Consider the following 72,089-nt stretch of genomic DNA (forward strand, 5'->3'; position numbering starts at 1 on the left):
ACCAGAACAGTGACTAGTTAGCGAATGTGCATAGATTACAGAAAATTAAATATAGCCACTAGAAAAGATCATTTCCCACTTCCCTTCATTGATCAGATGTTAGAAAGACTAGCTAGGCATTCTTATTTTTGCTATTTAGATGGGTATTCAGGTTTTTTTCAAATCCCTATCCATCCAAATGATCAAGAGAAAACCACTTTTACTTGTCCATATGGAAACTTTGCTTATAGGAGGATGCCATTTGGGTTGTGTAATGCACCAGCCACTTTTCAAAGGTGCACGATGGCAATCTTCTCAGATTTCATTGACGACATAATGGAGGTTTTTATGGATGACTTTTCTGTTTATGGATCTTCATTTGACATATGCTTGGCTAATCTTTCTAAAGTTTTGCAGCGATGTGCAGATACTGACCTTGTGTTAAACTGGGAAAAGTGTCATTTCATGGTTCAGGAAGGGATAGTGCTTGGACATTTGGTGTCTAACTGAGGAATAGAGGTTGATAAAGCCAAGGTTGAAGTGATAGAGAAGATGGCTCCTCCTACAAATGTCAAGGGAATTCGAAGTTTTCTAGGACATGCCGGGTTCTACAGACACTTTGTCAAGGATTTTTCTAAAATAGCTAAACCTTTGTCTAATTTGTTAAGTCATGACATACCATTTGTATTTGTCCAAGAGTGTTTGGATGCCTTTTGCAGGTTGAAGCAAGCTCTTATCACTGCACCAATCATGCAACCACCTGATTGGAGCTTACCTTTTGAAATTATGTGTGATGCTAGCAACTATGCAATTGGAGCTGTTCTTGGTCAAAGAAAGGACAAAAGGGCTTATGCTATTTATTATGCTAGTAGAACACTGGATGAGGCTCAAACAAATTATGCAACAACTGAAAAGGAATTCTTAGCGATTTTCTTTGCATTGGAAAAGTTCAGACCTTATATTATTGACTCAAAGATGGTTATATTTTCAGATCATGCAGCCATCAGGTATTTACTCCGTAAAAAGGAGGCTAAACCTAGGCTCATTAGGTGGATTCTGATGCTACAAGAGTTTGATTTGGAGATTAGAGACAAGAAGGGAGCTGAAAATGTAGTTGCGGATAATCTTAGTAGGTTGAAATTGGATGATGAAGAAATGGATGAAGTCCCTATTGATGAGTTTTTCTTGGATGAACAACTTTTCTCTCTTGTTGCTAAACTACCTTGGTATGCAGACTTTGTGAATTATCTATCTTGTGGAGTTTTGCCTCTAGGAATGACATGGCAACAAAAGAAAGAGTTTTTGCATGAGGTAAAATTTTATAGATGGGATGATCCTTTACTCTTTAGGAGATGCTGTGATTGTCTAATTAGAAGATGTATTCCTGATGAGGAGACACAGAGTATTATGCATCATTGCCATGCTTCTGATTATGGAGGACATTTTGGAATTTCTAAAACAGCTAGTAAAATTTTGCAAGCTGGTTTCTTTTGGCCAAATCTTTTTAAGGATGTGAGGAAATTTGTGTTAGAATGTGATAAATGTCAAAGGAGTGGAAATTTGTCAAAAAGAGATCGAATGCCCCTAAATGATATTCTTGAAGTGGAATTATTCGATATCTGGGGAATAGATTTTATGGGGCCATTTCCTCCTTCATATGGTAATAAATACATCCTAGTTGGGGTTGACTATGTGTCAAAGTGGGTGGAAGCTATTGCAACTCCAACTAATGATGCTAGAGTGGTAGTGAGATTCTTGAAGAAATTTGTCTTGAGTAGATTTGGAGCTCCTAGGGCTGTAATTAGTGATGGTGGTTCACATTTTTGTAATAAGCAATTTGAGAGCTTAATGAGGAAGTATGGTGTAGTGCACAAGATAGCTACCCCATACCATCCTCAAACTTCGGGACAAGTTGAAATTTCTAACAGAGAACTCAAACATATCTTGGAGAAAACAGTGAGCAATTCTCGGAAAGATTGGTCTGTCAAACTAGATGATGCTTTATGGGCATATAGGACTGCTTACAAAACCCCTATAGGAACTACTCCCTTTAGGTTGGTGTATGGTAAGTCTTGTCATTTACCTGTGGAGCTAGAACATAGAGCATATTGGGCCATTCAGACCTTGAATTTTGATCTCAAGCAAGCTGGTGAGAAAAGGTTACTGCAACTTAATGAGCTTGAAGAATTGAGGATGGATGCTTATGAAAGTGCCCGTATTTACAAAGAAAGAACTAAAGTTTGGCATGATAAGCATCTTAGAAAAAAGGAATTTAAAGAAGGTGATTCAGTTTTGTTATTCAACTCAAGATTGAAATTGTTCCCTGAAAAACTTAAATCAAGGTGGACTGGTCCATATAGAGTTTCTAAGGTTTTCCCTTATGGAGCAATTGAAATTTGGAGTGAAAAATCTGGGAATTTTAAGGTCAATGGGCATAGATTGAAACATTACATAATTGGAGACCCAATAAAGGTAGCAAGCTGTTATAAGCTCTCCAATCCCTCACCTCTTTTCAGTGAAGTGCATGAAGAGTCCAGCTAAGGACTATAAATTAGCCCTCTTGGGAGGCATCCCAAGTTCTTTTATTTTCCTTTTGGTTGATTTACTTTTATTTACATTACTTTTGTTATTATCTTAAATCTCCCCAAATTCAATTTTTGACATTGTTGAATCTTGTCCCTTGTAGATGTATTTCAATGGAGGAAGGTTGGTGAATTGCTGGGGAGTTATTCTTAATATGAAATTTTATCCTTCAACTCTCCCAAAATTGATTAATTTTTGCTGCATAACCTGTGCAGATCTGCTACCTAGTTTATGCAGAGAGGAAAAATGAAATTTGCAGCAAAGAAGGGTCTGCAGCAGATGACTTATGTTCTTGGTGAGGTTGGGTGTGTAACTTTTAAGTATTTGTGCTTATCATTTTAATATGTGGTAAGTGGGTCATTTTTGTAGTTTTGAGCTTATTTGGGTTGTGAGATTCAAGGTGAACATGCTGCATTTTCTTGGCATGACTTGGGGAGTCCATTCTCATTTGTGGATAAATGCAACTTTATGCAGATTTTATTGAGTTTTAATGTGTTAAATGTTGATTTACAGAATTTGAGTCAAAATGGCATGATTCACAAATGCCTTTTATGCAGGATTTACTTCTACAAGCTTGTGTGATGCAATTTTGATGGATTTTGTATATATTGATGTGTTTTTTGTGACAATTTCTCATGATTTATGCTTCATAGAATTATATTTCTTCATTCCAGGGTATTTTTCATACTTGCAAATCATTTTCAATTGTAATCTCAATCTTGTTGAATTGTGCATAAGTAACTGCATAGCTTATGCAATCCTGCATAACCACAATTCTTGCCATTTTCATCTCTGTTGCAAACTGCATAAGGAGGTGCATAGCTTATGCAACTCTGCATAGCCACATTTTTGTCAAATTTCATACCTGCCGAGACTTGCATAAGTGTGTGCATAACTTATGCACTTCCGCATGACCACACTCTCCAAAAATTAAAACTTGCCGAGACCTGCATAAAGAGAGTGCATAGCTTATGCACTTCCGCATGACCACACTCTCCAAAAATTAAAACTTGCCGAGACCTGCATAAGGAGAGTGCATAGCTTATGCACTTCCGCATAACCACCAACTCTGAATTCCAAAACCTGCCGAGACCTGCATAAGGACAGTGCATAGCTTATGCACTTTCGCATAACCACCAACTCTGAATTTCAAAACCTGCCGAGACCTGCATAAGGAGAGTGCATGACTTATGCACTTCCGCATGACCTATTTCTCTGAAATCCAAAACAGGCCGAAACTTGCATAAGTTAGCGCATAAGCTATGCACTCTTGCATAATCAGTTTTTCACACTGTTTATCTTCTACCGAAACCTGCATAAGAGAGTGCATAAGTTATGCACACCCATTTTTCCCCTTATGCAGCCTTAACACATGTCCTGTTCAAATCAAAAATTTGTTTTCGGCACCCATTTTCCCACCTCCACCTCCCGATATTCCTGTTCACTCCCTTTCCCCCCACGACCTTTATTCCGGCATAACTCTTCCCCTTCTTCTCGCTCATCTTTCCGCCGCCTTAACCCTAGCTACCCTCTATATCTTTCATTTTCTCCCTCATCTCCTCCATCCTCACCATCGGCAACCCAATGGAGTCGCCTCCTCATTCCCCTCAAACCTCCCCTCTCCAATTTTCGCCCTTGGCAATGCGGCCTCCCAACCCCGATTCTCCTCCACAAGAAACTCCTCCTCCACCTCCCACAGCCACTTACAAAAGAAAAATCAGGTCGAAATCCACCCGACCCATAGCTTCTGCACCTCCTCTCTCAAAACGCAAAGAACCACCCACCACCCCAATGTCAGAGCCTCCACCCAAAAACCCAAAAACTTCAGCCTCCACACAAGCCAAATCACCCTCTTCCAGCAAAAGCAAACATCAGTAGCAACACAGGTATCAAAACTACCTTGGCCCCTTCCTGATGCAACTCACAAGGCAACCTTTAAGAGACTTAAGGAAAGGAGGGTGCAACCCACTAGGTATATTTCTGCAGATTCTCTCCAATCACTTGGTTTATTTGATAATGTGGTTGCATACCTTGATGGTATGGGTTGGATGGAATTTGTGCATAAGCAAGAGATAGTTTATCCAACTTTAGTTTTGGAATTTATTTCCTCATTTTCTGCTACCCTGAAATTGCATGACGTAGATTATAAGCCAACTATGAAATTTAGATGTTTGGGGCAAAATAGAGAGTTATCATTGGACCAATTTCATAGCATTCTTGGGGTTGCAATTGATGGGCTATTTAGAGTACCATATACAGGGGTAGAGGTAGCAAACAAAGGTATTTGGAATGCTGCTCAGTTTTGGAGAATTATCACAAACCAACCTCAGACTTTTTCTGCTGGCAGATCCAAAACCTCTCAAATACTAGACCCTGCACTTAGGTTTATCCATAGGCTTATTGCTAGCACTATCTTGGGCAGAGAGACTAATTCTGGTGCTGTAGGGAAATCTGAATTATTCATGTTATGGTGTGCTTTTCACAAGGTAAAGGTTTCTCCTGGTTACTTCTTTTGTGAGCATGTGTTGCATATTGCCACCAAATCCATAGGTGACATTGTCTTGGGTGGGCTCATAACTGTCATAGCCAAGCATTTTGGTTTTAATCCGGAAGAGCATCCAATACCAGCACTTGTAGACACCCTATATTTTGATGCTAGACACCTATCCAAAACAGGATTCAGCTTGCCACCTTCTGACACTGCACAACCAAAGAATAAACGAACCCACAAAGACAACCAGAGGGACAATCATCACTCACCAACAAAGACTCACTGAACTCGCCCACCCCTCACCACGACAGACACCCCAAAGAGCAGACAAATTCACACCTTCTGCAGCTGAACCCTCTTCATCCACAGCCCCTCCTGCCTTCAACACTAAAGCCTTATTCACCTATCTTGAAAGGCTTAGTGATGATATATATTTTATGGATAGGAAGCTTGACACTGGTCTTGATACCCTCAAAGATCGTCATGATCAACTATTTGACTTTGTCATGGAAGCCAGAGATAAGCAAAAAGAATTAAAGGAAATGATGAAGCAGCTCATGATTTTTCTGGGAATGCCACCTCCACCTACATCACCTCCTCCAGCACCATCATTTCGACAGCAACCAGCAGCAACCAGCCCCTTAGCAACATCTTTGGACAAGGGCAAAACAATAGAATTAGATTAGTTTCTGCTTTACTTTTGTTCAAACTTGTAGGAGTTTTTCTTTGTAAATATGTTGAAACAATTTTAGTTTGTTTTGAATTCTGTTTTTCTTGAAGTTCTATTGAATGACTATTACATTAGTTTTTCATTGTTTTCTTTGATTTTCATTGCCTTTACTACCCTTTTGTGCATATTTGTCCATACTCTGTATATATTTGCATGCTTCTACTGGTGGTTGCACATTTTCCCTTGCTCATCATCATGCAGCAGCTTTTGAATATACTGCACAGGCTATGAATCCCCTCATGCAAATGTTCTGCATAGCCTGTGCAGTCCTTATTGCCACTCATGCAGAACCGCACAGCTTATGCACCTTTCTTATGCACCTGTTCTGGACAGCACTTTACTCTGCATAACCTGTGCAGCTTCTTATGCATCCCCATTATATCTTGAATTCTCACCTGCTCTATACCAGGTAACTCCTTCTTTTTGCTCTTAAATCTCACAATTCCTGGTAATTCCTATTTACTTTGAGTTTTTATAATACACTGCTTGAGACATTGAGGACAATATCTAATTTTGAGTTTAGGGGTGCACATTTTGATTTTTGCTTCATTTTTCACATTTTGAGTATAGGAGCATCTCATCCCATTCCATTTACATATATTATAAATATTTTACATATACATCCTTACATACATATACATAACACATTTACACACACATTATACAACATTTACACACACATTTTACATCACTTAGAAATTGTACACATTGCACACAAATAGACTTCCTCCATTTAGTTAATGCATTGTTCATTTTTAGGAATCATGCATCATGCATTAAAATCTTTTGCCAAATCCCTTGAGTATTGAAAAATTGCATATGAGAGTGATTTGACTTACCTTTAGTTGGGTTTGTGGATTGAAAGTTTCCTAAGAGGTGCAAGGTTTTGAAGTGTCTATCCCTTGCCTATATCTTCTTAGCCAAAAAGCCACCCAACTAGTCCTTTAGAGATTGGAATGTTTAGAGGGAGTTATTGGATATAAGGTAGTCAAATGATGTCTCACCAATCCTAGAACAAATTTTCTAAACCTTTCAAGGCGAAATACCAGCTTGTACTTGAAAAGAGAGATGATTAGGCATTCTTTGATTTAAACCTTCTCATTTTAAACCTTTAGCCCTTTTCCTAATTAAAATTTACCCTTGCAAACCCCTTTGAGCCTTTTTATTCCTAATTTTTCTTGAAATCCTTATTGTTACCTAGCCAATGAACCAAACACTCCAACTCTTTTCATGAGAATAATTATTTACAACATTAGGTACATAAAAAAAAATTCAATAAAAGGGAGAAGAAATGCTTGTCACCTTGTAAAAGTGCTAGTATATGTACTTTTCACCATTGTCATTCAAAATGAAAGAAATCCACCCAAAGTATTAAAAGAAATGAGTTTGGGGGTGGCAATTTTAGGGACAATCATCAAAAGAAAATGCAAGATACAAGTTTAAAGAATCAAAATGTCCCTCCATTTTTATGTGTTTTGTAAACTATGCTAGCACTTGACAATCCTCATTGTGTATTTCTCTCTCCCATATAAAAAAATAAAAAAAAAAGAGAAAAAGAAAAAATATATATAATAAAATAAGAAGTGTACCTTATGTTTCAAAATTGAAAATATTCTCATGCTTTGAACCCTTTTTACCCAATTTTCTTCTTAGCCTCATTTTGAACCCCATGGCCCCCATTACACCCCTAAAAAGACCTTTGATCTCTTGATAGTACTTGCCACATTAGTGGAGATAGGAGTAGGGAATTTGCCTATAGGATTGGAAAATTATCCATTCATTCATTTAATTCCATCATTCTATATAGAGACACTTTGACCATTGATTGTCCTAGAATTCCTTTTGAGCATGACTTTTTCTTTTGATTAGTTGGTTTTGGAATTTTGAATGATAATTGACTTGATGGCTAAGCGGTGAAAGCTTGGATAAGCATTAGATTCTTTGCATTTTGAAGGATGGGTATATGGATTGCTGGTATGGCTGAAGGTGTGTTAAGTTACTTTAATAGGTAATTTTCATAGCTCTTTGGATAAGGCACCCCTAAAAATTTTGCATCACATTTTAAAGTTTGCTTGAGGACAAGCAAAAGCTTGAGTTTGGGGGTATTTGATGCATACATTTTGCATAATCATTTAGGTTTAATTTCATAGCCATTTTATTTGATTATTAGTCACTTTTAGCTAATTTCATTAGTTATTTAGTTAGTTTTTCATAATTATTAATTTTGGATTAATTTGTAATTTTTACTTTGTTTTGTAGGAAAAATGGTATTTTTGATGGACTAAAAAGAAATTTTGCCATTGAGAAGTGATCTCTACAGCCAAAGATGCCAAAAACAAGTTTTAAAGTTGAAATATGCATTGGCCAAATTGCGCATAACTTACCGCATAAGCCATGCAGATCTGCATAAGGAGAAAAATCACTGTTCCAAGACCTGCCGAATTGTGCATAAGGAGAGTGCATGGCTTATGCAGATTCACGCCCCCTTATGCAATCTCACGGAATTGTGCATAATCTATGCACCTGGTCATGCGGTTTCGCATAAGTGAGCCAGAAACAGTCGAAAACTGCATAAGGGACTGCATGACTTATGCAGTCCACTTATGCAGTCTCACAAAGATTTCATTAATGAGCTGGCAGAAGATTCCCTCAGGAAATCCCTCCTAAAACACACCATTTTAGGGCTCCATGTCAGAAAATGCTATAAATAGCCTTACTTCCCATTTTAGAAGGGAGACAAGGAGGAAAAGAAGAGGAACAAAAAGGGAAAGGAGAGGCAGCAGCTGAAGAGTCACAATTACCTCCCACACCATTTCCAACCAGATTTGGAGATTTCTTTCTTTTCTTACATTTTTCCTACATTTCTAGTGTTTAGTTTCTTGTTTCTTAGCTTAGATTAAAGCTTTATTTCCTTATAAACTCAGAATATCTTGTAAACATTATGGATAGTGAGTAGTTTTAATTTGATTCTGGAGTAAGGGTTGTAATATTTGAGATATTTTATGGATTTTGATTGGGTAATCCATATTTTGTGGTCTTAATGAGTTTTATTCATTTCTTGTGTGCTTAATGACATGATTAGTGTAGGATCCCATTAAGTGATGTTCTTAATCCATGGTTGAGGCACCGAGAGGAGAAAGCCTTGTGATAGATAATCAAGAAATTGGACTTAATTAACTTAGATCTAGAAATAGACTAAAGATTAAGAGGATTCACAGATTAATTAAAGAACCTAATGGGTCTTAATTAACTCTAACTCCATGAAAGTAGGATTAGATTGATTAAGGCACTATTTGTCTCACTCGAAAGGGTATTCAAAGGATTTAAGAATTAATCTCCTTAAAACCCGTAAGTTCCACAATATTGGATAACCAATTTAAAAATCCCGAAATAGCTTGAATGTGAAATCCCGAACTCCGGAATCGCCTTTTTATCATTGTCAATTTCTAATTGAATTTAATTACTTGCCATTTTAAATATTGCCATATTTGAATTTGCTTATTTTAATTTGATGCAAATTTAGTTAAATCATTACATAGTTGAATAGATTATTAATTTTGCACATATAGATTTCATACTCCAATACCCATCAATTTATTGCTTTGATTTCAAAAATAGTTCAATTTAGTCAACTTTTTATATCAAAAATTCAATTATTAACACAACTCCTCGTGGGAACGATATCTTTTCTATATTACTTGTACAACCCGTGCACTTGCGGTTGGGCCACATCAGTTTGATGATTGGAGAAAAAGTCTCTGTAAAAATCTATGCCTGGACGTTGATAAAAGCCCTTTGCTGCAAGACGAGCTCTATAACAGTTAATCAATCCATCAAATTTTTCTTTGATTTTATCGACACATTTGCAGCCCATCACATTTTGGGCATGAGAACGTGGAACAAGCTTCTAAGTTCCGGTATCAATCAAAGCAGAGATTTTTTCACTCATTATAGCTTACTAATTTGGATCAATAGAGGCTTTTGCTTAACATGATGGTGCGTTAGGAATAGGATGAGCAACAAGAAAAACTTTTGGCTTGAGTGACCCAGTCTTCAAGCGTGTCACCATGGGATGTGTAGGTTCTGGTGGTTGGTTGGAGGTTGTTGAGTCAGGTTAAGGGATGATTAGTCATATGCAGAGATAGCAATTGTAAGTGATAAGCCATGACCTGGTTGTTGAGGTTAGTTTGGTAGTGGACTTCTAGAGATAATGTTATTGATGAGGTAGTGTTGGGATAGGATGTGGTTGGTGTTTTGGGTGAATGAGATGGAGTTGCAATAGTGATGGGTCTCGGCTGGCATGTTGAAGTGTAATTAGGAGTGGTGGATAAGGTTTGGATGGTTATAGGACCAAGAATCCCTGCTCCTAAAAGTTCATGTGCATTAGAAGTTGGTTGGAATGTGGATAATGGTTGAATGATGTGCATGGCATTTTTAGGTGGAGGATGAGGTGTCATTGTTTGCATGAAGGTGGGTATATGCTAGCACAAGTGGCGGTAGTGGGAAAGGAACATGTGATGGCTCACGTTGCATGTCATGTGAGGTCCTAATAAGAGTCCCATGCAAGGTTGAACTTGAATTCAAAGCTAAGGTACCATCTCCAGATGAGAACAGAAATACCTATTCAAAAAACAATACATGGCATGAGATATAAATTTTAACAGTCACAGTATCAAGGCAACTATAACCTTTATGTGATTTACTATGTCCTAGAAAGATAGATGGACTAGATTTGGGTGCCAACTTATGCTTAGCATATGGTTTTAACCATGGATAACAAAGCAAACCAACAACCTTTAGTTCGCCATAATTTGGGACAGATTTGAACAATATTTCATATAGAGTGGAAGTTTTGTGTGGATGGATGGATGGAAGACGGTTAATTGTGTAAATGACAGTGTCAAAGGCATAGGTCTAGTAGTTATTTGGGACAGATGAGTAAAATAAAAGTGCTCTGCCTATTTCAAAAATATGGCTATGTTTTCTTTTAGCACATCTCTTTGTTCAGGCGTATGAGGGCAAGAGACACGTTGAGTGAAACCATTATCTTGTAAAAATATGTTGTGAGTGTTTGGTATTCACCTCCCCAGTCTGCTTGAAAGCATTTAATTGGCACCTCAAAGTATTTTTCAACAATATTTTTAAACTTAATAAATGTAAGGAGAACATCAGATTTGCGCTTTAAAAAATAAATCCAACAATATTTGTTGTAATGGTCAAAGAAAAGGACATAATAATTGAAACCATCAATGGACGCCACTAAGGATGGACCCCAAACTTCAGAACAAAGTAACTCTAAAGGTTGACTATCCGCGGTACTAAACTTTTGAAAAGGCAACTTATGACTCTTGCTAATGTTGTAAGCATTACGTGGAAGAAGACTAGACTCAGACTTATTAAAAGATAACTTATGATGAGCAAGAACACTTTGAACAGTGTGGGCATTGGCATATGCATGCCATGTAGCTAATTCGGCAAGATTAACTTGAGATGACTGTTGTAAAGTCCATCTCTACTCTGGCCTTCGTAAAGTGTCCATTTCATGTGGATATCCTTTACAACAAAATGATCAAGAAAGAATTCAAGAGAGACATTATTTTGCTTAATAAAAGCGTACACAGATAATAATAAGTTGCGATGAATTGAAGGAGAACACAAAATATTATTAACAACAAAAGGAACATTATCAGCAAACATAGAAGAGGAACCGTGATGAGATGTAGGAACTGTGTTACCATTACCTACAGTAATATTGTTATTGCCAATGCAAGGTGTTGAACGTTGTATATTTCCATGATCAGCTGTGAGATGGTAATTAGCCCCTAATTCTATTGTCCAATTTTGCATTTGACCACTACCCATGGATGTAAAGTTTGTTATTAGTTGGGATTGGGTGTTGGTGAAGGTGGATTTAGGGGATGGACATTGTCTGGTAATGTGGCTATGGCTATGGCAGTTGTGACAAATAATTGAGCCATTATTTTTCTATTGATTTGTTAAATTGTAATTGCACCGTCCTTTTCCATTGCGTGGAGGTCCTTGGCCCTGATTATAGGTGGACTTTTGGGCCACTTGCATCATTGGCTGAACAGAAGTATCTATGGAAATTGTTTCCATCTTCAATTGATTTTCCTCACTACGAAGGAGAGCATACAAGTCATCGAATGACAAAGGAGCATTGCAAGCTTCGATAGCTCTTGTAAAGGGCCTATAAATTGTTCCAAGACCCTCCAAGACATCGCTTACTAGTGCCTCTACACTCACCGAACATTGTAACGCCACAAGTTGATCACTTATGTATTTTGAATGCTACATGTACACGTCTATGGGTCATTACCTTTGCTCAGATGCTTGAGCAGCTTGCGCAGTTATTGAACTTGCGTGTGTGATCCTGACGAATAGATAGTAGCAAGTTTTTGCTATGGCTCCCTCGCCGTACGGAGGCCAATAATTTTGGGTAGGATCATCTCAGAGATGGAACAAACCAGCTAACTCAAGATCATTTGATCTTAGCAAAACCAATGAGTGTATTTCGGGTTTGGTGTTCCATCATCAAAGGTCTGTGAAGGAACAGAGGGTGGTCTAATTACATGATTGGCTAAGTTGTGATTATGAAGCAGTGGCGTAAAATGCGCCAACTAGAGAAGAAAATTTCTGGAGGTCAGCTCAATGGAAAGAAAATTGAAGCGTTGGGAAGAAAAAGCAAAACGGGCATTGGAGCTATTTGTGTGCAAGTGGCTGGGATTGAAGAGGACATGTCCGTAGAGGTAGAGGATAAATCCATAATGTTATGGCTGTTAGGCCTGGGCGTGGGCTTCTGATGCCATGTAACAGTATGTTTATATGCAGAACAACATTGGCTATGGTATTACTGTTTGAAACTATTTATAGGTACAACGTACAAGAATCACACAGAAGATAGGATTCTTATGATACAAGAGATACAAGAGTCCTATACAACAGGTACAAGTAGATAATCCTTATCAAAAACATGTGTTGTCCAAAAATGCCAATAAAAAGTTCTATTTTTGGAAGAAATTAAAATTTTTAGATAAAATAAAAATTCTAATATTGCAAAAATTTATTAAAAATTACAAATTTTTATTACATTAAATAATACTAGAACTCTCATAATGATTAATCATACAAAAGCTCTACGAAAAAACAGTTGATTCATATTGACCACCAATTAATCATATAGTAGTATTTCGAGGGGTAAAAATGTTTTATAATTTTATAACAATTTCATATGAAATTAAAGCATATTAAAGTTATAATACTTGATAAAATATAAAATAATTTAACATTTCTTTAATGTATATAGCAATTGTATATTTAAAATATATGCATTTTATTTTTTTAATATGTTTTTAAATTATAATTTTATCTTAAAAAAATTTTTAATTTATTCAAGTTTATGATCTAATTGTAAAATAATAAATAATAATAAAATTTACATAATTAATTACAAACCAATTTAGAATGAGAAATGTTACACCAAAAACTACATGTTGATAAATTATATTCAACATAAAAATATACAGAGTTTAAAAAAAATAGCATAAAAATATATATAATATTTTCTTTTGAAACAAATATAATATTATACTTAAAAAAAACTCTATCAAATTTAGAACCTCAACAAATAGAACAAATAAAACTCTTTATATATAAATGTGATTATATATATAGAAATTATATTTAGAGAATTTAAAAAATACACCATGTGATCTATCGCTTGATTATTTAACAAAGAAATTTTTATTTTCATTAAATTAATATTTATTTTTATTAAATTAATATCATGAAGTTTTATGCTTAACATAATACTAATATGGCAATTTTTTTTTTTATTTTAGTTAGTATTATTGTCATGTTATTACTCTATTAAATAATATATGAATAATATGATGGCATAAATTTTTAAGATATTAATTTAATAAAATAAACGTTTTGTCAATTTAATGATAACACACAAAATATCACATGATATACTTTTAAAATTATATCTACCTAAAAATTATATATATATATATATATATATATATATATATATATATATATATATTAATAAAAGTGAGAGAAACACAAATAGAGTGAATAGCAGAAAAAGTAATTTATAATGAAAGTTTTATAATAAAAATTATATATAATAATTATTAAAAATTTATGCATTAAGTTTTTTATTAATAACTTCTATATATAATTAAAATTTTTAACTATTTATATTTATTAAATTTTATTAATTTTTATTTGCTTAATTCTATATTTTTATTAAAAATGTTGTGCAAAGTGGTAGACCCACTACCCATTTTTATTTTTTAAAAAGATATTGTTTTCCCTTTTTATTTTAAAAAATAAATATTAAATATAAGGTTTTATAAATTTTATATTTAAATTATTAAAAATTTTAATTTTAGTAACTGATTTTTTTTTTTTAATTTATCTCTAACAATTTCTCTCAATATTTAGGAATAACAATTTTATCTAATTAATTAATATTTAAAATTAGTTTTACCATCAATTATGAAAATAAATTAAATATTAAGCAAAAAATCTAATTTTTATGACATAAAAATTTATCTCTATTTAGTTATATCCATAAAGTCAAATTATTACTATTTATTATAATAATTATAATTTATTATTTTAAATAAAAATTAATTTAAAAAATGTCTACACACGCTTAACCTCTTAAATCTCAAATTTAGTTTTTCTATAACATTTTAACTCTTTAAATCATAAATTAAATTCTTTAAAAATTAATATTCTAATAGATGACTAAAAAATATTACAATAAATGTTGATTTTAATTTATAAACTTTTTATTAAGTTATTCCTAATTATTTAAAGTTAATAAAATATATGATTTAAAAAAAATATGATTATTGTTTGATAAAAATATAAAAACTTTTATCATATATATATATATATATATATATATATATATATTAATGTATTTGTAAATATATTTAAGCCACTATATTACACATAATGTTAATAGAAATTTGAAGTTTTTTTTTTTCTTTCATCATTGAAGCCTCTTTATGATTCCACAAATTTTATTTTCTTTTAACTAAGTATAGTATTTGCTTTTTTTTTCCTAAAATTTAATTTTAATTTAGTTAATTTTATGTTTTCAAATTGAAATAGAATTGAGAAAAATAGAATTTTATTAATTAAAATTAGAGTATTAATTATTAGTATGATTAAAAGTCATTTAATTTGAAATTGGTTATTTTTTGAAAAAAATAAATCCATGATTTTTTGTAAGGAAATATGAATTTATAAATTAATTTTATTATAAGATTTTAATTTAAGTTGCAATAGAAATTTTAGCTAAGTAAAATTATAAGGTTGAGAATTTTAAACTTATAAAAACTCTAAAATTAATATAAATAATTAAAAATAATATAAAATTTAAGGATATTTTTGTCCATTCAAAAGTTTACTCATTCATTTGTATATTTATATATATTATTAATTAATTATAAAATTATATATAGATATGCTCTTTATCATTTATATTTTTTATATATTATTATGATAAAGCAATAAATTTTAATAACTAATTAAAAATAATGTTAAAAGAAGGAAAAAAAATAAAATTAAAAGCACTATGAGTTTCATTTATATTATAATTATATTTAGAAAAGTATAATATCTGATTTTTAGTTTTTTCTTTATAAAATTAGATTTTTTTAGAACATGAAAATTTTGATTTTTTAATGAAAAAATGAATTTATAATTTTAATGAATTCTTATTTATAAAATTTTATTTTGACTTGCAATAAAAAAAAAACTTAATTAAGTAGAAGTTGACCATAATAAGAATTATCAATTTTAAATTTACACAAATTTTAAAATTAATTTAAATAAATTATAATAAATTATTTATAAAATTGTAAATAATTTAAAAATTAAGGTTCAATATATATATATATATAGAGAGAGAGAGAGAGAGAGAGAGAGAGAGAGAGAGAGAGGGAGAAGTAAAATTGAAATCTAGTCTTTGTAGTTCACCATGTGTAAAGGGAGAAGTAAAATTGAAATCTAGTCTTTGTAGTTCACCATGTGTAAATAGTAAAGGCCAACCTCAACATGAAAGTTTTAATGATATTATAATAACAATATGCTTGGATTGTCTTTATAATTACGAATGGATATGAGCTATATATATGGGCCAAAGGAAAGGTAAATCAAAAGAGGTTCAACGTTTAACCCACACAAGCTCCAAAATTGTTTTTCCCATTCACCTAAATTAAATTAGACCATTAATGATTGGTTATTTTAAATTTTTTTTTTTTTAAATATAATCAACTCTGACAGATATTCTAATTTGAAATCTCAAAATTTAAATATATTTGAATAGTATTAATTAAATTTTAATTTTTTTATAAATTATTATTAAGTCTTTGTAGTTTGTCAAAATTAATTATTATTATTTTAAAATCTCATTAAAATATCCTTATATTTTAAAAAACTAAACTATTTAGTCCTTTTATTATATTTTTATCAAAGAAAATATTAATGAACCTATTTCAGCCTTAGTCAACAGGACTAAATAGTATAAATAATTAAAATTACAATGAATAAATGGTATTAATATTCAAGGTTAAAACAAGTTAATTAACATTTTCTTAAAAAAAAAAAAGACTAAAGACTTTGATTTTAAAAAAAAAAAAAAGACATTTTAGTAGAATTTTTTAAAAATAGAGATTAAATAGTTAATTTGATAAACTAAAGGTACCTAATAGTAATTTACTTTTTTTTTTTCTCTTTATCTTGTTGTATTCTTGACTTTGAATTCAAACTTCAAGATGAAAAACAAGTCAAATACAGAGCCAATCTCAATGTTTATATTATATATATAGCACCTCGCTCCCTTCTCTCATTCATCAAATTTTCTCATTTCCTTCGCTCTCAACAAAGGCTAGCTTCTTCAAGAAAAATATTGGAAAATTTTTAACATGAGAAGCCAGAGCCAGACAAAGAAGCAAACCATGTTGATGGAGATTATTATATCAACACCCATCAAAATCATAGGCAAGGCTACAGGCTTTTACAGCAAGTGCATGGAGGAGTTTGCTGGTAATGTAATCTTTATAATGGGTCGCTATTCTTTCTTCATCCTCAAGTTACAAACATCACAAGAAGCTTCTCTCTTGGCTCTTCGAAGGCAAGCCACTCTTAGCAAAGTACTTCAATACTAACACACAGAGAGAGAGATGAGGCTTATTTATTTACTAGAATATTATCCACGCGATGTGGTCAAATTAAAATTACAATAAATTATCCTTCGTATAATACATATAATAATATTAATACACAAGTAATATATAAATTTAATTGTATTGAATTAAAATTTGTGATAAATTTAAGCATAATATCCATAATTTGTATAGTTATATTAATGGCGAATTATGGAGGACAATGAATTTGTAATTGGTTTTGAGGGTTGCAATTGCAAATTGATCATTTGCCACATGCTGCAATTTTTGTGTATCTTGGATTTTCTGTCTTCTACATCTAAGTTTTTCTTTGTAATGTATAAATTTTAGTTTTTTATTTAATAAAAATAAATAATAATTTATCTTTTACGGCGATTATGTTGGTATTTTTTAAATATTTTATCAAATTAAATTCAAATATCAAATAAAATTTTGTCAAATTTAAATTGAATTATGCACAATTTGAATGTTCTATAGTATAAAAAATATTTGAATAAAATTTTAATCGTTAAAGTTAAATAAAGAGTAATATATATATATTTTAACTTAACTTCATTCGATCTTTGTCGTCCATTTGTAGCTCAAACAATCTATAAGCCATCCACATCATTACACCGAGGCCTAGCCACCTGCCTCCCTTGCATAACGTCTTTCCTTCTCCCTTCTTTTCCTCTCGGGTACTGATTTCTGTCTTCTTTTTCATCTGAAGGTGAAAGCTGGAAGACGTGTATACTTCACAAACATTTTCAATTTTGTTTCGCTATCTGCCTCTCGATCATGTCTAACCAAGCCGAATTCTCTACTTCATAAGTGTTCTTCATTACCCAGATCTGCATTTGCTTAGCTATTCCCTTCATATTCCTCAATTTCGATTTCTATTTTTTTCTTCAAGAACTATGAATAAATTTCCTAACCTTTTGACCTTTGATGATTTATTTGTTAATGGGTACTCGGTTCTGTACCGAGTGTTACGAAGAGGGATTTCAGCACCGTGATTTTGGAGGTTGAAGGCATATGTCTGTTGTCGAACTCACTACATGTCCCCCAATCTTTTTGGCTACCTCCATGATGTGTGCCACCAGTGAAAATAGCGTTCCATGGGTTTCCTTATCGGAAATTCCAGAACAGCATGGAATAAAAGTTTTTTTTTTTTTTCTGACTGGATTTCTCGATGAATCCCTGCAAAATCATTGCTATTATCCCGGTTCTGAGTACAAAAGTTTTGGTCTTACAGGGCAACGTCCTCCTCTACATTCTAAGGTAAATTGATTTTTATTTTCATTCTTTAAAACCATCAAATGTTTGCTCTCTGTTTAACCTTTTGTTTGGACAGAAAGAAATAGAGAGAATTAAAAAAAAAAAAGAAATTTGATTTCCTTAAATTCTCTTGTTTGAACATTAAATTGTTTTATACTTGCTTCGTTCCTTTTATACAGAATAGAACAACTCATCTTATAAACCATAGAAATTATAGTTTATAATGAAAAATCCTGATAGGGTCTGTTTGGTATCCTTCCAATGAAATGGGGTGACTGTAAATAACATTGTTTTTAATAATTTTGCAGACAAAGCAAAGAAGATCATGTCTCTGCAATTGGCTTCTGATTCTGAGATAGTATTTTTATGCAATTTCTGCACGTTGTCTTCTGTAGCTTTCATTTTTCTTCTACCCGTCTTTTTAAATTAAAAAAACTTAAATTAAAACAGCCAAATTAAAGGTATTTCTATACATTAAATAAAAAAGCATGATCTAGCTAACAAATAAAAATGGCAATATGAAATCATTGATTTTGATGCTGCAACGTGCTCTCGAAGATTATTCTTCAATATTATGAGACTAATAGTTTGATTTTTTGCTCTACATTATGCGTCATTCATGAAACTTATGGTTTGACTGTTGATGTATATACTGAAATAGTTGTACTAAGGGTTATCTCCCTATAAAGTAGCAAGCCTCTAAATATGATTCATAGATCTCGAATCTTGCATCTACCCATAGCTATTAAAGGCTCAAGGCACTTTAAGACGCCAACGAGTTCTAGAGCATAGCGCAAGGCACAAACACGCGCTAGAGCAAAGTTTTGCTGAGGCGTAAAAGTAAAAAATTAAAAAAAATCATAAAAGTCAAATAAATGTGATGCATTTTTTTTTTTTTTTTTTTTTTTTTGCATATATCTTGAAGGTTTGTTGGTTTAATGAGATTTTGATGACTGATCATTACCGGTGATACTAATTCCACAAACTTCATAATGCGTCATTTTTATAGATCACAAATATCAAGTTTAAGTGGTAGTATTTTTGATAATGAAAGTGCTTGCTAAAAATGAAAATAAAGAAGGTATACTTTTCTAAAATCTTGTACCTAGAACAAAAGGTACACACCTATACACATAAGGCGCTAGGGTTTAACGAGCCTTTGAGCCTCAGGGACTATGCATCTTCCTTAATTTTTTTATTAAGATCCATTTATTATGACATTAAAACTCATATCTTGCTGCCACTACTATTAATATCATGAGACTTATACTTTGTTGTATATATCATGCATTATTCACTACTTTTATCTAGATTATTTACCCTCTCTATTACTCTCTAAATACACTCTTGCTTTGCCTTGGTCTTTACTCTAATTAACACCCTATTACCCAGAATTACTACCAATGAACTGAATGCCAAATTGTGAAGCAGAGAAAGTCCCAGCAAATAGGTTGACAATAAAAATATACAGGGCAAGCCACCAAGAAAGCAAACAAATGTTAGTATCACTTGTGCCATCACACTCCATAGCCTAAATTTACTTTGTATGTAATGGGCTGAGCTCCCAATGTGGAGATCTAATTTACATTTTTTATTTTCATGACATACTCGACTGTCCTATGTTCTTTTTCCCTTCTTTTTTTTCAATCCATTCCAATTCTCGTCTCTATTATGCTGGCACCTAAATGTGTTCTAGTATTTAATATCCGGAAATTTTAATTTGGCTTAATGTATCAATCATTAAAATTAGCTTTCTATTTCTTGCATATGATTATGTTATTTTTCATACTACCGTAGCTTCATCTGTCTAAAACCCTCTGGGTATGCGTGGTTCTGTTTGATGTCACAGCTTATAAGCTAAATCCGCTGAGCATGAAGTGGGCTGAGCTACTCTTGTGAAGCTCAAATTTGCATCTTTATCCTGGTGACTCTCTCAATCTCTTTCTATTGTTGCTTTTTTTTTTTTCCCCTTCGCAAATCCATCTTAATTTTCTAGACACTAGTGATTGATATATTAATTAATACAGATTGTATCCATGTATAAATGCATGAACAAAGACATGATTCCAATGCTTATAGAATTTCTAGAGTTAGATTAACCTTCTAGGCAAACAAAATTGGCCTTAAAATTTTTCTCGGTATGCATCCCAATATTGAACATTGTAACCACCATACCAAGAAGAGCATTTAAATTTATGTATTTCACTTTTTTAGCTGCATAGAAAATGAGTTATATTTTGAGAATGAAATATTCATTGTTAAAAACACTGTGATTGAATACACTGAAGCTTTAAAAGAAAAAAAAAAGGTACAAAGCATAAATTTATTTAAAAGACAATAAGAACAGCTTTACATCAATCCATTAATTGAAGACAGAAGCAAACTAAAGGAAAGAGAACAATAAGAGAATAATGGTTGCAGAACCCGTAGAAGAAAAGGGAGAACAAAGACATTAAAAGAAAAGCAACAAAAGTGTAAGAAGGAACTAAATACCTCCGAAAGTAGACAACACTTGCAGCAACAGCTGGACAAAGAAAAAAGAGTAGAAGTAATGAGCCAAACCGAAAGAACCAAGGAAGCAAAATGATTGAACACAGAAAATCAAAGCACAGCCAAAACTCATAAAAGAAACAGCAATAGAGATCTTAAGTTAGGGAAAATGACAGCTGGAAATGAAGTAAGCAAAGTGATCCCTATTTATATACGACCATAAAAATCAAATGAACCATGGAAACAAAGTCAAAAGCACCATAAAAGAACAAGAATACCCGTTAAAAAAAGGTGAAACAAAGATGATCAGCTATCATAGGACTAAAAAGTGAGAGAGACAAATACAAAAGGAAAAAGTGGAAAAGAAAAAAAATGTCCTCACCTCACAAAGAACACAATACCTTTCAGCCATGAAAGGAGCACATTGTTTGCATCTATGTAGCAAGGAAACGGAAACGCGGACACCGGGAAATGCGGAAACGGACACGGGGAAACGGCATTTTAAAAAATATAGGAAATGGAAACGTGGGGGAAACGTGTAAATATAATATATATATATATATATATATATATATATATATATATATATATATATATATATATCATGAAAGATATTTCAATAATAAATAAAGTCCAAATCAACATTTAAATTCAACTATAAAGATACATATTTAGAAATTTCATACTTATAAGAAATAAATATTAACTACAACACATTCAAATGTTTAAAAAAGAAAAGATAATGAAATTTATAATATTTTCTCAACTTCACTGTCTTTCTTCTTCTCCATGCTTGTAGTTATATTTTCATCAAATAAAACACTCTTAACTCTGGTTCATCCAATGAAATGATGGCAAATTCAAGAACTCCCACATTTTCCATTCTCCCAAATTGATCGCCACCAAAATCTAACAATTTTGTCTTCTCATAATAATATTGGGAGGAGTTTCTCAACAGAAGATGAAGATTATCATGGATAAAAATCAAGTCCTCTGCATGTTTTGGAATTAATTTATTCTTTCTACATGAATGAATAAAGGAATAAATACTCCAATTTCTTTCACAACAAGAGGAGAAAGTAGGCTGTCCAAGCACTTTAAAAGCCAACATTTGAAGTAAAGGTGCATTGGAACCAAAATATACCCACCATTTCCTAGGACCTATAGCATACATACTTCCAATAGAATCAGTATCTGCAAAAGGTCTACTTTTCAAAGAAAAATTTGCAAATTCATTATTTGCTCTAATTCGCTCATCTTCATTAGAAAAAATCCTCATAAAGCATTTAATTCTTTCAGTTGATACTTCTCCATCCATATGAGAAAGCACTCTACCTTCTCTTTCTTGAAGCCATTTTTCACTATAAAATCTTCAAAAATAAGAAAATAAATCCAGGAAATAAAAAAAAATTATAACAAGAAAATGAGTATGTAAATTAGAAATTTACCTTGGATTTAATGAATGAGCCAAACAATGAAGGGGAGTGTTGCTCTTTGCCCAACAATCAACAAGAATTCGATGAACCACATAATAGAAAGGAGAAACCCATCTGCTTGCTTTCCTTCATGATAAAAAATAACTTGCTTCACCTTTTCAATCGTAGAATCCCACAACTCATAAACCAAATGAAGGCATGGTTTGTCTGTGTCACAAAGTCTGATCATGTCATAAATGGGCCCAATAAAAGCAAGAATGTAATCAACATTTTCCTACCAATCCTCATCTACCACTTTATCACGAACAAATCTAACTTTGCCTTAATCATCTTCTCGGTATTGTGCCCATTGATCACTCATAACTATTGCTTCTAAAGCACGCCTAATAAGTTTAAATCTTTTAAGCATCACAACAATAGAAGCAAAACGAGTGTCAGCAACTAAAAGCAATTTCAAAAGGCTAAACCGATTATAAATTGCAAACCTCATGGAATGATTCATTATAAAAATTTTTATTTGCAAAGCATCCCCATGGATTTCAGTGATCCAGTGACACACATCATAAGCTTCTTGATTAGTTTCCAAATTTTTTGCTGCACATATATTCTTCAAAGTAAGATTAAGAGTGTGCACAACACAAGGAGTCCAATAAATATGTGAAAACATTCCTTCAAAGATTTCTCCAGCACCTTTACAATTTGAAGCATTATCAGTAATGACTTGTACCACTTTTTGATGACCCACCTCATCAATTACTTCTTTTAGTAAATTAGCAATAAATTGCTTATTTTTCACTTCACCAGAACAATTGACAGATTTGATAAACATGGGGCCAGACTCAGAAACAACCATAAAATTAATCAAATGCCTCCTTTGGGGATTACTTCATCCATCACTCACAATACTGACACCATTTTCTAACCAAGTGCTTTTAATTGGTTCAAGCAACCTCTCTACATTTGTTTTTTCTTGCTGAAGTAATGTGGTTCTCAATTTGTTAACCAGGAGGCACATAACCACCCAAAGCATGATTAGCAGCAAAAGAATAAGAACTCGCATAATAAGGTTTTCTAGCCAAATTAAAAGGTAGACCCCCAGCGTAGAACATTCTAGCAATTTCTGCATCTAATTGAGCTCTAGTTTGCAAGTCAAAAGCTCTACCAAAAGGAGAATCATTAACTCTTCTTTTCTTCAAAGCTGCTGAAATACTTGGTTCAGTTATATTCAATGAAGGAACATAAGTTATACTAATGGGCAAAGAAACTCGCTTAGGTTGTGAATTGGTAATTCTGTTTGTTGCTCCATCCTCCTGTTTCCTCATTTTAAAAATACTATTATTCATCACTTTTTTACACACACTAATCCATTTTCCAGTGATTTTCAATAAATGAGCCCTCACTCTAGTATAAGTTCATTGCTTTTCTTGTCCCCAAAAATTACATATCTATTTACAATTACCCCTGCTTCTCCAGTTTTCTCAAGTTTAGTTACATATCTCCACAAAGGATTAAATTCTTCCTCCCTAGTTTTTTAAGAAGTGACACTAGTGCTATTTGCTTGGGTAGAATTAGAGTTCGAAGAATCCATTCAAATATTGTCCCATCAAAATGACAAAAAGAAAATGCAATTTTATACAATTTATAAATTATTTAAACAAATTATATACTGAGGATTAAAGCACAATGTAAATTATATATTAAAAGATTAAAGAATTAAATAATAGAATTGAATAAATTGGCTATAAAAATTATTATGAAAAATTTTAACATATAATATAACGATTCATTAAAACAAATTATATTAAACACATTATATATAAATTATTACAAAAATCTAAAATATATTAATATAAAACAAATTTTGAATGTTGAAATTTTTTTTATTTATCATTAATTAGAATTTAAACTTGAAATTTTATAATTTTGAAAATAATTTTAAAAATATGTTTATATTTGTCCTTAATTTCCTTCAAAATATATTTACATTTATCCTTAAAAATATGATTAATTAATGGAATAAAATTGTAATTAATTAATAGAAATTGCTTTAAAAAATTGTTTCACAAAGAAATTAAAAAAGAAAAATAATAAATTAAATGATAAGGAAAATAATAAATTAAATAATAAATTAATCAAATCTCTATATAAACCTAAATACTTAAATGTGATGGGAAATGATAAAATACTGCACAGATCGAGAATAAGAAAGGAGAATCAAAAAAGAAGAAAGGGACATCTTTACTTGTGATGCTGTCTTCCTCTCCTTCTGCTTCTTCTTCTTCTTCTATTGATAAGGATGGAAAGGGCATATCAAATAATGAATATAGCATACTAGAGAGAAAAGAAAAGAAGAGAAATGATGTTGTGAACTTTACCTGTGATGCTGCAGCTTGCAATTAAAGGTCTGATCCTCCTCTTCTTTTTTTTTCTTCTTTTTCTTTTTGTGTTGATCATGATGGTGAATGTGAAGTGATGCGGTCTATTTATAATTTAACTCTACTTTTTTTAATTTTATTTTAAAAAATATATTTTTAATTTTTAATATTTTTAAAAATGATTCAAAAATATTTTCCAGCCGTGTCAGATTATTTTCTCATTGGAAATGTTTTCGATGATGAGAAACATGACCCGATATCATTTCTTTGCATATGTAACACCATCTCACCCAAGAAGAAAAACAAATAATCATGAAAAGCAACTCATAACCCTTTGTCAGAAGATAAGGCAGTGGTAAAGTGAGACTGCCCTATAGGAATGGAGCAAAATACTATTTGCTCCACGTTGAAATGACACAATTCCGGCTTAATTATTCATTAAGCCTAGGGAATGTAACACCGAAACACAAACAGCTAATTAAAAAGAATTTTAAAATCATTTTCTCTAGTTAAAGGTGTACATGCTGACCCATTTCTTATTCATCATGAAAAAAAAAAAAAAAAAAAAAAAAAAAAACAGCAAAGCAAAAAGACCAAACTTCCAAGAAAACGACAGAGTTTTATAGGGCAAAACTGCGAAAGCCAAAAGTATACAAAAGAAAGGGTGCAAAACTTATGTGGCCAACGTAGAAAAAAGTAAAACAAAAAGTGAAGAAGCATGCGGCGTCGTTTTGGAAGGCAAGGAAAGGCTAGAGAAGAAGATAAAAGCTGCGTGATCAAAATGGGACAAAACAGCCCTCATAAGGGTAGACATAGGTGCTGAAACACGATGCCCAAATATGTAATTCAGCAGCTAAAGTTGTACACCTCATAAGCCTATTTTACCTCCCATGCCTATTTTGCCTAATAACCAATTAATTTTTTTTTTCTAAGAAATACTGACAGTTTTCGTTTCTCTGTGCAAAATGAGCTGCTCAAATGGAAAGAGAAAGACAAAAAAGGCCATGCAAGAGGAAGGAAAGACGATTTGGTCTCCCAAGTAAGAAGATGGCGTCGTTTCGGAAGGCAACGAAGGGCTAGAGAAGAAGATAAAAAGATCAAATGGCCCTTCTAAGTGTGACAACAAATAGTGGAACAGTATGGTACATACAATTAATTGCAAGATCAGAAGGCCCGCAAAAAACACAAAAAAACTCAAAGCCTTGGCCTTCATTAAGGACAAATGTGTAAATTAACTTAATGAACATGTTGAACTGGCTTTTATTATATAGTTAATTAATTTTAAGATGACAATTTTTTTTTTGTATATGTAAGTGTCCCAACCATTTATAAATTTCAACCTAAATTACGAGGCAGGATTTTCAATGTTATTTTTATATATTTGAAATTTTTAAAGAGGAAAAAAAATGACACGTTCAAAGAGCGAGGAAAAAAAATATGTTGAGATTACGAACATAATTATTTCCACTTCAATTGCATTGAAAGGGGAGTATACGTACTACGGTCCCGTTTGGTATTAAAATTGAGTTAGAAAACCTTTTTTTAAAAAAATAAAAAAATCATTTCAAACACCCACGAAAAAAAGCAATTAAAAATTTTTGAAATAAAAGTCAATTTACCTCTAATGAGAGAGGTTTAATTTAGTCTATTTATAATTTTTAATTTAATTTAATTTATAAAGTTTGATTTATATTTAATTAACTTAATTGATTAATACTTGTTATTTTTTAATATTTAATTATTTTTATATTACATAATTATTTAAATAAAAAATAAAAATATTATTTTTATTATTCAATATTATTAATTAAACTAAAAATATAAAAAATATAACTCAATTTTTTTTAATAAATATATTTTTATTATTTTTTTATTGAACTAATAATTTATTAATATTTTATTTATAAATTTAAATTAATATTTTTTAATGATAATTTTTATTAAATAGATATTATTTTTATCATTATTATTATGACTAAATTTAAACATCTATATTAAATATTTAATAAAATATTTAAATATTTAGTAGAAATATTTAAATTATTAATTAGTTAAATTTTAAAAATATTTAATTAAAAAAATTTACTTAATTATTTATTTGAAATTAGTAATAATAATAATTAAAAAAAAGAGATAGATAAGATGGGACGTTCAACAGAAATAAAAAATATAAATATATATATATATATAATAAATTTTACTTTGATGGGACGTGCAACAGAGACAGCAGGAAAAGGCAAAAAAAAAAAAAAAAAACAAATTTTGAGTGTTGAATAGACCCCCTTTTTTTTATTTCTTTCTTTTCCCATTTCCCCATTTTTTTCCCTTTCTATTTTGACTCCAACGAGCCACCATCCCCACCGGCGAGGCATCGGCAGCCTTCCCCCACGTCAGGGCAACATCCAGGCTCGTCACCACCCAGCAGAAGGAGGCAGAAAGAGAGAGAAGGAGAGAGGAAAGAAAAGAGAGAGAGAGAGAGAGAAAGCGCATGATAGGAGCTCCACTTTGCAATGTTGCCCTGGCTGACTCCCGCAGGGGTTTCAGATGATTTGGGTTAAATTAGATATAAATTGATGAGTGAGTTATACCTCCTTTCAATTTGAGTTAAATTAAATATAAATTAAAAATTTTGAATTAAATTAAATTAAAAATTAAAATTGAGTTAAATTGAATCTCTCCAATAAATACAGAAAGAAAATTAAATTTTATTCTGAACATCTTTTATTATATATATATATATATAGTGTATGTGAATTAGACAATAGATGAGTTGCACTTCACTTTATTATTTCATGGTTATTTTACGAGTTCAATCAAATAATTTTTAAGTTTTTATTTTTTATTGAGCTTTCTTCTTAAAAAAAATTATTTCAAAAATAAAAATATATAATAATTTGAATAAAAAAATTAGACTCTATTTATTTTATAGAATTTCTAAATTTTCTAACCTTTTGAGGCATTAGAAAAAATTAGTTAATGAAATTTTTTTTGATAAAAAAAATTAAATTATTTTTAATAAAAATAAATTTTTTAAAAGAGAAAGTTATTTTTATTTTTTAGGCTTTAATAATTTTATTAAAATATAAAAATATTTTTTATATATAAAATAAATACATATTATTAATTTAATATAATAATTAAATAATAAAAAATATTTTTTAAAAAATATATTTTATATACAAATTATTTTTTATAAAATGAATAAAATTTATAATAAAATAAAAATATATTTAATTTTATTTTAAATAAATAAATTAAATAAAAATTAAAAAATTATTACGAATAAAAATACTCATAGATATCTATTTCAAGGAATGATCGAAGAAAAGAAAAATATAAAAAAACTAAGAAAAACTGAGGAGAAGAAAATGCTGATCGATCATTTTCAATCTTATTTAAAGTTGATTTAATTTTAATTTAAATAAATCAATTTAATATGAATTTCACTTTGACTTTGAATTGAAGCGTGACCACCCAACAACCATCGGCAAATACAATATAACAATAACAATAATTGGCGCACATGGCATACAATTTTATATATATTATTATCAGAAAAGATATTTTGTTGGATGAAATAGCATTACAAGGTAGAGGTGAACATTGACTATCCGAACTGAATTTTTAATTAATTAAATTATTAAATAATTTTTAAAATATTAATTTATAATTTTTTTATTTTAAAAAAATTATAAATATAAATTAATATTAATAAGAGAATAATTATAATTTAAAATATTATTATAAAATCATAAAAATAATAATTTTAAATCAAATATATTAATAAAATTATAATTAATATATTAATTGATAAAAAATTAATTATTTTAATTAATTCAATTATTAAATTAAAAAAATCAATAATAAAAAATATAAAATTTATGTAAATACTATTTAAAAATTAAATTAAATTAAATTAAATCTTATCAAAATAATTAATAAATTTTAATTATTCAATTATAACCAACTTCTGACAACAATGATCTCCCAACCCTAATAATTATGGGACCCTAGATAGAAATGGGTAGGACCTGCGACACAGAGCTTCACTGTCGCCGGTGCCAACTTCACTTTCACCAGTAAATTCTTCACTAGTCTTCCATGGGAATTTAGCATGATAGCTTAAATATTAAACATGCAGAGGAAGAACATCAACATCAGAGGGAGATCAAAACACCTCACTCAAACACAAATGTCGTCCTTGCTCAACACATGCACGCCTAGAAGAAATGGAGAAAATATAGGAAACCAAAGTAAAACCTAGGACTAGGGCCAGTGCCAGGTGAATCTGGGAAAAGGCATGGCAATGATGACCAGATTGGTACCCACCTTTAAAACTGTTATCCAATACCTACTTTGAGAAGCTACATAGCAAGCAACAAGGGAAGCCACCTTCAACAAACAGCGCTTCCTCACAACAAACATACAAAACTCGATCCAAAAGAGGGATACTAGGACTCCAGAACTTGAGATTGAGATAAAGTAACAAGAAAAGAAAGAGAACAACTAATTATCGTCCTTACCCTAACATTGCTAGAGTACAAAAGCTTTTTCTCTTTATCTTTTATTAAAAAATCTAAACGTGGCACTAGACTTTTAATTTTAATTTAAAACTATAAGTATTATACTTATATATTATAAATAAAAATATTATTTACCAATAATTATTAAAATATTTAGTCAATTCAATTAAAATTTATTAATTACTTATTATAATATATTAAATAAAATATAATTTAATAATAAAAAATATTTAATTTTAAATCTAATTATGAAAGAAGATAATAGTAACATCAATTAAGAAAAATAAATGATTAATCCATCTAAAGATAGCTTAACATTATTTTTATATTAATAAGTTCAGTTTATAAAAATAATGTATATGCACATAATTTTAAAATATTTAAAAATTCATAAAAACATAAATTAAATATATTATAAATTCTATCAAAAATTAAAAGAAAAAAAAAATTCAATTATTTATTACTTATAAATTAAATTTACATATTTAATATATTAACAATTCTAGGTGGATATTACATAAAAAACTCTAAATCGATAATACTAAAAAAGTCTATAAATAATTTTTTAATAATATTATAAAAAATGATAATGTTAATTAAAATAATAATTTATTTTTTTTATATTTTTATTGTAATGAAATGGAAGTTTGGTATTTTATTATATAATATTAATTTATAAAATAAAATATTTTATCATAAAATAAAGTATTTTTTAAATTAATTTAAAAAATAATATTTAATATAAATTAAATAAATAATACAAAAATAATATCTTTTATTAAAAATAGTAAAAAGTGTTTCTCATTTAATATAAGTACAGCTTTAAAAAAATATGAAAGCCCAACAAATGTTTTTTTTTTCAAACTGCTGCATAATTTTTTTTTAAAATATATGTAAAGAAAATTAATAAAAAAATCTGTAAAAAAAAAATTAATATCATTTGTTTGTCCCTACATATCAAATGACTCTGTTTTATATATATATATATATATATATATATATATATATTAAAATATAAAGTGAAAAAAAAAAAAAAAAAGGAAAGGAGGGTAAAAGAGACCATTTACTTATTCTTAAAACAGTAAAAAGTGCACATCTTTCAGTGATAATAATAATAATAATAATAATAATAATAATAATAATGCCAAGCCAATTGACATATCACATCAATGAATCAAAGCAATAAAGGCTGCTATGGCCTTTATTGCTACTCTATCTACTCTCAGCATTGGCCTTTGGGACAACCTCACCGCCTGCTATGGCTGCTCTGCTACAGTTCTTAACAAGCAGCTCCACATGTTTAGCTCCTCTAAAATGGCTGATTCTTTCAGCACTTTTTGCAAATGTTGCCTTTTCCGGCCAAATTGTGAAGCATCTTCCTGGTTTTCATGGTGAACTTCCATTTAAGCTTGAAACAGGGTATACTATATCTTTTTTTTTTTTCTACCCCCTTTTCTCTTGGTCATTCTTGAATAATTGCTTGCATTTGTGTGCTAATAAGTTTGTTTTGATGCAATGAAGGTATGTAAGTGTCGGTGATTCTGAGCTATTTTACTATTTCATTGAATCTCAAGGGGATCCTGAGAAGGACCCTCTGTTTCTCTGGCTAACTGGCGGACCTGGTTGTTCTTCCTTCGGTGGATTAATCTTTGAAATCGGTACTTAATCTCTCCTCCATCTCAAATAATATTATAGATGACGACTCTGTCTTTGCCCATGTTTACCTTTCATTCCTGTCCTCATATGGAAATTTAAGTTTTATATGGTAAATTATTATTTAATCCCTAAATTATAGCTTAATTAATGATTTGATCATCATATTTTTAGGATTATGTTTTTTAGTCCTAATATTTGATTCACTTAACACACATGCAACGAGTTATTATTCATTAAATGTTAAAATGACATATTTTTTTTTAATTGTAGTTTTAAAAATTTTAAAACAATTAATGATTTTCTATTTCATTTTTAATTTTTTGTTTAATTTGTATAAAAAAATTTAATAATTTACTAACATCATTTTTACAAAACATAATAAATTTTAATTCAACAAACAAAAAATGAAAATTAAGGTATGAATTTTTCCATAATAAATCAAAATATTTTGACGGGATTTGTCTTCAATTATATTTAATAAATAATATTTAATGGTGCATTTGATTAGCTTGGGAAAAACTTTTTTCCTTGCTTTTCTATTGTGAAAGTAATTTGTGAAAAATATAATTAACTTTTATAATTGCTATTAATTTTTTCACCAAATTTATATATTTTCTAATAGTTATTTTCTTTTTCTAATATGCATCTATAAAAAAAAATTGATAACTAGAAATTCTTTTTTTAAAAAGCAAAATGAAGGGTTGGTCGAGTGGTAATGCGCACTTGTGCCTTACTCTTGAATGCTAGTGGATTGACATTCATGAGAGAGTTTTAATATAATCACACCTCAATTTGAATGGATTAGTCTTCCGTCCAATTGTAAGGTAAAATGAGAATATCTAAATATTTAAAAAAAAAAAAAAGCTTTAATTAATTGTTCAATATTTTTGAGTAGGTCCATTGGAGTTTGACGTAGACAATTACAAGGTGGGATTGCCAGAATTGAAGTACTGCCCATATGCGTGGACAAAGGTAGAATTACCATACCCATTTTTCTTGTCTAGTTTACCATCAACATGACATAATATCCCATGAATGACACAATATATATATATATATATATATATATATATATATATATATATATATATATATATATATTGAGATTCACCTATTAAAATATACGAATCTCATAGCTCATTATAAATTAGGCTTAGGCAATACTTTTTCTACTTTATACAAGAAAATTCTTTAGATAAATCCAGTTCATATATATCAAATAAGTGAAATTCACATATTTATAACTTTATATATAATAAATCAGGTCTATCTAACATTTTATGATTCAGCACTTTTGTTTTCTTCCCTTATTGTTATGCTGACCAAATTTAATTGATGAATCCTCATAATTCTTCAGTCAGCCAGCTTTATATTTTTAGATGCACCAGTTGGCTCTGGTTTCTCTTATGCTAGGACTCCAGAAGGATGGCATATCTCAGACTCTGAGTCAGCAGAGCAGTCTTATCAATTCCTTAAGAAGGTTAGAAAATTTTGCTCGAAATTTGACAGCTGAAAAGGTAATGTAGAAGTTCAATTCATAAGGTTCCAAACAAATAATCACATTAGTAGTGATTGTCGAAGATAGGTACAAAACGTATTTTTCAACTTCAATATATAAACTTGAGCTTTTAGATTAAGTGACTTGTGTGAGAGTTTAACAAAAATACTGAAATTTCCAAGTTATGTTAATTGCAGTGGTTGTTAGAACACCCTCAGTATCTGCTACTTCAGCTCTATATTGGTGGTGATTCTTACTCGGGCATTCCTGTTCCACTGATCACAAAAAAAGTGATAGAGGGTATGTATAATGTTCATGTTTGAGCATATGTTATTAATATTCTTGCTGGCCAAGATTGAGTTGTAATTGCTTTGCAGGTAATGAAGCAAGCGTTCTTCCGCATTTGAATCTCCAAGTACATGCATGATCTATTATAAGTTTTTAATTTTATTATTACTGTAAGAGCTTAAGGTAATAATATGAAATTAATTTTCTTCAGGGGTATCTTGTTGGGAGCCCAATGACAGATTTAATTATAGACAGAAATTCGAGAATAGTATTTGCTCACAGGTTGGCACTTATTTCAGATGAACTCTATGAGGTAACATGATCATGAACTCTGCCCTATATATATATATTCATCTAGTGAACATTTTCATACTGTTTGGTGTGAAAATTTTAATTTGATGACATTGTTCATGCTTTTTCAGAAACTTAGAAAGAGTTGCAATGAGATGTATGTTGATGTAGATCCATCCAACACAGAATGTGTATCAGCCCTTGCATATTATGAAATGGTAGTTACTAGTTAGAGGATCAATAGAACATTTGATTGCTCTTGGTATAGAGATTGATTTATATTTTCTAAGATTTCAGTGTGTAAAAGATATATATAGCAAACAAGTCTTGGAACCTACCTGTTCATCCTGGAAAGCAAATCCAGAAGCTGGTCGAAGATCTGTAAAAGAAAATCCTACAAACTTCATCCATCCACCACCACCAAGAATTCTAGAATTTCAGTGTCAAGTAAACTGCTTCTCATTAATTATATTGCACTTTCTTTTATTGTATACTTCTCTAGCTTTACAAGTAATCAGCTTCTTTCTGCAGAATTTTGTTTATGAGATGGCCTACTCGTGGGCAAATGATCCTCTAGTCCAAGATGCCTTACACGTTCGAAAGGTTTGAGAACTCTCGGAGTAGTGAATATGATGTTTTAAATTCGAAGCAATGCTGCTGCAGATATTAATTGTGATGTGGTAACAGGGAATAGTATCAGAATGGGTGAGATGCAACAGAAGTTTATCATACGAAAAAAATGTTACAAGTGTTGTTGATGTTCATCGGTATCTCAGTACCAAAGGCTTACAACTTCTTGTTGAGACGTAATGAACCAAGACTTGCACTGTCATGTTACTTACATTTTCTCAGTTTCTAGTGTTGTCAGGTGTACTTAATACTATAATCGTCAATGAACGATTGATGATTATAGTGAAATCGTTGCAACAATTTCACTAAATAAAAATTCACTACACTACACTATGCATATTGCATCCTACTAATGATTAGTTACCACAAACATCTATGATTTACACTTACCAATGAATGATTGTCATGTATTCCAAGGCCCTATTCGGCAACGGCTTTTAAGGTAGCGTTTATACTATCTCTCTGGTGAAAGGATCATGAAAGCATTACCCCCTCTTGATTAGTGTCTTGGCTAGGATCAAAATGACATACTACTATTTTTACATTTAACAGTTAATGTAACAGTGATTTTTACCTAACACTTTTAACGCAACATAAATTTAGCGCTAGCTGCTTACTTACATTGATTTCTTTGGCTACAGTGGTGATCATGACATGACTACTCCTTATGTTGGAACTGAAAAATGGATAAAGTCCCTTAATTTGACGATTGCAGATGACTGGCGACCATGGTATATTGATGGCCAAGTTGCAGGGTAGGTGATTACTGAAGATTTTGTTTGCTTAATTTGATGAATGAAACTGAAAACACTTATATCACTTGGTCAATGTAGATACACAAGAAAGAATTCACAACATGGATTTCAATTGACATTTGCAACTGTTAAGGCAAGTGGATTTAAATTTATTAATTATTTTTCTAATTGATTTTTTCTTATTGCTTAATGTGATATGCATATATTAGCAATTATAGAGCAGTGACATGAGTTCTTTTGTCTTTTATTTCTAGGGTGGTGGTCACCCAGCACCAGAGTTCAAACGTAGAGAATGCTATGAGATGTTTCAGAGGTGGATTCATTATTATCCTCTCTAGATGATGAACAAAATGTAAATTGTAGTTGAGATTTAGAGAGGAAAATGCCAAGAAAATAATCTTTGTGATTGTTTATTGTGAAATTTTGAGTACTCGAGAAGCTAGTTATTCCAATAAGGTAAGTATATTTCTGTTACCAAATTGATAAACATGGAGGGCAACAGAAACTTCAATAGAAGCCCTAGTCTTGAGTATATGAAAATCAATGTCAACATGTTGCTTTACAAGTCCCACTCTTGTAAACCCAGAAACCATAATTTTGCAAACATCCCTAGTAATCATGCATTTCTGTAAAATATCAACTTGTTGCATATTCAGTAGCCGAATTTTATACCACCAACTACCAAGAAATCATATTTCTCATTTCCAATGGCACATCCCATTGAATACTCTCGCCGCTTGGTCGATCTATCCCTCGTGAAAATAACTCGGAATAATCGAATTTCACGCAACAACGCGGCTGTCATCAAATTCCAAGCGATAGTATTTCATTGAGGCATTTCGTTGAACAGGTTCTGTGCTTCGTTAGTCAGGCCATTGCTATTTACACACGAGGATCATGGAATTGAGATTTTTTAGGTAAGGAGGCGTTTTACTTAATTGTGCTATATGGAAATCATTTTGTTAGAGAGTGATTTGGTGAGGTTTTAGGAAGAGAACCTAGTTGAGCTTGAGATATTGAATTTAGTTATTTGATTCAGATTGAAATTCCAAGTCAAGATTTCAGAGTCTTCAAAATAATTCCAACTCAACTGAGTTAGAATTCATTCATAAAAGAAAATGAATTGGCCTTTCGTTTTCCGGCTGTGTGGTTGTGCACTTGTTGGGCAGCTTATGGTTTGCTGGGTATATTGATGGAGATTGCAGAGACAACAGACACGTGATTTAGGTGAAAGCATGTAAAACTATAGATCCATGAAGAAAGTTTGGTAGAAGCTGTTACTACATAATACGCATAGTAGTTATGGTCAGTTGGTCACATGGCTACTTACTCTGGGGAACGGTTGAGATACCCTTTTAAGTTCTAATCCTTTTGAAAATCATTCACATCTTTTGAGTGTCTGTTTTTAGCTGTTCTGCTCCACCTCTACCTGTTAACAATTTTTTTTTTTCCAGATACGACAGATAAAAACGGATTTGTTATTAATTAGATTGAGATTGATCATAATTAGGACATTCGTGAAGAGCCAACAACAATTATTGTATAATTTATGGGGCTATCCAAATATATATATATAGAGGGGGAGAGAGAGGGACAACCCATCAAGGCAATTTCTGTACACTATTCTCGCTTCTATGGCTTCTCAAGTTCCGAAGCTTTTAACAAGCACATCTTTCACGGCTTGTGGAGCTCCAAAATGGTTGAGTTACTGTTGGAGATTGCTTCTTCTTTTGGTTCTGTTACCACATGTTGCCTTCTCCGGCCAAATTGTCAAGTACCTTCCTGGTTTTGATGGTGAACTTCCATTCAAGCTTGAAACTGGGTACCGTTTGATTAAATTTCTTGGAATTGTTTTGACTCCAAGGTTTTGGTTGCTCCTGTGTTTTGATTTTGACATAAGTTTAATATTTTTTGAAGGTACGTAAGTGTTGGTGATTCTGAGCTGTTCTACTACTTCATTGAATCGCAAGGTGATCCTCAAGAAGACCCTATTTTTCTCTGGTTAACTGGTGGACCTGGTTGTTCTAGTTTCAGTGGAATAATCTATGAAATCGGTACTTCTCTTCTCTCAATTATAATGGATTTGCTTCTTTAGACCATAAATAATGATGAAACGTAGGTTTTATTTTGCCTAATATCTATTGTAGTGTATACTTTTTTCTTTTTCTTACAATTGGGCTCTGACTTGGATTCGAATTTGAGATTTCACAGCTAAAGCTCATTGATTGTAATATATACTTTCTTATACTTCATAATGCTATCAATTTTTATTAGAAAGCAGAAAACATAGAGCAAAATTTTGAACCACATTTTGCCTTAATTTTTCAATATTTTTAAGCAGGTCCATTGGAGTTTGACATAAACCGCTACAAGGGGGGCTTGCCAAAATTGAAGTACTACCCATATGCATGGACAAAGGTAGTTTATATATGTAACTTCATTTCTTCTCTTATTTTTTTCCTGAACAAATTTAATTGATGAACGCTTATAATTCTTCAGACAGCCAGCTTTATATTTTTAGATGCACCAGTTGGCACAGGTTTTTCTTATTCTAGGACTCCACAAGGATGGCTTACCTCAGACTCAGAATCAGCAGAGCAGTCTTATCAATTCCTCCGACAGGTTAGCAAATCATCATCATCAAAGTAGCCAGCAAATCATCATTAAAAAAGGGTTGTCCACAATTTACATTCTAAATTTTAGTGAAGCATACTCAGATATTATGTTAATAAACTACTCAATCTAAAAGCTCAAATTATCTGACACACATGTTGTTACAAATGTGCGATATAAAAGTTCGCAATTTGTTCTTCAATGTACTAATTTAAGTTCCCAAATTTTGTTGCAGTGGTTGCTAGAACATCCACAATATTTGCTAGTTCAGCTATTTATTGGTGGTGATTCTTACTCAGGCATTACTGTTCCATTGATCACTCAAAAAGTGGTAGAGGGTATGATATCAATGTTTGAACTTGAAATTTGATAAATTCTCTGGAAGTTCTTGCTTGTATTCTGGCTCACCAAGCTTAACTTGTTGTAATTACTTTGCAGCTAATGAAGCAATGGTCTACCCATATTTGAATCTCAAAGTACACCTATTTGAAATCTACAAGTTTCTTTTATACTTTTTTGGAAATTAAAGCGAGTAATGTGAAATCTAGGATAATCTTCTTTGAAAATGGTTCCAGGGATATCTGCTTGGGAGCCCAGCTACAGATCAACTTCTAAATGCAAATGCAAAAATAATATTTGCTCACAGGATGGCTCTAATTTCAGATCAACTATATGAGGTAATATGATCTAATCTCCAGGATGTTCTAAGATGTTCATAAAACAGAAATTTCACAAAATTTTTTATTTTAATAACTGTTACTTGTTATGATTTATGTTTCCAGAAACTTAAAACAAGTTGCAATGACTCGTATGTGGATGTAGATCCATCCAACACAGCATGTGTAGCTGCACTTGGAACTTATGAAATGGTAGAGATAGGATCATTAATTTAATTTTATTTTTTTTTCTTTTCTTGGTTGGTAGTAAATATCAAGTTCTCTAAACTTGCAGTGTATCAAAGATTTATATACCAATGATATCTTGGAACCTAGTTGTGTTTTCGCATCCCATAGAGAAAATCCAGAAACTGTTCGAAGATCTGCGAAAGAAAATCCCAAAAATTTCATCCTTTCACCACCAAGAATTCCTGAATTATGGTGTCGAGTAAATTCCCCTCTCATCCTTCTTTAGACTATGCACTTTCTTGCATATTTTTTAGCTGTGCAAGTAATCGCTAGTCCATATTGCTTCCTTTTGCAGAATTTCAATTATGTGCTGGCCTATGTGTGGTCAAATAATCTTGAAGTCCAAGATGCCTTACACGTTCGAAAGGTTTCATGATTTTGAATAGTAGTGATTATGATTTTCAAGTTTGAAGTAATGTTACTGAGATGATAAGTCTGATCGGTAACAGGGAGCTGTATCAACATGGCAAAGGTGCAACCAGACTTTATCATACACAAAAGATGTTCAAAGTGTTATTGATGTTCATCGGTATCTCAGTAACAAAGGCTTGGAAGTTCTAGTACAAAAGTGATGAACCAAAATCTGACTGCAGAGTTGTATACTTGAGTTATTGCAAATTTATTCCATGCTACTCACTGCTATAGATTTTCTCTTGCTGCAGTGGAGATCGTGACATGGTTGTTCCCTTTGTTGCAACTCAAACATGGATAAAGTCTCTAAATTTGACAATTTCTGATGAGTGGCGACCATGGTTTGTTGATGGCCAAGTTGCAGGGTAAGTGATGACTTAGAATTCTGTCAACTTTTATCAATGAATAAGAGAAGATCACCCAACTTAGAGGACTGCTTGATATCAATGTAGATACACAAGAAAGTATGTGAAGTATTCGCAGAACGCAACATTTTATCTGACGTATGCAACTGTTAAGGCAAGTAGATTGACTATGTTTCTATATTATAACTGCTAATTTAGAGCAGTTGTCTCATGAGTTCTTTTGCCTTGTATAGGGTGGGGGTCACACAGCACCAGAGTACTACCGTAGAGAATGCTATGATATGTTTCAGAGATGGATTCATTATTATCCTCTCTAGATGAGACATGGATGAAGTTAATTATTAGTTGCTCCTCTTGTCATTGTTTTCTTGATTTTTTTTCTGGAAATCATTGTTTTCTTGATTAAGAATCTATGAGTGAGCAATGACATCATAATAAAGTATCACAGAAAAATTAATCATGTAATCAATCACAGCGACTGAATGGTAGATCGAAATAAGAAAACTGAGAAAATCTTTTGAATAATCTGTTCCGAATTCTATACAGTAGATCCCAAGAATAGAAGAATGCAATAGAGCAACAATTGCATACCAAAACAGCAGATCACCATTAGAGCAGCAGCAAAAGCAGCAGGGGAGTTGCAGAGCATTACATTTGAACAATAATAACATTACAGTAGATGAATTAAACAGAATTAAAGAGCAACTAACAGGGCCAAAACAGAAGCAAAGTTGCAGCTGGATCAGCTTTCATCTCCATAAAATTCGCAGTAAATTATTGGAACAAAATGTTATCATCTTTGTCCCACTGATTCTTAGGTCCTAAATGTAATTCTCTATTATAGAGTCTGTCTTTGGCCATTCTTATTTGGGTCTACATGATTCTCGTAACTTTCTAAACCAAATAAATGAAAAACTAGTTCATTATAATATGGGCATATTCATGTAGTCCATGATTAAGCTATATAACAGTGTTATTTCAACATTAAATCTTAACTATTAAGACTTAAAAAAATTATCAACATTGAATTATTGACTGATGAGGCACTTGATTAGCAAATTACTAGTCCAAGAATATATTAATAATCTTCAAAAAAAATATTCAATAGTTGAAAATTTTGAGCCTGCTTTTTCTCTCATAAGTGGTGAGACGTGTCTGTCTAATAATTAATAGCCGATGGCCTAGTCTTACTTAATATGGTAATTAATAGTATATCACTCAGCAAGTAGAGTTTAAATTTCACTTCTCAACCTTTATAAACAAAATAATAATAAGTAATAGCGGATTGTTTTTATAATGGTATGTAAGAAGAATCCAATCAATTAGAGGCCTAAACATGGCGAACAAAACAAAGAAGGGGGAAAGCCCACTAGGGATGATAAAAGTTCTCCCTGTTCCTCTCCAAAGCCAATCAATTTTTTTCGACCTCAATTTGTGCGGTACGGGGAGGGAATGACCTTCGACTCGCCCTCAAATTTCATAACTCGCCCTACATAGTATTATATTATTATTTTTTATAAAAAATAATTTATTTTTATATATTTATATATTTAAATATTATAATTTTAATAAAAAATATAAATATATTATTAAAATAATATATAAAACTTATATTTTTAATTATATTTTTTAAATAAATAAATTTATATTATATATTAATAAATGAAAAAAAAAAATTGTTGTGGGAAAACTCGCTTTGCACTCTAACAGGGAATGCTCTACCCTGACCCCAAATTCTTGGGAGACGAAGACGGGGAGAGCGATTCATACCTCGACCCGCCCGTTGCCATTCCTAAAGCCCACTAGACTGCAACAATGCAAAGGACAACTTAAGTTTATTATTGTCCAAGACAATAGTCCAACTCAATTCAACTCAATTTAACTAAGCCTTTATCCCAAAAATTTGGGATCGGCTATATGGATTATCTTTCTCCACTCTAAACGATTTTGGGTTAAATCCTCGGAAATGTTTAATGCTTCTAGGTCATGTTGTATTACTCTCCTCTAAGTCAGTTTAGGTTTACCCCTTCTTTTCTTTCTATCCTCTACCCTAATATGTTTTACTTGTCTAATTGGAGCCTCTGTATGTCTACGCTTCACATGACCAAATCACTTCAATCTCCCTTCTCTCAACTTATCCTCAATTGGTATCACTCCTACCTTTTCTCTAATACTCTCATTACGAACTTTATCTAGTTTAGTATGGCCACTCATCCACCTTAACATTCTTATCTCCGCAACTCTTATCTTAGACACATAAGACTCATTCAGTGCCCAACACTCACTACCATATAACATGGTCGGTCGTATGGCTGTACGGTAAAATTTTCCTTTCAACTTATTAGGAATCTTGTGATCACATAAAACTTCTGTGGCATGTCTCCACTTCAACCATCCGGCTTTAATCCTATGACTAACATTCTCCTCACATCCCCCATCTACTTGAAGGACTGAGCCGAGATATTTAAAGTGATTACTTTAGGACAGTATCACTCCATCCAAACTAACTCCATCTAAACTAACTTCTTCCCTATCACCAGTTCGGCCTTCACTGAACTTGCAATGCATGTATTCTGTTTTCGTTCTACTTAACTTAAAGCCCTTTGACTCTATAATACTTCTCCAAAGCTCTAGTTTTCTATTAATTCATCTAGTAGAACTATATCATCCGCAAACATCATGCACCAAGGGATACTCTCTTGTATATGTTTCGTTAATTCATCTAAAACTAATGTAAAAAGGTAAAGGCTTACAGCTGAACCTTAGTGTAATCCAACTGAGATAGGAAAATCTCTTATGTCCCCTCTCACTGTGCGAACAATAGTAGTTGCTCCTTCATATATGTATTTCAACACTTATATGTACCTAATAGATACTTCTTTTGTTCTACCACTCTCTATAAGATATATCTTGGAACACTATCATAAGTCTTCTCCAAATCGATAAAAACCATATATAAATCTTTCCTCGCATCTCTATATTTCTCCATCAAGCTTTTGATGAGAAAGATCGCTTCTATAGTTGCATTTATTCAACTCAATTCAACTCAACTCAACTCAACCAGCCAAATAACTTTTTAACCTGCAGAACAGTTGCGTTTACTTAATTTGGTTATAATAAGATTTAGGAGTAACAATTTCGATATCCAGTTTAAAGTTCAAGAAACACGCCGAGACTGCACAGAATAAGGTTCTTCCTCTATCTTGTCAACGACATATTTACAGTCGGATTCCACCACCACCGAGTGGAAGGACAAGTCCAATGCCAGTTGCAGACCGAAGGACCAAGCTGCCGCTTCTAAAACAAAACGGATGCCCATCACCCAGAACTCTCCTCGTTGCACAAGCAAGCAGAGCACCGACCCAGAAGAGTACAGAAAATTATCGCCCAAACCAATCTAACCTTGTCCCGGAGCACCATTTCGTACGAAGGAGGAGGGATCCATCTCGCACCTACCCGAAATTGACGATCTGGCCACTGAAGGTACCGCTACCTCAACCTCCAGTTCAGTAGACACGTGACTATCGCATTGAGCTTGGACGCTAAAGGTACTAATGAAAATACGATTGCGACATGAAGTATTAGGTGTTTTTTCACATGTCAATCTACTTCAAAATCAAGCTTATCTATCTACCATTCAATCTATATATAATAAAATATTATTTTACTTAAAATTTAAGAGATAAAATAAATAAATTTTATAAAATTATTTGTTTTAAAATAATTTTATCATGTCAATTCTACATTTGTCTCTTCTTTTGGGTGGGTTGCCTCGTGAAAACCTACCATTCCGAACTAAAAATAGTATTTCTTCCGGTCTATTGAAATGCAAACAGGTGAAGAGAGGCCGTTGTAAGACTGAAGCTTTCAATTTAATTGAGTTTTATCAACTTAATCAATTCTATTAACAGAGCCTTATCTCTTTATATTAGATATCATTAGCTAGCTATCAAATTAAGCTTTGTCCTCTTAAAAGAAAATTATCAACTTTATCTCTTGATGAACCACACAACGTCACTGAAAAAATAAAAGCAAGGACAGAACTCAGAAGCACCACGTCATTAATGCATATATATATATGTGTCCAAACATCAAAAGCGATGTCATTTATCCCATCTTCGTTGATTAAAAAAATGTTGTCACAAGTTGTTATTGTTTTGATCTTCACCAACGTTGTTGCATCACAATCCATCATCAACACTCTACCTGGGTATAATGGAGAGCTACCGTTTACGCTTGAAACAGGGTGAGTACAGATACCTTATATACCCATCTTTCAGTTTCATCTCCTTGTGCAGAAAATTCAGTCTACATTTGGTACTAAATATACAGTGAAAAATGAAAATATAATTGGGTTTTGATTAAGTATTGCAGATATATTGGAGTAGGAGAGATGGACGAGGTGCAGCTATTCTACTACTTCATTGAGTCTGAGAGAAGTCCAAATCTTGATCCTCTTGTGCTTTGGCTTACCGGAGGACCTGGCTGCTCTGCTTTATCTGCCATTTTCTACGAAATTGGTATTAATTGTTGTTTCATTTTCAGATAAATATGTCAAAAATTGCCACTGTCAGCAACACGTTATAATTAATACTTCACTCAACAAAGAATTATTATTATTATTATTATTATTATTATTATTATTATTATTATTTTCCTTTCTTACTATTTAATAAGATATATCTATAATTAAATATATTATTGACTTATGGTGCAGGACCAATAACTTTCAACTACTCAAACTTTAGTTGGGGTGCTCTACCAACATTGGTGTTGAACCCTTACTCATGGACCAAGGTGAGATAAGATATGGACAGCCACTATAATTTTTTATAGCAACATTTTTAGTAGAAACATGTTTTTTATAACCACTATTTTATAAATATAATTTTACAGGTCGCAAATATAATATTTTTAGATGCACCTGTAGGCACTGGCTTTTCCTATGCAACTACTTTGGAAGGATATGAAATTGGTGATCTCTCGTCAATAGCACAAACCTATGAATTTCTAAGAAAGGTAATATCTATATATAGACTTACATATTCATGGACTTTTTTTTTTTTTTTTAACTCATTTATTGTAAGATATCTATATATAGACTTACATATTCATGGATTTTTTTTTTAACTCATTTATTATAAGGCAAAGACATAAGTTACATGTAGGGGTGAGCAGATTTCGGTTCAAACTGAAAAATCGAATCAAACTGAGTCAATTCGATCCAATCGGTTCGATTTGGTTTTATATTATATAAATTTAGGTTATTTCAGCTCGGTTCGGTTTTAAAGAGAAAAAAATCGATTAAATCGAATAGAACCAAATAGTAATTTATATGTTCAAATCAAACTAAATCAAACCGAATCGATTTTTATATATATTAATTGTTTAATTTCAATGATTAATGGTTATTGGGTTCAAATCAAAGTCAAAATTAGACCAAATAACTTGAAAATCAAGTATAAATTAAAAATTAATTAAAAATCAAAACCGATCGGTTTAAACCGAACCAAACTGAAATAGAGCGGTTTAGTTTGATTCAATTTTTTACCTATTTCGATTCTATTCAGTTTCTAAAATACATAATTCGGTTTTTATAATTTAATTCGATTTGGTTCGAATCGAATGCTCACTCCTAATTACATGCTAATATCTATTTACTAAATATATAAATTTTATATATTTATATTTTATATTTATGATAAATTAAATATAAGTAAAAATTTTCCCACATTCATAACATAAAAATGTTAATTAAATCTCCACTAACTAATTTTCTTTTCTTCCCTAAAAGGACAAATGTATGTTATTCGCTTAAAGAAAGAAACCCCACTCTGAAGATTCACAGCCAGCCCAGTTCAAAAGCCCAATCAAACCCAAAAAAAAAACTTAACCCATTAACATACTCTTCCCAACTTAGAACCCTAAGATTACAGAGAAAGAAGTGTAAGAACCATGACCACCTTTTGTCCACCGCCCAAGTTGCCAATCAATGGAAGAACTGAGCAGAGATCGAAACCAAACAAATGCAGCCCTGCAACACAAGGCGCTACGATGGTCATCCTTCCTCGCACAGTAAAACCATCAATTAGAGTAAACTTCCACACCTTTATAGAGGCCGCAAGTTTAACTCCATACTATGAAAGAGTGTTGTCGCAAAACTCAAGGCACATGAAACCAACCGGGATTACCTTCTTAGTCATGATGTAGAAGCAAATCTTGAAAATACTTAGCAGCCAAATTTAGAAAAACTCTCTTAACTACATTGAGCAAACTCACTTCAACTGAATCAGCACTACCCGTTAGGTCTAAAACCAACCCATGCAGACAGTGAACAGCGGGCAAATGACAAAAAAGGTGTAATAAAAAATACAAAATACAGAAAAAGGATGACTTTAAAATTAATTACCAAAAAGGAGTGAATTATGCTGAGTTGGACGAAGTGAGTGCGGGATGCTAACTATAATAGCGTTTTTAAGGTCCGAACGCTATTCAAAATAGCATCCGCGCCAAAAATGTGAAAGGAGAGCTGGACGCTATTCAAAATAGCGTCCAGCTCTCAAGTTTAAAGGTTGGACGCTACTTATAGTAGCGTCCAACTTTTTTTTTTTTTAATTTTTAATAATTTTATTTTATATTTTAAATAAAATATAAATATTATTTTAATAATAAAATTATAATATATAATATTATATATTATAATATTTTTATTATAAATATTATTTTTTAATTTAAAATTAAATTAAAATTTAATAAAATAAAAAATTAAAATTAAAAAATAAATAATTAAAAAAATTTAAGAAAAGTTGAACGCTACTATAAGTAGCGTCCAACTTTTTTTTAAAATTTTAATAATTTTATTTTATATTTTAAATAAAATTAAAATATTATTTTAATAAATAAAATTATAATATATAATATTATATATTATAATATTTTTATTATAAATATTATTTTTTAATTTAAAATTAAATTAAAATTTAATAAAATAAAAAATTAAAATTAAAAAATAAATAATTAAAAAATTTTAAGAAAAGTTGGACGCTACTTCCAACTTTTTTTTAAATTTTTAATAATTTTATTTTAAAATTAAAAAATAAATAATTAAAAAAATTTAAGAAAAGTTGGACGCTACTATAAGTAGCGTCCAACTTTTTTTTAAATTTTTAATAATTTTATTTTAAAATTAAAAAATAAATAATTAAAAAAATTTAAGAAAAGTTGGACGCTACTATAAGTATCGTCCAACTTTTTTTAAAATTTTAAATAATTTTATTTTTCAAATTATTAAAAATTTGAAACAAAGTTGGAAAGTAGCGTCCAACTTCTCTTAAATTTTTTTAATTATTTATTTTTTAATTTTAATTTTTTATTTTATTAAATTTTAATTTAATTTTAAATTAAAAAATAATATTTATAATAAAAAGATTATAATATATAATGTTATATTATAATTTTATTTATTAAAATAATATTTATATTTTATTTAAAATATAAAATAAAATTATTAAAAATTAAAAAAAAAGGTTGGAGTAGCGTCCAACTTTTCTTAAATTTATTTAATTATTTATTTTTTAATTTTAATTTTAATTTTTTATTTTATTAAATTTTAATTTAATTTTAAATTAAAAAATAATATTTATAATAAAAATATTATAATATATAATGTTACATATTATAATTTTATTTATTAAAATAATATTTTAATTTATTTAAAATATAAAATAAAATTATTAAAAATGTAAAAAAAAGTTGGACGCTACGTCCGACTTTTCTTAAAATTTTTTAATTATTTATTTTTTAATTTTAATTTTTTTATTTTATTAAAATTTAATTTAATTTTAAATTAAAAAATAATATTTATAATAAAAATATTATAATATATAATATTACATATTATAATTTTATTTATTAAAATAATATTTTAATTTATTTAAAATATAAAATAAAATTATTAAAAATTTAAAAAAAAATTGGACACTACTTATAGTAGCGTCCAACTTTTAATTTATTTAAAATATAAAATAAAATTATTAAAAATTTGAAAAAAAGTTGGACACTACTTATAGTAGCGTCCAACTTTTCTTAAATTTTTTTAATTATTTATTTTTAAATTTTAATTTTTTCTTTTATTAAATTGTAATTTAATTTTAAATTAAAAAATAATATTTATAATAAAAATATTATAATATATAATATTACATATTATAATTTTATTTATTAAAATAATATTTATATTTTATTTAAAATATAAAATAAAATTATTAAAAATTTGAAAAAAAGTTGAACGCTACTTATAGTATCGTCCAACTTTTCTTAAATTTTTTAATTATTTATTTTTTAATTTTAATTTTTTATTTTATTAAATTTTAATTTAATTTTAAATTAAAAAATAATATTTATAATAAAAATATTATAATATATAATATTACATATTATAATTTTATTTATTAATATAATATTTATATTTTATTTTAAATATAAAATAAAATTATTAAAAATTAAAAAAAAAGGTTGGACGCTACTATAAGTAGCGTCCAACCTTTAAACTTGAGAGCTGGAGGCTATTTTGAATAGCGTCCAGCTCTCCTTTCACATTTTTGACGCGGACGGTATTTTGAATAGCGTCCGGACCTTAAAAACGCTATTATAGTTAGCGTATCGCACTCGTTTCGTCCAACTCAGCATAATTCACCTTTTTTGGTAATTAGTTTTAAAGTCACCCTTTTTCTGTATTTTGTATTTTTGATTACACATTTTTTGTCATTTGCCCGTGAATAGCAAACTAATCTTTTTATTATTCATATACATTTATTTAAATTTCAGATGAGTAATTTATTCTAATCTATTTTTTAGTTTTATTAATATTTAAATTGATAATATTATAAGCACCATAATACTATAGCTGTCATTATTGACGCTATTATGCCATCACCATCAGCACTTATGCTGCTATAATCATTCAATAGTATAAAACATAAAAAAATATATATATATAATTTTATTATTTTTTATTAACAAAATTATTAATAAAATAATTAATAATTTTAATTAATGTGATGGCAACAGAAGTGGCATCATGATAATGGTGGTGGAGGCGATAATAATTTAAATTGATCCTACCTACTACATGTTGAAAAAATAGGAGCAAAGAGAAATAATAGGAAGCTCAAAGCAAAAAAGACTTGGTGAAGAAAACTCTATTAAGAGGTATAAGTTAAAAAGTTTACAACTCACCCACACTGAGCTTTGGTGTATATTAGTTAAAAATTTTACAACTTACTCACACTGAGCTTTGGTGTATCTCACCACACCATGTTATACTTCCACTTACCTCTTTGTTTACTCACGTGCACACATAAGATACCACTCACACTTTGCGTCAAGGGCAAACACTCATTTTTATACACTCAAAACTCTAGTGTTTCTCACTCTCACTTGTACTCTTTGGTTGCTTGCTCTTGCACATAAAATTTACACACACACACCTCCATTTATTGTAGACGAGTGACGATAGGGGTGACCACGGTTAATAAGAACGACCGATTACGATTTTTGAATTTTTGTTTTAGATTCAATATAGTTATGAACCTAAATCAAATCTTCATAAAATAATTTGAGAGATGATTCTTGAATCAATGGTCTTTGAATTGTCGATTTTGATTCAAGTCCCAATTTAAAATGATTTGAAAGGTGTTTCAAAGAAAGATGGCTCAAAACAGTTTGAGGGCAGTTCGAAAAAAAAAATAAAGAAAAATTTTATTAATTTGAAATTAGGTTATATTTGTAAAAATATTTTTTTTTAGAAAATTTTCAATTAAAATAAAATAAGAAAAAAGATATTGAAATTATTTTATCTTTAAAAAAAATTTAAGAAGATGCATTTAATTAAAAAATTAGAGATTAAATTAATTTTTTCTTAAAGAAATTTGAATAAAAAATGCATAAATTTAATTTTGCCTACATATCATCATGGTATTTAGAGGAATTAAAGTTTATAATTCTATTGCTTGAGAGAGTATTGAGAATTAAAGAGAGCACAGAGAATTTAATATTTATATAATTGAATTAGGGGTGAGATGTAGAATTTATTGAGTTTTTTTTTAAATCACCAATTTGGTTTGATTTAGAATCAACGGTTCAATCCAGTTCACAGTTCCTAAAAAATATAAACATGAACCAAACTACAAATTTTGACCATTTCAGTTCCGATTTGAAATCACATCGTGGCCACCCCTAAATGGCAGTGAGAGAAAGCTCTAAAGATGCTTTTATATGGCAATGGTTCTGAAGTCTTCCATAATGGTTGTTATTTCTAGAATTTTTTGCAATTTTAAAGAGGTTTGAGGCGATACTAAATTTGTTCAATACTCTGCCTCATATTGACTCTTTATAAATTTATTTTCCTTCTCTTTCTTCAAAACTCCGTATTTGTCTTCATAATAGTTGTTTTTAGCTATTATATATTGCAAAGTATCTTCATGTTCTTTTTGTTTATTATTATCTAAGATATCTCATATCCTCCATGTCTTCGATGTTTACTTTTATTTGACTCTTTAAAAATGCCCTTTGACTTTAACTTGTCTTCCCAACTTGACTTCTCTTTACTTCTTGTACCATTACCACTTCTTCCTCTTCAGCTTTCCCTTGTCATTTCGTAACTCCATCTCTGATTTATTTTTTACTTGAAAACCCTAAAAGCTCCTCCACTAATTCTGGACAATTATGCAATTCTTGGATTTTCTCCCCAAATCCTTTTATCAATGCTTCCTTCTCTTCTTTACGATCACATTCTTCAATTGATGTCACAATAAAAGTGAATTCGTTGTCTTTGTCCATTACTAGGCTTAAAGCTACCTCATTAATGCTCGAACTTAGATTTGACTGATGAATTGTTCCTTTCTTAAAGTCAATTTCTTCTTCTAATGGAACTTCTTCAAAGAAGAGTTTGATGTGGTCAAGTCCCATTCTTTTTCACTAGCGCATGGTTCAACTAACTTGGTTGTAGCAAAGGACGCTTATATATAGGTTCCATTCTTCCTTACTGTCATACTGCACCTAAAAGCTTATTGAAGTGACAACATTTCCTTGAATTGACTTCTTATTGAGCCAACAATCCCATGCGTAATGTCCTTTTCCACCCATAATTAAAGCATTGAACATTTCATCATCGAAGCCTTGAATAGTGTGTATCATTTTGATATTTACATTGTTGAGCTCCCCCTAACTGTAAGCTTACTAATTGATTATAGGGGTGAGCATTCGCTTCAAATCGAATCGAACTGAACTTAACTGAATTAAATTATGAAAATTAAATTACATATTTTAGAAATCGAACCAAATCGAAATTGATGAAAAATTGAATCGAATCGAATTGCGCTATTTCGATTCGGTTCGGTTCAAATCGATCAATTTTGATTTTTGATTGATTTTTTAATTTAGACTTGATTTTCAAGTTATTGGGTCTAATTTTGACTTTGGTTTGAACCTAATAAACATTAATCAATGAAATTAAACAATTTATATATATAATTAAATATAATTCATAAATTCCCCATAAAAATAAATCAATTCAAAAATCGATTTGGTTCTGTTCAGTTTAATCGATTTTTTCTCTTCAAAACCGAACCAAACTAAAATAACTGAAATTTTTATAATATAAAACCGAACCGATTAAATTTTAAAATCGAACTGATTAAACCGAATTGACTCGATTCGGTTCGATTTGATTTTTCGATTTAAACCAAAATCTGCTCACCCCTAGTTGATTATTTGACCGTTCTTGATTTTTCTTTAGTTGCCCACTAACATTCAACCCTTGTCTACCTCCTCGTCTTTTGTTGAAAAAGGCTTTTTCTTCCTTTTTTGAGAAAGTCCCCACATTTTTCTTCCCTAGCATTTCCTATTCAGCTAGTAAATTTTTTAGTTCTAACAATGTCGATTGGGTTGCTTAACCACGTATTGCAATGATGGTAGGATTAAACTTCGATCTTAATCCATGAATAATAATTCTTTTCATTTACTTCACTAATTTTAGACTCAAGATCTAATTTAGTAATTTCATAGCAGAGAGACTTTACTTTTGTATAATAATTATTTACCATCATTTCCTTTTATGAGGTAGACAAAGGCTCATTCTCCAATAATTATAGGCAAGCATCATTTCTCTTTGTGAATAAAGTGGCATAGGCATCCTATATCTCCTTAGGCGATTGTGCATCTTTGATGTGCTCAAGCAAGTTGTCCTCCACAAAGGTCTCAAGTTCAAACATGGCCAAATTCTTGCTTTAATCATCCATGCTTCTTTCTCCATGACATCTATAGATGGTCTTGACATCTATAGATGGTGTTATCTCATCGGTAAGGCCCCACAAATTATAGCTTGTAAATAGGAATGTATACATGTGCGCCAACACTTTTTTTTATAAGTAGAAATTTATTAATAAAATATCTAGAAGAAACTTAGAAAAGAACAATATAAGGTCCCAAAACAAACAGCTAGAACACGAAAGCAAAAAATATTCAAAATAGAAAAACAAGGAAGCAAGATGAATCCAAAACAAAACCTCAAAATAGCTAGGAACCGAGAGATACAAGGCCAACCAAAAAAGAGGACCTAAAGAACAAATAACAACAACATCAAATTCTTTTGCAAAATTTACCTTAGCACATCCAAAAACCCGAGGCCATATCAAATGAGTAAAAAAGAAAAATAAGATCCCTCCAATCACATAAAAGCAATTGGTAGAAACCAAGCGCATCAATAGTTATAGTTGGTGCTATTGAGCTTCTCAATGCTCCCCACTATGCTAGTTGAATCTGCCATCTTGACTTGGCATAACCTCACTTATAATTACCAAGTAAGCGTGGTCTTTAACCAATAAGCTTTACAGTCTCAACCTTTACACAAGTAGAATCTCCATCAATCTTAGATAATTAATTGATAGTGTTGCCCTTTGGTAACTTAGCACAAATCCTTGATTCTAGGCTTTTTAGAAGAATTAGTCCCAAACCAATGCGTTGCGCTGCCTGACTATATCTAATAGAGTCTCATCTTGCAACACTTTAATTTTCATGCCCCCTAACCATTAAGCTCTAACACGAGCAGAACTTCAAGTAGCACCTCGAATAGTTACCACAATCAATGGTTTTAGACCATTAAACTCTATACCAAATTGTTGGAAAAATAGGAGCACTGAGAATAAGAAGCTCAAAGCAAAATGGACTTGAGTGAAGAAAACTTTTATTAAGAAGGTTGATTTGAAATTTTATAACTCTCTCACAATGAGCCATGGTGTATCTAACCACATCATAGTGCACTCCCACTTACTCTTCACTCACGTGCAAATACTAGACACCACTCATACTTTGCACTAAAGACAGACACTTGTATGCATACTCATACACTTGAGTCTTTCTCACTCTCTCGTACTCCTTCACTATCTTACTCTTGCACAGAAAATCTGCACAAACATGCACTTCAATTTATAGTTGTTGTGATAAGCCACAACCATATAAAGTAAAGAATATAAAATTTAATATGTTTTGGCATAAGCCCACTCCACCAACAAATTACCATCAAAGAAAAATAATTACAACTATTAATTATTTTTTTCACCCTTAAAATCTTTCAAACAAAACTCACAGAATTCAACATACCTCTCCACTTCGTAAGCTCTTTATAATATATTTCATACAATGTTCAACCAACTACACATATATATAAGTTACTAAAATCTAGTCCTTTTAGGACTCTAATTATTAAACTTCATAATTTAAATTCTACTAAACTTCGTAAATAATTATACTTCCTAAACTAATTATACTTCTTAATTCTAATTGGACTTGGACTCTAACAATCTCCACCTCTAAGTCAAATGGAATTAGTCTTCATAATTTCTGCAAAAATCAATTTTCTTTTGGTTACTTTCTTGCACTCTTGATTATTGATGTTGACTCTTACTTCTACTTGCATTCTTCCAATCAATGTGCTGCCTTCCAATTTATAAAGATTCTTTGCACCAATTTTCTTACCCTTCATGATCACAAAAGCACCTCGCCTAACTCTCATGACTCCGCTAGAAATCAAACACTCATAACCCAAAGAATTCAACTTACTCAAGGAAATTAAGTTCTTTTTAGATTTTGGAGCATACTTCACTTCATCGAATACTTTTACTCGACTACCATGCAGCTTGATCTTCACTTTTCCAACACCTTTAACTTCCATCTTATTTCCATTGGCTACCATCACTTTTTCTGCTTTCTTTTCTTCAATCACATCAAACTACTCTTTCTTTGAGCAAATATGGAATGGGCAAGTAGAATCCATTAACCACTCATCTTATAATGGATCTTTTGCCTTCTCTTTATCATCATCCACATTCAAACATTCACCATCAATGCCATCATCCATTGCAATTGTTGCGGTTCCTTCTTTTTCTTTTTTGCGACTTTTCTTGAATTGTTTAAATTATGCAAAATCTCCCTTCATCTTCTTACAATGGTATTAAATGTGATCCTTCTCATAATAATAGTAATATTCTCTATCTTCATGGTCTACTCGTGGCCTTAAGCTCGATCTATTATTCCTTCTCTAATTGTTTTCTCGTGGATTGCTTCTACCATGATTAGAACCAGCAATAAAAGCTTCACCTTCATTGCTGCTACCTATTTCTTAAGCTTCTCATCATCCAAAATAACTGCGGTAACCTCCTCCACCTTCAAATCCTCCTTCCCAATTGTTAGGGCTATTACCAAGCTTTTATAAGATTATCAAAGAGAGGTTAGAAGTAAGAGGGCTTTATCTTCATCATTTATCTTCACAACAACGCTAGCCAATTGGCTAATTAATTTATTAAATACATTAAGGTGCTCGCTCGCATCAGTACCTTCATTCATTCTAAGTTGGTACAACTCCTTCAAGTATAAATGAATTGTGACTGACTTTGACATATATAAACTCTCTAATTTCTTCCATAAAACATCGATAAAGTCTCCTATAGGACATTGTACTTCACATCTGGGGCTAACGTCAATCTAATAATGCTCACAGTCCTTTATTGAAGATCCTCCCAATCATTTTTCATGGTCGTTGGTTGCTTCTCGTTCAATGCTTTAATTAATCCTTGTTATCCAAGGACATTTTTCACGATGCTTTTCAATAAACTGAAATTATTTTTCCTATTGAATTGCTCCACTTTAAATTTTGCGATTACCATCTTTGACATCTCGAACCACAGCTCTGATATTATTTATTGTGAAAAATCATACTCATACAAAATAAAGAATACTAAATTTAATGTGATTTGGCATAAGTCTACTCCACTAACAAATTCACTTTTAAAAAAAAATAATTACAACTACTAATTATTTTTTTCACTCTCAAAATCACTCAAATAAAACTCACAGAATTCAACACACCTCTACACTTCAGGAGCTTTCTATAATACATTACATATAATAGCTAACCAACTATATATATATAAAAGCCACTAAAACTTAGTCCTTTTAGAACTCTAATTATTAAACTTTATAATTTTAATTTTATTGAACTTACTAAACTAATTATACTTCCTAATTCCAATTGGACATAGACTCTAACAATAGTAAATCAATGGCAGTTATAGGAAGCTTTAAAGATGCTTCCATACATCGGTGTAAAAACTTCTCCAAGTCAATGACGAAGCTTCAACAAGCTTTCTTGAATGGCAGTGGTTCTAGAGTTCTCTATCATGGTTGCCATTTCTAAAGTTTCTTCACCCTTAAAGAAGCTTGAGGTAGTTGAATTTCTTCACAAAATAGAGTTTTTATGGAATAATTAAAATATGAATTCTCACAACCACCCATATATTAATGGGTAATTGGGTTATAACCCATTAAGAGAGTGTTTGGTTTATCTGTTGGATGCAGCTGATAGACACTTAAACAGGTAAATTAGAGTATTTGGTAAGCTTAAAAACATAAAGCTAATAGCTGATGAGTAACTAATATGGTACCCATCAGCTGCAGTTTGTATTAGTTCTATTTTTAGAGCTGGTTCTCATCAGTTAATAGCTTATTTGATTTGATTTTTTATTTTGACTATATTATCTTTTTTCATTTAACTCAAAAATTAATATTATTAGTACTTTTATCTTTTTCATTTATAATTTTAACATCTTTATTAACTTATTTTAACTTTATTAAAATATTTTTTATTAATAAGGTAAAATATAAAATATTTATTTACATCTAAAAACTTAAAATTAATTATAAGTTTTTCCTTTATGAAAATTATAATTACTTTGTTATTTTATCTATATTTTTAAAGTTATTTAATTAATTTTTAAAAGAATTTAATTATTTTCTTATTTCAATAATAAAATAAATGATATAATATAATAGATTAATAATTATATATTTATTTTAATAATATAATAAAGGATATAATATATTAATTTAATAATTATATTTTTAATTTAATAATAAAATAAATAATATAATATAATAAATTTATAATTTTATATTTATTTCAATAATAAAATAAATTATATGATATATACTCTTATTAGTCATTTTACATATTAACAGCAATAACTAAAAATAGTTTTACTAAACATTTAACATAAATCAACTGCTATCAGTTATCGGCTAGCAATAACAGTTATCAGCTATATTCAATAGTTAAACCAAACAAGTTCTAAATCAAAACAAGCTATAAATCAAGTATGTTTTTTGCAAACGAGTTGAGATTAGTTTAATTAATTGATATAATATACATACAAATAATTGGAAGTTGGAGTCATCAATTCATTGTCCAAGTTACCCTTTTGCCAAATAATAAAATTTTACAATTTGACTGATTATTTTTTAATGTTGATTACGCAGTGGCTTTTGGCTCACCCAAAGTTTGTCTTTCATCCACTCTACATTGCTGGTGATTCTTATTCAGGCATTATTGTTCCCATGCTCGTTCAAGATATAACTAACGGTAGCTTTTTTGCTTATTGGAATTCTTCTTTAATAAAATTTTTGGAATTATTAATGATATTAATTTATTTTATTAAGAAGCTTTAACTTAATGAAACTAGAATCGTTTCGAGAATTATAATTAAAGTCCTAATTAAAATCCTGATTTAAATCAATTATACCAAAAAAATTTTCTGTTGTATGAATTGTTTAATCCCACTTTATGCTATACAGAAAAAAAAAAAAAAAAAAAAAGAAAACTCTGCCCTAATATATCCAATACTGCAGAAATTCCTAATTAGCTATCCACATAATTTTTTTTTTGAAATTCCTACCACAATTTTCTTTTAACTTTTTTAAATATCATGTTGCAGGTATTGAAGTTGGAGACAAGCCACTCAATAATATAAGGGTAAATAGGTTTACACCCAGTTCAATCTATCATTTAAATTACTTTCGAGTTGCAAGTGATTACTTATTATAAAATATGAGATGAAGGTCATTGCCATGTAATAATTGGACTAAATGGTTCTTCAAATTGGATTCAGGGATTTTTTCTAGGCAATCCATTGACCGATGAAAACATTGATATGAATGCAAGAGTTATATTCGCTTACAGAAAGGCACTTTTATCAGATGAACTTTATGAGGTCTGTTGTTTTATTATTATTAATTTATATTTTGAAAATTAAAAATTTAATTAAGAATTTATAAATTTATGAATTTCAATTAAAAAAATATGAGATAAAATTGAGAAAAAAGTGTAAAATTTAACCTTTTTTTTTTTTTAAATACACAGTGCAAATTAAAATGTTCAAAGCTGCTCTTTTATATTTTCCAGTCCACAAAAAAGGATTGCAAAGGAGAGTACTATTTTCCTCCAGATCCAAGCAATGTAGCTTGTATTGCTGATCTCCAAGCTGTCAATTATGTGAGATGGATTCTTTCTTTTTTTTTTTTCTTAGGATATAATGTGTTTCTTTGCTCTCTATATACTTTTTCTATATTGACATTAAGAGTTGTTAATAACTAAAGCTATCTCATCGCACAGTGCCTTGACAAAATATTTTTATCGAACATATTGGAGCCCGATTGTGTTACATATATATCTCCACAACAAAACATATCAACATGGAAAATTGCAAGCTCTCTTCTGGAAAAGAATTTCATTGATGTCCCAGTTTCAACTAAGCAATTTTCAGAACCATGGTGTCGGGTAACTCTCTCTTTGTGATTGATTACATTTCGTTAACCTTATTTTATTAGATGGAATTTGAAGTTGTGTAGAAATTACTTAATTAAAGGATTTGGAGAAGGTTGGTTGATGTATGCAGTGTTACCTTGCATTGCAAAGAGACTGTTTCCGTGACTTGAATTTGTGACCTCCCAGTTATAAATGGAGTAAATTTACCATTACACCAAAATTGCCCTCTCTTAAAAATGATTGCCGACTTAGATTTAATTTGATTATTAGAAATAAATTTACCTTAAAATCAATTGCCAATATTCTTGCTTCTTACTAAAATAATTGTGACACAGCTCTTCTATCTTATGCCCTTTCGCAGGCTGACAACTACGTGCTCTCGTATATTTGGGCTAATGTCAAAGAAGTACAAGCTGCTCTCCATGTTCGAGAGGTACAGCAAATAAAATTAATCAAGTATTTTATTATTATTATTATTATTATTATTATTATTATTATTTGCTTTGTCAATGAGCAGGGGACCGTAAAGGATTGGCAAAGATGCAATTCAAGCTTAAGAGATACCTACTATGTACAAGAAATCAAATCCACTGTTTTGTATCAAAAAAACCTTACCAACAATGGCTATCGGGCTTTGATATACAGGTTAGAAAGTAAGATTTAACATGCATATAAGAAATCATAAATTTTCAAATGATCACCTAAAGAATTTCCACCAGTAAAAAATACATATATGTAGGTTTTTTTTTTAATAAAATTTTCAATTTATATATATATAAGATGAAGAAATTAATGATATAACATAAAAGCTTTAACTCTAATAATGTTGCATTTTTAATATTTTTTTGAAGAATGGAGAAAAAAAATGGCAAACGTTTGCACTATATCACAATTAAATTTAATTTTTCAATTGTTTGGGAGGTTTCATTTCCAAAAGGGCGCTAACCAGGTGAGGAAGACTCCCATATATATGGCCCAAATCTTTCCTTCCCGTTTTCGATGTGGGACATGAAGTTCACTCCAGCGCGTAGCTGGTTGAACGAGCACGTCCCAACCCCATCCCTAGGTCGTGACAAGCTTACCAGCTTCCGCCTGGTGCGTCCTCGCATCACACAACATACTAGAGGGAGTCCAGCTCTGATACCAAATTGTAACAGCCCGATCCTTCTCCAATTAGTATTGTCTGCTTTGGCCTGTGGGCCTCACGGATTTGTCCCTTGGGAGGTTTCATTCCCAAAAACGCCCTAACCAGGTGAGGAAGGCTCCCACTTATATAGCCCAAATATTTTCTTCCCGTTTTCGATGTGGGACACGAAGTCCACTCCAGTGCGTAGCTGGTTGAACGAGCACGTCCCAATCCCATCCCTGGGTCGTGACAATTTTTTTTATTTTATAGTCAAATATTTATTATTTGTCACAATGGTAACTAATGGATTAAATTAAATTTAGATATTATAATATAGTTCTTGAAGTTTTATTTAATTAATAAAATAGCTCATTAATTTAAATTATTTATATTTAATTAATTTTTATTTATTATATAATATATATTTTATATTTATTTTTATTAAAACTTTATACTAAAAAAATCATTTGAATTGATTAAAATATATTTTAATGTTAAAACATTATATTAGTTATATAATAGGAATATTTTTTTTTATAACATCTAACATAATTCAAATTTGAAATTTCAACTTAGTATTTGATATTTTTTTATTTTGAGAATTACAAATATATCATAAGCTATCCATGGCCTTTTTTTCTAATTATAATTATTATTTTTAGCATCTTTTTTAGTAAAAAGTGTGAAACATGGACTTAGAAACGCATTAGATAAACCTTTCAGCATGATCATAAGTGCAATATATGTAAATAAAACTTGCGACATAAATTTTTGGATGTTTATAATTTTGTGATTTATTATTAATTAGTATAATTATTGTTTTCTTGAGATTTTAGTTTTGTAATTAATTTATTCTTTAATTAAAATAAAAAAGATATTTTAGTTATAATTGAAGATTTATCTATCATGCATCCAATATATAGTTCACTCTAATTAATATATGTATTTTATTTAATGAATGTCATAATTTATGTGGAATACATTTTTTTCAATTATATATTTTTTTCAAATTTACTTTGTAAAAAAGTATGAATTTATTTTTTGATATATAGATTCGTTTGACTTGATTTAAAAAAATAATTACATTAATTTTTAATTACATTAATTTCAAATAATAAAAATATTTTTTGATATAAAATTTTAATTGAAAATAAATGTAAAATATATTTTATATAGTAAATGTATTTATATAATATAAAAATATTTATTTATTATATATAATAAATATATTTTCTTTTTAAATATAAAATTTAAATCAATATATTATTTTGTTAGTAAATAAAACTTTAGACAATATATTATAATTTACTTTTAACTTTCCTAAATTTAAGTTAGTCCTTTTGAATATAATAATTACTAATCATAAAGATTTGACTATAACACAAAAAATTAAAAAAATTGACTATAATTAATTTAGCGCAAACATTTAACCTTTTTATTCATTAAATATATTCTTTATTTTTTTAATTAAAAATTAAATTGGAGACCTCACAATTTTACGGGAAATTAAACTGATTGATATTTTTAACTTTGCTCTTACAAAACATATCTTATATATGCAGTGGTGATACTGACTTGGGCATACCATATGTTGGCACACAAGAATGGATAAACTCTCTAAATTTGACCATCGAGGATGAGTGGCAGCCATGGTTTGTCAGTGGTCAAGTTGCAGGGTTGGTTTTCAAATCCAACTTTGATTAATTCGCAATTTTTTTTTTCCCATGATCTAGCCATTTGAAAATAATTAATTTTGCTGCAGTTATGTAACTACGTATTCGAAGAATAAGTACAGTTTGACGTATGCAACTGTCAAGGCAAGTATAGCCCTTTGCTTTGGTCTACCTTCATGGATAGTGTTGAACTCTAGCAAAAGCTAAAAGCAAAATTTTCAATATTTTCTTTTTTTTTTTTTAATTTTTTTTCTTGATCAGGGAGCAGGTCACACAGCTCCAGAATATAAACCTGAACAATGCCTTGCAATGATTGATAGGTGGCTTGCGGATTATCCATTATAGGATATATAAAGTTCTACCTCAAAATAAAAGGAAAACTTCTTCATTATTTTAATTTCTTAGCTTTAATTATTCATTGTTGTTATGAATTATGAGCAGTGAGCTTATTGATTTGTAATAACCTGCATCACTTGCACTTCCAATGGTTCAGGAAATTTTCCTAGCAAAATATTTAGTCTTCCTTAGTGCTCTTAAATTTTGCTATAGTCAAACCTTGTAGAATCTTCTAGCAATTACTTAACTCTCTTGGCCTTTATTTGAAATTAAAATTTTACAAGAATTAAATTTAATTGATTTTTTTAATTAATTTTCATATTTAAAATTTAATAGTAAAAGAATTTATTTTTTTTCAATTTTAAAAATTCATTTAAAAAAAATAAAATTATATAAAAAATAATATAATAATGTAATAATTGAAATAAATTCTTTTTTTTATAAATGATTTTTTTTTTTCAAATGAAGTCTTATAGTTTAAGCTTTAATATAGGTACTTGAAGATCTTTACAAGATATTTATAAAGTTTTTCCTTTTTGTTTAATGTCTCTCTCAGCTCATAATTACATTGTAAATTTTAACCAAGGAAAGAGAGAAAATCTTCTCCAATTTATGAAAGCTAAACTACACTCTTCGAAAATTCTCTGAAAAATAATAAGTTTTCATGATTCAATATTAGTCCACTTACCGTTACACAAATATTTGAACTTTGAAATTTCATCTCACATTTTATAGACTTTTACTTTGGCTTAATTACTCGTTTACTTCTACCTATTCAATTCAAGTTTATGATATGACATCAAAGCATGTTTAATTTGATTCAATTCTAATATTAATGTTTTCGATATTATCACTGCATCAAAGTTTAAAGTGTAAGGAGAGAATTTCAACGTAGTGTCAATAAAAATAATTGCTACTTAAAGAGGAGTGTCAAAATTTCCACCTCTAAAGATCATAAAGAATTTAAAAGACTTGTAAGAGTAAAAAGCTAACTATCTAATCGACTAATTTTAATATTTTAGTAATAATTGATTCAAACCCAATTAAGTCTATCTCACACTTTATTGACTCTTGCCTTTGCTTATTCCTTTGCCGTTCAATTCAATTTTGTGATAGAGTCTCTGAAATATATGGAAGTTATCGTCTTTTTTTTAAAAAGAAAAATAAAAAAAGAAGAAGACGACGACAACCCTCAGCTCGCAGAAAAATATTTGATTAATTTTAGAATTATTCAGCTAATTTCGCCATTGCCTATTCAGTGGAAACTACGTTTTCCAAATAATCAAAATTAGATGAATAATTTCATAATTATTTGACTAATTTTGCTAGTATCTCTTTATAGTAAAAGGCACCAAGGGACCGAAGCTAAATTAGCTTACCAATTTCAAAATTATTCAACTAATTTTATAATTAACCTCAAAAGATTTAATTATTTTCAAAAATCTTATCAAGAATTAATTTTTAACCTTTTAAAATCATCAAAATACTTTTTTAAAAATTTCTCTAAAACTTAGAAAGATTAGGAATTATTCTTCCCTTTTCTTGTGTATAAAAAGTCTTTTTGCCATCTTTACTACTCGTCTTTTTTTATATCTTTGGAGGTTATGACAAGGTGAAATAAATTTATAATTTATTGATAAAAAAAAAATTCAAAAAAGTTTGTGTTTTCTATCATGGCTAAATAAGTCTAAAATTAAATTGCAAATAAATAAGAATGAAATTTTCTAATTAAGACTAAATACATATTTTTTTCAGCTAAAAAAGTTAAAATATTATTTTCTTTAATTTTTAATAAAAATATTAAAATAATAATTTTAATAATAAATAGTTTTTGTTCATTGTGTTTTCAAATTCTTTTTTAAAAGGTTTTATTTTAATTAAAAATAATAAATAATTTTTAATATTTAAGAATATGAAAAAATAATATTTATTATTAGAAAGAAAGAAAATAACCAAAAAGAAAACCTAACTTTTACCAAATTTTATAATTCTATCTCAAAAGGTTCGATGCGATTGTTAATAAAAAAAAAAAAGATGAAATAGAATTATAAAAATTAGGTTTAAACTGAAATAATCAATCGAATTAAAATAAAGGTAGAAGATATTCTATAAATAAATATTTTAAAAAATATAATTATCATACTTGGCTTAAAAGATAATTAGTAAAAGACATTTTAACATATCTAATAGTATGAAATAATGTAAAATTATTAAGGAAAAAAAATATAATTAAAGATTGAGTATATCTAAAATAAAAAAAAATATAATTTACTAATATATCTAATAAATTATTTTTATTAGTCATATGAAAATAAAGTTGAAGATATCACATTAATTTAATATTTTAAAAGGGAGTCTTAATATATGAATTTTTTAGTTCTTAATTATAGTAATAGGCCTAATAAGAATTAAATTAATAATTAAAAGATAAATTACAATAAAATTTCAAATCCAGTTAAGATAAAATTATTAAGTCCAACATTATCTAATACTAATAAATAAATTTATAATTAAAAAAATAAGTTAAAAAAAAATTTTATTTAGTTAAGATAAAATTATTAAGTTAAATATTATTTAATATCAATAATTAAATTTATATTTAGAAAAAATAAACTAAAAAAATTATTATGCCAAATATGTCAATTAGTGCTAGATATGTTTTTTTTCATATTTTTTAATTATATCTTATATGTACTATCTATAAAATAAATTATTATTATTATTATTATTATTATTATTATTATTATTATTATTATTAGTTAAGGATTATCTAATATCAATAATTAAATTTATAAAGAAGATAAATTAAAATAAAATTTTAAAAATTTTATATTTTTTAAATAAAATTATTATTAAAATATGTCATATGTCAATTAATTGTGCATTCAAGTGAAAAATTTTTGTAAACTATTTTTGAATTTTAGCTTGATTAAATGTACATATATAAAGTGATAATTATAATTATAATTACAAAAAAGATAATTATAATTGACGTACACCAAAATTAAATAGCAGCTTTTAACTACTCTCTTTCTCTGCTTATTTGTTAACTAGTTTTGCTTTTAAACATTCTGAAAATGATCTTGAGAAAAGGTAAGAGAGAGAAAATAATAATAATAATAATAATAAAATAGTAAATTTAATTTTAAAAGATATGTATAAAAGAGAAAAAAAAAAGAAATAATAAATTTAATTTTAAAAGAGATGCGCAAAAAAGAAAGAAAAATGAAAAGAAATTATAAATTTATTCTGAAAGATGTGTAAAAGGGTAATTTTCTTTTTTCTTATTTAGAAACTATATCAGGAAAATTTTTTAAAAATAAAATTAAAATTTAAGATTTTTTAATAAAATATTAAAGTGAGATTAAAATTAAATCAATCCTCCACTCACGTTGTTTTATTAAATTAAATAATTTATATTATTAAATTACTTTTAGAATTAATAAATTTTATTTTTTAATGTATATTAAATAAATATATTAATAAATTAGTAAATATATTATTTTTTTAAAAGGACATATAATTTAATATAAATAAAAAAATAAATCTACCCTCTTTTGGCACGAGAAAGTGATTATTAAATTGTATGTACACATGTGTGGCCCAAAACCTTTGTTCCCAAATTAGATAAAATTATTCATAAGCTGTCGACTGAACATCCGTATAGACTTTATTACTCCTCAACAAGATCCATAAACATCCAAGAAGAGTGAGTGTCTTTCCAAGAAATGAAACGAAGAATGGAGGCAACTTCATTGATTACAGCAACGTTTTTGAATGTTGTTCTTGGTTTGATCTTCACTAACGTTGTTGTTTCACAAGCAATCGTCAAGACTCTTCCAGGGTTTGATGGAGATCTACCTTTTATGCTTGAAACTGGGTGAGTACAACACCTTACATTTCCCTCTTTCAATCTCATCTATATGCCCAGGAAATTCACTCTACAGTGAAAGGGAAGCTATAAATGGGTTTTGATTAATATTACAGGTACATTGGTGTAGGTGACGGGGATGAAGTGCAGCTATTCTACTACTTCATTTCTTAGTAAATACACGTGAAAAATTGATTGACAGACAGAGAGATTGTGAAAAATCTCAGGCCTCCAGGCCAGGAAATAGGCTCAAATAGGCAGATCACATGCAATTATTACAAACACAACAATGGTCCAAAATAACTTTTAAAGACCCAACCCATAGCTTTATCACAAGGGAGATGGCACACCTTTTAATACAGCCAACAGCAAAACCATTATCAGCAAAACTTATCAGGGCAATCTTCGGCTACCCTTAGCCCACAGAGAATTGCAACAATCCAAATCACCACAACAACATTGCCGACCACCCATAATAGGAGTTGATGCAGAGGCTGAGGAAGAAAAGAAAGGGGCATCAGTGACAAGCGAAACAACTTTTACTGCCTACCACCAACTGGAACGCATTTTCAACCTCTACCGGATCGGTCAATCACCAAGCTCAACAGCACAGCATAAACTAGCAAAAATAGCAGGTTTTTTACATCAAGGTCCAAGGCATTTTAATCTCATAACAGCCTTGGGTCGGCCTTAAGACATCCATGTCGGGGGACTCCTCAACTCTCCTGCTCTCCTCTTAAGCCAACGCAGGTTTAATAAAAGCTCTCTCCTAGACAGCCCAACCTGCAAAAACTAGCGCTCAAACATAGGTACACCAACCCAAGTGAGAAAGAGCACCTCAAGCTAGGTCAGAGACTGGTACCACTCTGTCTCTAACTCTGTTTTGTTCAATAATTAATGGTACCACTCTCTCTCTAACTCTGTTTTGTTCAATAATTAATTTTTGGGTGAATTTCATTAACTGTTTGTTTTTTGAAATTGATAAGTTATAAGTTAATTTTTAAAATATATTAAATTATAAATCAATTTCTGTGTTTTTTTAAATTTAATTAATGATATGGTTCCTCAATTTAAATTATTTTTAATTTGAAATAATTTTGCTTTTCAAAATTTATTTTATTAGTAAAATGGTTTATTAATTTTAATTTTATATTTAAATATTATTTATTTTTAAATATAATATCTTTGATTAATACTAATTAAATAATATAAGTAATTATACAATTTAAATATATAATTATTTAATCATTTAAAGATAAAACAATTAAAATTATTAATTAAAAATAATAATATATTTTTCTAAAATTTAAATAATGTGTTTATAAATAATACAAAATAATTAAGAAATAAACAATATATTTTTCTAAATTCTAAATTTTTTATTGTGGTCTCTGTTTTTAAAAACAATTAATTTTGTTTATAGTGATATTTCTCAATAAATAAACAATTATAAAAGTTTTTTTTGTATTTAATATAATTTATTTTGACAATATACATAATCATACATATATCTTTAAAAATATATTTTATTACTTAACTTTTTGTTTTTACAAATATATAAAATATAATTAAATTATTTACATTATATTTATTAATACGGCAAATAAATAATTATTGTAATAATTACTTTATTTTTAATAAAAATATATTAAATAATAATATAAAGATAATTTTATTCATAAATAGTTGTTTATATCTATATAAGTAATTTTATATTGGTAAAGAATATTTTTTATATTTGAATAATGACATATTATATATATAAGGTTGATTAAATATTTGAATAATGTTTTATATTTAGATAATCTTTTTATAATAAATTATATTAATTTAGAAAAACATAATTATTTAAATATAAAATTACTAATTACTTTTATATATATAAAGACTATTTTATTCCCAAAAAAAATTTGAGAAAAAGTAATTTTTACAAATAAACAGTAATTTTTGGATGAAAATATTATTAGTGATGGAATATATATGAATCCGTGGTTAATATTTTATGGACATGACTTTTAGGAATGCTTTAAAATATGTCGTTGAAGGTTAATTTTTAATCATTTTAGTCGTCATTGAAAGTCTCATTAATGGTTTATCAGTGGATTAGTGACAACTTAACAATGTATCTGTCACTAATTTATATTATTAATGATGGATTTTAGGGATAGATTAATAAATCAGTTGCTAAAGCTTTTTTTTTTTTTGGAATTTTCATCAAATTTTTTATTTTCCTTAAAATAAATATATAAAGATTTAAATAAAAATATAGTAGCTAGTCCTAACCCATTAAACTAATCTACTTCTTAATTCATTTGTCAAATATAACTGTAAATATATTTGTGCAGGTCCATTAACTTTCAACCGTGCAAACTTTAGTTCGAATACTACACCAACAATGGTCTTGAACCCATATTCATAGACTAAGGTGAGAAAATTAGGGTTTTTAATGCTAGCTTTCTAGTAGAAATATATTTTTTTATGACAGTTATATTAAATATAATTATACATGTTGCAAATATAATATTTTCTGATGCACCAGTAGGCACTAGGTTCTCCTATGCAACTACTTCAGAGGGATATGAAACTAGTAATCTCTTATCAATAGCACTAACATATGAGTTTCTAAAAAAGTTAAATTAATATATTTTTCTCAAGGGAATAAATGATATATATATATACAAGTATGACACATGTTACTATATTTTTTATAAAAAAAAGTTTAATATGTGATTATATATTACAGGATAAATTTTTATTTAGACATTATTTATTATAAATTCAAAATATAAACATATAGAACACATGTATTTAATAGATATATCATACTATCTATCTTATACCTTGAGTTCATTATTATATTATTTTATTAAGTAATATATACACTCGAATAACTTGATATCAATACTTCCTATATTAGTTCTTTCAAGTGTATAGAAAGATTAATTAAATTAAACTTTATTGGTAAATTTAAAGTTATATTCTTGGTACAATAAATATCAGATTTAGTAACAAAAAATTTTACTGTTAAAAGTATAAAATTTGCTGTCATAAGTTTATGGCAGCGATATATGAATTGTTGATGTTACTGTTAAAAAATTATGACTAAAGGTATTTTACAGCAAAATTATAATTGTTGAAAAAAAAAAGTTATTGATAGTAACAATTATTATTGCCAAAAACTTATCAAAGGTAACAATAATAAACAACAAATTAATAATTATTGACATTTTTTTTTATGTACCATTAACAATAATTATGTTGTTGCTATTTGTGTTGCTATTTGTGCTGCTATACGCTATGTAGCACGGAAACGAAAATGCGAATACGGAAAAATGCAGAAACAGACATAGAGAAATGACATTTTAAAAAATACAAGAAACAGAAAACGTGAGAAAACATGTAAATATAAAAAAATAAAAGGGTATATATATATATATATATATATATATATATATATATATATATATATATATATATATATATATATATATATATATATATATATATATCCAAATCATGAAAGATGTTCAATACTAAATAAAGTCCAAATCAATATTCATATTCAACCATAAAGATACATATTTAAAAGTTTCATACTTATAAGAAAAATTATAAACTACAACACATTTAAATATTAAAAAGGGAAAAGATAATGAAATTTATGGCATTTCCTCTTTTTCACTGTCTTTCTCATTCTCTATGCTTGTAGTTGCATTTTCATCAAAAAAAAAAAAAAAAAAACAAACTCTAACTCTGGTTCATCCAATGAAATGTTGGAAAATTCAAGAACTTCCACATCTTTCATATTCCCAAATTGATCACCACCAATATCTCACAATTTTGTCTTCTCATCATAATATTGAGAGGAGTTTTTTAACAAAAGACGAAGATTATTATGAATAAAAACCAAGTCCTCTGCATATTTTAGAGTTAATTTATTCCTTCTACATGAACGAATGAAGTAATAAGTACTCCAATTCTTTTCACAATAAGAGGAAGAAGTAGGTTGTCCAAGCACTTTAAAAGCCAACCTTTAAAGTAAATGTGCATTAGAATCAAAACATGCCCATCACTTTCTAGGATCTATAGCATACATACTTCAAATAGAATCAGAATCTGCAAAAGACACACTTTTCAAAAAAAAATTTGCAAATTCATCATTTGCTCTAATTCGCTCATCTTTATTAGAAAAAAAATCCTCCTAAAGCACTTAATTCTTTCAGTTGATACTTCTCCATCCATATGAGGAGGCACTCTACCTTCTACCTCTTGAAGCCATTTTTTATAGTAAAATCTTTAAAAACAAGAAAATAAATTCAAAAAAAAAAATTATAGTAAGAAGATGAGTATGTAACTGAGGAATTTACCTTGGATTTAATGAATGAGCCAAAAAATGAAGGGGAGTGTTGCTCTTTGCCCAACGATCAACAAGAATTCAATGAACCACATAATAGAAAGGAGAAAACCCATTTGCTTGCTTTCCTTCATGATAAAAAATAACCTTCTTTACCTTTTCAATCATAGAGTCCCACAATTCATAAACCAAATGAAGACATGATTTGTTTGTGTCACAAACTCTAATTATGTCATAAATGGGCTCAGTAAAAGCAAGGATGTAATCAACATTTTCCCACCAATCCTCATCCACCACTTTGTCAAAAACAAATCTAGCTTTGCATTGGTCATCTTCTCGGTATTGCTTCTAAAGCACACCTAATGAGCTTAAATCTTTTAAGCATCACAACAATAGAAGCAAAATGAGTGTCAGCAACTAAAAGTAACTTCAAAGGGCTAAATTGATTGTAAATTGCAAGCCTCATAGTATGGTTCATTATAAAATTCTTAATTTGCAAAGCATCCCCATGGATTTCAGTGATCCAATGACACACATCATAAGTTTCTTAATTAGTTTCTAAATTTTTTGCTACACATATATTCTTCAAAGCAAGATTAAGAGTGTACACAATACAAGGAGTCCAATAAATATGTGAAAATATTCTCTCAATGATTTCTCTAGCACCCTTACAATTCAAAGTATTATCAATAATGACTTGTACCACTTTTTGATGACCCACCTCATCAATTACTTCCTTTAGCAAAATAGAAATGAATTGCTTATCTTTCACTTACTTCACTAGAATAATCTACAAATTTGATAAACATGGGTCTAGACTCATAAAAGCCATAAAATTAATCAAAGGCCTCATCTGGGGATCACTTTATCCATCGCTCACAATACTAACACTCTTCTCTAACCAAGTACTTTTAATTGGTTTAAACAACCTCTCTACATTTGTCTTTTCTTACTGAAGTAATGTGGTTCTAAATTTGTTATAACCAAATGGCACATAACAGCAAAGGAATAAGAACTCACATAACAAGGGTTTTTAGCAAAATTAAAAGGTACACCCCCCCCCCCCCCCTAGTGTAAAACATTCTAGTAATTTATGTATCTAATTGAGCTCTAGTTTGCAAGTCAAAAGCTCTACCAAGAGGAAAATCATTAACTCTTCTTTTCTTCAAAGCTGCTGAAATACTTGGATCAGTTATATTCAATGAAGGAACAGAAGTTGTACTAATAGGCAAAGAAACTCGTCTAGATTGTGAATTGGTAGTTTTGTTTGTTGCCTCATCCTCCTATTTCCTCATTTCAGAAATACTATCATTCTTCACTTTTTTACACACACCAATCCCTTTTCCAGTGATTTTCAATAAATAAGCCCTCACTCTAGTATAAGTCCCTTGCTTTTCTTGTCCATAAAAATTACTTATCCATTTACAATTACCTCCTCCTTCTCCAGTTTTCTCAAGTTCAGTCACATATCTCTACAAAGGATTAAATTCTGCTTCCCTAGTTTTTGAAGAACTAGCACTAGTGCTGTAACACCCCTAATTTTTAAAATATTTATTTTATATATAAATATTAATATTTTATTTTATTAAAATTTTGAGAATTTATTGGAAAACTTTTGAATTTTAGAAATTGGGTTTGATTTTTCAAAGTCAATAAACCTTGTTAATTTTTACAAATTAATTTAAAGACCATGCGACAAAATTAAAAATATATTTGGACTCTAAAAAATTTTTCTGAGTTTTCTAAAATTTTTTGGCCTCATTTTTTGTTCCAGGGCATAGTAAAAATTCGATTTCGGGTATCCTAAATCAAACCAGCCGAATCGAATAGTATCGAATCGAATTAGTCTAATCGAACCGGTCCATTTTCTTCTTTTTCTCCCTCTCCCTTCTCTCCCCGATGCCATCTTCTCCCTCCTGTTTCTCTCTCCTCCCTCTTCCTCCATGCCAGCCACCCCTCTCCTCTCCTCCCCTCCCCGGATTGCCGATGACCTTCCCCGCCCCTCCCCTGCCATCGGTTAACCTCCAAGTCACCGGAAAATTGGCCCAAAATCCCCTTCACTCACTTGTGACAGTGCCTCCTTTTCGACGAAAATTCAGTCAATCTGGCCACCAATTGGATTAGGTCTTGTCCCAAATACCTTCTACTCATTGAGAGCTTTTCATAGACACCAAAAACATAAATTTTCATTGAGTATTTTATTTAATTTTTGTCCGGAAAGCTTTAGCCCATTTTGAATTTTGGGCTAAATTTCTCTCAAACTGGAAACCTCACAGGAAATCTGAGAGTACTAGCACACTTTACACGATGAGAGCTTCGCGAGAATATAAATTTCATAATTTTTCGATACCAAAATTTCGATGGGTCCCACGACCTTCACTGTGATTTTTCGAGCTTTAAACCAGTCTAATAATTTTTGAAAATATTTTTCTCTAACTTCTGGTGTTGTGGGCTTCACGTAGATATCCTTGTTTCATGGAAATTTGACAGTTGCTCGGGTTTGCAATTTCAGGCTGGGCAGGCAGGCTACTGGGAAAACTTCAGAACCGAGATGAGTTTATAAGCTACCCCACCATTTTCAGATGTCTCGGACGCATCCCAAACATCAGAATTAGCATAGGTAAACCTAAACCCTAATTTTTCTTAACTATCTGGTGCCTAATTTCGATTAAAATCTATAAAATATTCGTGGTAGGTTAAAAAATTATAATTCCTTTTACATTAGATTAATAATACTGCTAAGGACCGCGGGGCAAAATTTTAGAATTTTTAAAGCTTGTTTAAGTGGTTTTTTGCTAAAAAGTTAGTTTTGGGGACTAAATTATAATTTTCTCAGCTTGTGAGTTTTGATTGATTTAGAGGGCCCAGGAGGGGCCAGATGTTATTGATGTGTTGTGATTGTGGGAAATTGAGAATTAGAAGTGTTGTTTAAACCCTTTTGTAGGTTGGATAGGTCCTAGGTATAGGGATAACTCTGCCAGATTTTCAGCAAATCCTTAGGGCTGTCTTTTGATTCTCTATAGCTTTGTTTCAAGTTATTTATTAATAAATTTTGATATATTATTTAGGTGAGCTGGGACAGCCTTCTTCCTCCACCCAGTTACCACAGTAGCTTGTACAAGTGTCGTGAGTAGATATTTATTTTATTTATAATTTCAATATTATTATACTTCTGGCATGCTCATGCATCACTTCTGATTATATTTATGTAGTTAAATATTAGGCATGCCCTATTTTGCATTTGTACTTGATGATATTTGCTTGGTTGCTGTGTTTGATAATCTGGAGCTGTGTATATGAGTGGGTGCGTATGTGGAGTATATGGATATGGGTAGGACGGGTAGACGTGGCTAGAGCTTGACTTGCTGGGACCCGATCCTTATTATGGATAAGTCAGGGTAGGCACGGTTTTGAGTTGATCTCACTGGCTCCCGCTTATAGATTATTAAGCGAAAGTTCGACTCGAGTTAATCTCGCTGGCAGGTCTTGGATTAAGGGAGCTGGGTAGGGAGATCAGCTCCCCATATATGTATGCATAAGTATGAATATGACTTGGGTGCATGAGTACTTCAAATTATCTTTGATGTGACTGAATATGATATGTTTCACTTGTATAAAGATGATGTATTTCATTTCTAAGGATGTATTAGAATTAGATAGTTATAGAAATTGTAAGTAAAATAAATATTTACTTTCTGAGTCAAATGCTCACTCTTGTTCTATTTTTTCAGGTTACAGGAGAGCTTTTCCTTGTGTCTAACCTGCTTTCATTCTTCACAGGTCTACTTATTATTAATTTTATGTTTTGTACTGTTAAATATAACTTCTAGACCTTCACATGTGTAGGATCATAATATTTAGTTGGACTATAATATTTATTAATTTGGGATTGTAACTTATAAAATTTATGTATGTATAATTGTGTGGTTGGATATTTATGATGGATGAGGGAGCTGAACTTCCATTGATTTTATTTTGGGATTGTGGGTGATTGACGGGTAAGCTGAGCTCTCCAAATATATTTTCATTGAGATTATAGGTCGAGTGAATCAATGGCTCCCCGTTGGA

The 72,089-nt window shown here is 29.8% G+C and overlaps 3 protein-coding genes and 1 long non-coding RNA gene across 7 annotated transcripts; all 4 read left to right on the forward strand.

The window, feature by feature from the left end:
* Window positions 1–17,651: 17,651 nt before the first annotated feature.
* On the forward strand, window positions 17,652–25,500 carry LOC110637258 (uncharacterized). The gene is made up of 3 exons (XR_009143513.1): window positions 17,652–18,274; window positions 20,121–20,195; window positions 25,153–25,500. It is a non-coding gene; the product is annotated as an uncharacterized LOC110637258 (long non-coding RNA).
* A 4,801-nt stretch (window positions 25,501–30,301) lies between these two features.
* Window positions 30,302–34,676, forward strand: LOC110637264 (serine carboxypeptidase-like 18). Of its 2 annotated transcripts, XM_021787298.2 has the most exons (14): window positions 30,303–30,514; window positions 30,617–30,753; window positions 31,647–31,723; window positions 32,109–32,231; window positions 32,447–32,549; window positions 32,627–32,664; window positions 32,749–32,850; window positions 32,960–33,046; window positions 33,126–33,275; window positions 33,360–33,431; window positions 33,516–33,634; window positions 34,100–34,213; window positions 34,292–34,346; window positions 34,468–34,676. In XM_021787298.2, exons 1-14 carry the CDS (start codon window positions 30,354–30,356, stop codon window positions 34,549–34,551), a joined length of 1,422 nt encoding a protein of 473 aa, XP_021642990.2. In that variant the 5' UTR covers window positions 30,303–30,353; the 3' UTR covers window positions 34,552–34,676. The 2 variants fall into 2 exon arrangements, with proteins under 2 accessions (XP_021642991.2, XP_021642990.2); XM_021787299.2 differs by lacking the exons at window positions 32,960–33,046; window positions 33,126–33,275 and having other exon boundaries at window positions 30,302–30,514; window positions 34,468–34,634.
* Window positions 34,677–35,706: 1,030 nt separating this feature from the next.
* On the forward strand, window positions 35,707–39,032 carry LOC110637273 (serine carboxypeptidase-like 18). The gene is made up of 14 exons (XM_021787310.2): window positions 35,707–36,035; window positions 36,131–36,267; window positions 36,555–36,631; window positions 36,713–36,835; window positions 37,062–37,164; window positions 37,265–37,302; window positions 37,402–37,503; window positions 37,609–37,695; window positions 37,778–37,930; window positions 38,027–38,098; window positions 38,181–38,299; window positions 38,394–38,507; window positions 38,595–38,661; window positions 38,741–39,032. The coding sequence occupies exons 1-14, from the start codon at window positions 35,848–35,850 to the stop codon at window positions 38,822–38,824; spliced, it is 1,464 nt and encodes a 487-aa protein (XP_021643002.2). The 5' UTR covers window positions 35,707–35,847; the 3' UTR covers window positions 38,825–39,032.
* A 3,202-nt stretch (window positions 39,033–42,234) lies between these two features.
* On the forward strand, window positions 42,235–59,923 carry LOC110637274 (serine carboxypeptidase-like 17). Of its 3 annotated transcripts, none has more exons than XM_058134015.1 (13): window positions 42,235–42,753; window positions 42,882–43,027; window positions 43,225–43,304; window positions 43,404–43,526; window positions 55,377–55,479; window positions 55,832–55,869; window positions 56,006–56,107; window positions 56,257–56,388; window positions 56,509–56,673; window positions 57,023–57,094; window positions 57,179–57,306; window positions 59,350–59,463; window positions 59,550–59,923. In XM_058134015.1, the coding sequence occupies exons 1-13, from the start codon at window positions 42,572–42,574 to the stop codon at window positions 59,665–59,667; spliced, it is 1,503 nt and encodes a 500-aa protein (XP_057989998.1). In that variant the 5' UTR covers window positions 42,235–42,571; the 3' UTR covers window positions 59,668–59,923. The 3 variants fall into 3 exon arrangements, with proteins under 3 accessions (XP_057989998.1, XP_057990000.1, XP_057989999.1); XM_058134017.1 differs by having other exon boundaries at window positions 42,239–42,753; window positions 59,391–59,463; window positions 59,550–59,688; XM_058134016.1 differs by having other exon boundaries at window positions 42,273–42,753; window positions 56,299–56,388.
* Window positions 59,924–72,089: the final 12,166 nt, after the last annotated feature.

This window comes from Hevea brasiliensis, chromosome 14 (genome assembly GCF_030052815.1).
Source record: "Hevea brasiliensis isolate MT/VB/25A 57/8 chromosome 14, ASM3005281v1, whole genome shotgun sequence".
Classification (NCBI taxonomy): Eukaryota; Viridiplantae; Streptophyta; class Magnoliopsida; order Malpighiales; family Euphorbiaceae; genus Hevea; species Hevea brasiliensis.

Bases quoted from the DNA above. Each gene is read 5' to 3' on its own strand.
- LOC110637264 (XM_021787298.2), top strand. From the start codon at position 30,354: ATGGCTGCTCTGCTACAGTTCTTAACAAGCAGCTCCACATGTTTAGCT. The intron at 32,550-32,626 runs GTATGTATAATG...ATTGCTTTGCAG, and splicing joins CACAAAAAAAGTGATAGAGG to GTAATGAAGCAAGCGTTCTT. The intron at 33,635-34,099 runs GTAATGAACCAA...CTTTGGCTACAG, and splicing joins TTACAACTTCTTGTTGAGAC to TGGTGATCATGACATGACTA.
- LOC110637273 (XM_021787310.2), top strand. From the start codon at position 35,848: ATGGCTTCTCAAGTTCCGAAGCTTTTAACAAGCACATCTTTCACGGCT. The intron at 37,165-37,264 runs GTATGATATCAA...ATTACTTTGCAG, and splicing joins CACTCAAAAAGTGGTAGAGG to CTAATGAAGCAATGGTCTAC. The intron at 38,300-38,393 runs GTGATGAACCAA...CTCTTGCTGCAG, and splicing joins TTGGAAGTTCTAGTACAAAA to TGGAGATCGTGACATGGTTG.
- LOC110637274 (XM_058134015.1), top strand. From the start codon at position 42,572: ATGCATATATATATATGTGTCCAAACATCAAAAGCGATGTCATTTATC. The intron at 56,389-56,508 runs GTGAGATGGATT...CTCATCGCACAG, and splicing joins ATCTCCAAGCTGTCAATTAT to TGCCTTGACAAAATATTTTT. The intron at 59,464-59,549 runs GTTGGTTTTCAA...ATTTTGCTGCAG, and splicing joins GTCAGTGGTCAAGTTGCAGG to TTATGTAACTACGTATTCGA.